The 72,089-nt window shown below is 38.4% G+C and overlaps 4 protein-coding genes across 4 annotated transcripts; all 4 read left to right on the forward strand.

The window, feature by feature from the left end:
- The first annotated feature begins 17,931 nt into the window (after nt 1–17,931).
- LOC100770297 (olfactory receptor 10P1) lies at nt 17,932–18,862 on the forward strand. Its single transcript, XM_027391853.1, is given in 2 exon segments — nt 17,932–18,330; nt 18,332–18,862. Coding segments are annotated over 2 exon segments (930 nt in total).
- A 12,106-nt stretch (nt 18,863–30,968) lies between these two features.
- LOC100770870 (olfactory receptor 6C68) lies at nt 30,969–31,907 on the forward strand. The gene has a single exon (XM_027391854.1). The coding sequence runs from the start codon at nt 30,969–30,971 to the stop codon at nt 31,905–31,907; it is 939 nt and encodes a 312-aa protein (XP_027247655.1).
- Nucleotides 31,908–41,358: 9,451 nt separating this feature from the next.
- Nucleotides 41,359–42,294, forward strand: LOC100770582 (olfactory receptor 6C2). Its single transcript, XM_027391855.1, has one exon. The coding sequence runs from the start codon at nt 41,359–41,361 to the stop codon at nt 42,292–42,294; it is 936 nt and encodes a 311-aa protein (XP_027247656.1).
- Nucleotides 42,295–50,188: 7,894 nt separating this feature from the next.
- Nucleotides 50,189–51,124, forward strand: LOC113832922 (olfactory receptor 6C2-like). The gene has a single exon (XM_027391856.1). It carries the CDS (start codon nt 50,189–50,191, stop codon nt 51,122–51,124), a length of 936 nt encoding a protein of 311 aa, XP_027247657.1.
- The last annotated feature ends 20,965 nt before the right edge of the window (nt 51,125–72,089 follow it).

Raw genomic sequence — 72,089 nt, forward strand, 5'->3', positions numbered from 1 at the left:
GTATGTTCCTGTTACCCCTGAGCTCTACAAGACCTTTATCATGAAGGGGTCCTGAATTTTGTCAAAGGCTTTTCCCACATGTAGTGAGATGATCATGTGATTTTTTTTTCTTTTTCAGTTTGTTTATGTGGTGGATTTTTGTATGTTGAACCACCCCTGCATACCTGGGGTGAAGCCTACTTAGTCATGGTGGATGATTTTTCTGATGTGTTCTTGGATTTGATTTGCTAGTATTTTATTGAATATTTTTGCGTCAATGTTCATGAGGGATATTGGTCTGCAGTTCTCTTTTTTAGTTGTGTCTTTGTGTGACTTGGGCACCAAGGTTATTGAAGCCTTGTAAAAAGAGTTTGGCAATGATCCTTCTGCTTCTATTGTTTGGAATACTTTGAGGAGAATTAGTATCAGCTGTTCTTTGCATTTCGGATAGAATTCTGCATTGAAACCATCTGGCCCTGGGCTTTTTTAGTTGGAAGGCTTTTGATGACTGCTTCTATTTTATTAGGGGTTATAGGTCTATTCAAATTGCTTATCTGTTCTTGATTTAATTTTGGCAAGTGATATCTATCCAGAAAATTGCCCATTTCCTTTAGATTTTTGTTTTTTGTGGAGTACAGGTTTTCAAAGTATGGCCTGAGAACTCTCTGGATTTCCTCAGTGTCCATTTTATGTCCCCATTTTCATTTCTGATTTTGTTAATTAGAATTTCTCTCTCTGCTTTTTAGTAAGTTTTGATAAAGGTTTGTATATCTTGTTGATTTTCTCGAAGAACCAACTCTTTGTGACATTGATTCTTTGCATTGTTTTCCTAGTTTCTACTTTATTGATTTTAGCCCTCAATTTGATTATTTCCTGGCATCTGCTCCTCTGGGGTGAGTTTGCTTCTTTTTGTTCTAGAGCTTTCAGTTGTGCTCTACTGTGACTCTTTTTCAGTTTCTTCGTGTATGCACCTAGTGCTATGAACTTTCCTCTTAACATTGCTTTCCAAGTTTCCCATAAGTTTGGGTATGTTGTGTCTTCATTCTCATTGAATTATAATAAGTCTTTAATTTCATTTTTATTACTTTCTTGACCCTGGAATGGTGCAATTGTTCAATTTCATTGAGTTTGTAGGGTTTCTGCATTTTGTGTTGTTGAATTCTAACTTTAAAGCATGGTGGTCTGATAAGAAACAGGGGGCTATTTCAATTTTTTGTATCTGTGGAGGTTTGCTTTGTTGCCGAGTATCTGGTCGATTTTAGAGAAGGTTTCATGTGGCACCTAGAAGAATGTATATTCTTTTGTATTTGGATGGAATGTCTATAGATGCCTCTTAATCCCAATTGGGTCATAAATTCTAATAGTTCCTTTGTTTCTTTGTCAAGTTTTTGTCTGTTGGTTCTGTCTAGTGGTGAGGGTGGGGTGTTGAAATGCCCACGATAAATGTGTGAGGTTTTATGTGTGACTTGAATTTAAATAATGTTTCTTTTATGAATGTGGATGCCTTTGTATTTGGGGCAAAGAAGTTCAGGATTGAGACTTCATCTTGATGGATATTCCCTGTGATGAGAATGAAGAGAGTTCTTCATCTCTTTTAATTGTTTTTAGTTTAAAGTCTAATTTGTTAAATATTTGGATTGCTACATATGCTTGTTTCTTGGGTCCATTTGATTGGAAAATCTTTTCCCAACCTTTAACTCTGAGGTAATGTCTGTCTTTGAATTCAAGGTGTGTTTCTTGTATACAGCAGAAGGATGGATTCTGTCTTCGTATCCAATCTGTTAGCCTGTGTCTTTTTATAGGCGAGTTAAGACCATTAATATTGAGGGAAATTAAGTTCCATTCAGTGTTTATTCTTGTTTGTTTTTGGTTTGTTGTTGGTGCTGGTATTGTATGTGGATGTACCCTGACTTTTATTTTGTGTTCTTGTAGAGTGGGATTATCTATTGCCTATGTGTATGTGAGTGTAGTTAATTTCCTTAGGTTGGAGTTTTCCTTCCAGTACTTTCTGTAGGGCTGGATTAGTGGTTACATATTGTTTAAATCTGGTTTTGTCATGGAATATCTTGTTTTCTTCATTTATAGTGATTGAAAGCTTTGCTGAGTATAGTAGTCTGGGCTGGCATCCATGTTCTCTCAGAGTTGGTAGAATATCTATCCAGGTCCTTCTGGATTTCAGAGTTTCCATGGAGAAGTCTGGTGTAATTCTAATAGGTTTGCCTTTATAGGTTACTTGGCCTTTTTCCTTTGCTGCTCTTAATATTCTTTCTTTATTCTGTATGTTTGGGGTTTTCATTATTATGTGGCAAGGGGACTTTTTGTGGTCCACTCCTTTTGGTGTTCTGTAAGCTTCTTGTACTTTCACTGGCATGGCTTTCTTTAGGTTGGTAAAGTTTTCTTCTATGAGTTTGTTGAATATGTTTTCTGCACCTTTGAGTTGGGTTTCTTCACCTTCTTCTATACCTATTATTCTTAGGTTTGGTCTTTTCATGGTGTCCCATAATTCCTGGATATTTTGTGTTAGGGATTTGTTGGATTTAAGATTTTCTTTGGTTGATGATTCTATTTCCGCTAGTGTGTCTTCAATGCCTCAGATTCTCTCTTCCATCTTTTGCATTCTGTTGGTTATGCTTGCATCTGTAGTTACTGATTGGTTACCCAGCTTTTCTCTTTCCAGCATTCCCTCAGTTTGTGTTTTCTTTATTGTCTCTATTTCAGTTTTCAGATTTTGAACTGTTACTTCATCTGTTTGATTTTTTTCTTGGCTTTCTTTAAGAGATTTGTTGATTTCTTGTAGTTTTTGGTTTGTTTTTTCTTCCATTTCTTTAAGGGATTTCTCATATCCTTTTTGACAGCCTCTGTAAAAATAACTAAGGTCATTCTCTTCTGCTTCATCTGCATTGGAATGTTCAGGGTTGCTGGTGTAGAGTCCCTAGACTCTGGTGGTGTCATATTGGTTTTTTCTGTTGTTGAATGTGTTTTTATATTGTCTTCCTCCCATTCCTTCTTCCAGTGGGTGCAGGTGGAGTCTCTTCCTCTCCTGGTGGGTATGGGTCCAAGGTTCCCTTCTGGTAGGTGCAAGGAGGTCCAATACTCTGATGGCTCTCCTCTCCCCAGAGGTGGGGGTGGGACTAGCACTGGGATGTTGGCTGCCCCTGGATGGGCTGTTCTGCTGGGATGGGTTCCCCTGTGTGCAGAGCAGGGCACCAGAAAGAAGGCCAGAAACAGGTCCACACTTCGTCCTCCTGTGGGTGGAGGTGGGACTAGGATGCTGGCAGTCTCCGGGTAGGCTGGACCACTGGGATGGGTTCTCCAGTGCACAGTTTCCAGGCCTCAGGGGGCTCTGAACAGGGCACCAGAAGATGGTCCAGAATTAAATAACTAGTCTCATATCAGATTCTTCATTGTGTCCTTCTAACTCTTCAATGGCTCTTGTTTTCCTTTGAGAAGTTTTTGGTACTTCTCAAATTCACTCAACTAGAACTCATTGTCTTTCCCAAGGCCCTTCACATCTACATTGAATAATCATCTCTTGTTTTTTGTTTGTGGTATGGATTCTCCTGTAGGAATTTGTTTTATGACACAGCTATGTTCCAACCCTGCAATTCATGTTTTCTTACTAAAAACTACTTAAGAACTTCTGCCTGCCCGCCCTGGCAAATCAGGCCCTGGGATCTGCAGGCCAACTGAATCAGTCCCTGAGGACCCTGGGATCCTGTCTCTGCTGAGTTCACTGGGCCATTCCGGGCCCCCACAGAGTGCAGAGAGTCCAGAGGTGAGCTGATTCGGCCCCTAACTTGGGCCTAACTTCCATCTGCCCACCCTGGCAAATCCTCCCCAGGAATCTTCAACAGGACAACTCGAACCTGAGGACCAAGTAACTCAGTCTGCTGACATCTCTGAGCCAGTGCTGCTCTCACCCACCTGGAGAGCCAGTGCCTCAGACATGCCTGCACCCAACTTGAAACCCATTAGAGTATCAAAGTCAATTGCACACACCTGAAGAGAACACCGGACCCATACACACCAGGAGAGGAAGGGATACCAACTGTACCCACTGGAACAAGAGATGGGAAGACAAAAATATAAGAACACATCCAACAACAGGAAAACCAATATGATACCACCAGAGCGTAGGGACTCTACACCAGCAAGACATGAACATCCAAACACAGAAGAAGCAGAAGAGAGCAACCTTAAAAACAACTTCATGGATATGATAGAGAATCTAAGAGAGGAAATCAGAAAATCCTTCAGAGAAATGGAAGAAAAGACAAACCGAAAGACGCAAGAAATCAAGGAAAGCCAAGAAAATACAATTAAACAGCTGAAGGAAACAGTTCAGGACCTGAAAACTGAATTAGAGACAATAAAGAAAACACAAACTGATGGAATGCTGGAAGTGGAAAAGCTTAGTAAACAATCAGGAACCACATAGCAAGCATAACCAGTAGAATACAAGAGATGGAATACAGAATCTCAGATGCTGAAGACAAACTAGAGGAAATAAACTCGTCAAGCAAAGAAAATCTGAAGTCTAACAAACCCATAACACAAAATATTCAGGAAATTTGGGACACTGTGAAAAGACCAAACCTAAGGATAATAGGTAGAGAAGAAGGTGAAGAAACCCAACTCAAAGGTGCAGAAAACATATTCAACAAAATCATAGAAGAAAATTTTGCCAACCTAAGGAAAGACATGCCAATGAAAGTACAAGAAGCCTACAGAATGCCAAATAGAGTGGACCACAAAAGAAAGTCCCCTCATCACATAATAATTAAAACACCAAATGTACAGAATAAAGAAAAAATATTAAGAGCAGCAAGGGAAAAAGGCCAAACATTTCCCTAGTGCCTGATTTCTCTTTAAACCTATAATGGCTCCCGCTCTTATGGTATCTCTTATTTTGCTTTCCTCTATTCTTCCCCCTACACAACCTTCCTGGTACCTTATATCCTCCTCATCCCTCGTCTTCTCCCCTTCTCATTCTCCTAGCTCCCTCTGCCCTTTCACCATGCGCCCAATTTGCTCAGATCTTGTCCCTTTCCCCTTATGTGGGGAACTCTCTTAGAGTCCTCCTTATTTCCTAGCTTCTCTGGTGGTGTAGATTGTAGGCTTCTAATCCTTAGCTATATGTGTAAAATCCATGTATGAGTGAGTGCATACCATATTTATATTTTGTGACTGGGTTATCACACTCAGAATGGTTTCTTCTAGTACCATCCATTTGCCTGTGAATTTCAAGATTCAATAGGTTTTTTTTTTCCACTGATTAGTACTATATTGTATAAATGTACCACATTTTCTGTATCCATTCTTCAGTTGAGGGGCATCTAGGTTGCTGCCAGGTTCTGGCTCTTACAAATAATACTTCTCCAGACTACTGTACCCAGCAAAACTTTCAATCACAATACATGGAGAAAACAAGATATTCCATGACAAAACCAGACTTAAACAATAGATATCCACAAATCCAGCACTACAGAAAGTTCTAGGAGGAAAACTCCAACCCAACGAACATGACTACACTCACAGAGATATAGGGAATAGACAATACAATTCTACCAAACATGAAAAGAAACAGGAGGGCGAAATCCACACACACTGACACCACCAACAATAAATCCAAAACAAACAAGAACAATCAATGAACAATAATATCCCAACTCAACTTCAAAGACAGGCATTACCTCAGAGTAAAGGGTTGGGAAAAGGTTTTCCAATCAAATGGACCCAAGAAACAAGCTGGTGTAGCAATCCTAATATCTAACAAATTAGACTTCAAACTAAAATCAATCAAAAGAGATGAAGAAGGGCATTTCATACTCATCACAGGAAAAGCCCGTCAAGATGAAGTCTCAATCCTGAACAACTATGCCCCAAATATAAAGGCACCCACATTTGTAAAAGAAACATTACTAAAGCTCAAATCACACATAAAACCACACACACTTATAGTAGGAGACTTCAACACCCTGCTTTCACCACTAGACAGGACCACCAGACAGAAACTTAACAAAGAAACAAAGGATCTGACAGAAGTTATGACCCAACTGGGTTTAACGATATCTATAGAACATTCCATCCAAACACAAAAGAATATACCTTCTCAGTGCCACATGGCACCTTCTCTAAAATTGACCACATAGTTGGCAACAAAGCAAATTTCCACAGACACAAAAGAATTGAAATAATGCCCTGTATTTTATCAGATCACCATGCTTTAATGCTAGAATTCAACACCAATACAAATTGCAGAAAACCTACAAACTCGTGGAAATTGAATAACACCAAATTACACCATTCCTGGGTTGAGGAAGAAATTAAAGACTTCCTAGAATTTAATGAGAATGTAGACACAACATACCCAAACTTACGGGACATTTTGAAAGCAGTGCTAAGAAGAAAGTTCATAGCACTAAGTGTTCATATGAAGAAACTGGAGAATAGTCATACAAGAGAATTGACAGAACAACTGAAAGCTTTAGAACAAGCTTGTTCCTGATTTGAACTAATAAAAAAATAAGAGAAAAAACAAATAATACTGCTATGAACACAGTTGAACAGATATCCTTGTTGTGTGAATGGGCATCTTTTGGCCTAAGAGTGGAATTGCTACATCCTGTGATAGTCTGATTCCCATTTTCCTGAGGAATTTCCATATTGATTTCCACAGTGGCTATACAAGTTTGCACTCCCACCAGCAGTGGAAGAGTGTTCCTCTTTCTGCACATCCTCTCCAGCATGAACTGTCATTGGTGTTTTGGATTTTAGTCATTCTGACAGGAGTAAAATAGTATCTCAGAGTTGTGTTGATTTGCATTTCCCTGATAGCTGAGGATATTGAACACTTAAAACTATCAGCCAACATCAAACTAAATGGTGAGAAACTCAACATGATTCCTCTAAAATCAGGAACAAGACAAGTCTGTCCACTCTCTCCATATCTCCATATTGTACTTGAAGTCCTAGCTAGAGCAATAAGACAACAAAGGGAGAACAAGGGAATACAAATCAGAAAGGAAGAAGTCAAACTCTCACTATGTGCAGACGATATGATAGTCTACATTAGTGACCCAAAAAACTCTACCTGGGAACTCCTACAGCTGATAAACACCTTCAGCAAAGTGGCAGGATATAAGATCAACTCAAAAAATCTGTAGCCATACTATACACCAATGACACATTGGTGGAGAAAGAAATCAGAGAAACATCACCCTTTATAATTGCCACAAACAACATAAAGTACCTTGGGGGTAACACTAACTAAAAATGTGAAGGACCTGTACCATAAGAATTTTGAGTCTCTAAAGAAAGAAATTAAAGAAGATACCAGAAAATGGAAAGATCTCCCATGCTCTTGGATAGGTAGGATCAACATAGTAAAAATGGCAATCTTGCCAAAAGCAATCTATAGATTCAATGCAATCCCCATCAAAATCCCAACACAATCTTTCACAGACCTTGAAAGAACAATATTCAACTTTATATGGAGAAACAAAAGACCCACAATATCCAAAACAACCCTGTACAATAAAGGAACTTCTGGAGGCATCATCATCCCTGACTTCAAGCTCTAATATAGAGCTATAGTCCTGAAAACAGCTTGGTATTGGCACAAAAATAGACAGGTAGACCAATGGAATTGAATTGAAAACCCTGATATTAGCCCACATACCTATGAACACCTGATTTTTGACAAAGAAGCTCAAGATATACAATGGAATAAAGAAATCATCTTCAACAAATGGTGCTGGCATAACTGAACACTGGCATGTAGAAGACTTCAGATAGATCCATGTCTATCACCATGCATGAAACCTAAGTCCAAATGGATCAAAGACCTTAACATAAATCCAGCTATACTGAACATCTTAGAAGAGAAAGTAGGGAATACCCTTGACAAATTGGTACAGGAGACAGCTTCCTGAACATTACACCTATAGCACAGAACCTGAGATCAACAATTAATAAGTGGGACCTCCTGAAACTGAGAATCTTTTGTAAGGCAAAGGATACAGCCAGCAACACAAAACAGCAGCCCACAGAATGGGAAAAGATATTCACAAACCCCATATCTGACATGGCTGATCTCCAAAATTTACAAAGAACTCAAGAAGCTAGTTTCCAAAACACCAAATAATCCAATTAAAAAGTAGGGTGCTGTAGGGGGAAATGCTTGGCTATGCCTTCTTGGGGGCTGGCACAAGTGATGGTGACCATGCACACTTGGGCATGGTCAGAGTGATGTAGCAATACTTTAAATATGAGGGTCACACCTATGTGACTCTCTCTGTTCCCTCACCCTCCTGTTTGTACAGGACTGACTCTCTCATGTGAGTACTTTCCTAATAAACATCTGCTCATCAAACTAGCTATGACTCCATTGCAATCCTCATTAATTGCATTTCACTTTAGGGTTCAGAACTAAATAGAGAATTCTCAATACAGGAATCTACTTCTATTTTTAAAAATCCTGGGGGGAGGGGAGAGAGAACTAGGAGAATGAGAAGGGGAGAAGTGTAGAGGTGAGGAAGACATGATGGGACAGGGAGGTTGAGTTGGGGGAAGTACAGAAGAGAGCAAGATAAGAGATAATATAACAGAGGGAGACATTATAGGTTTAAAGATAAATCAGGCACTAGGGAAATGTCTGGAGAGCTACAAAGATGACACCAACTAACAATCTAAGCAATAGAGAAGAGGCTACCTTAAATGCCCTCTCCTGATAATGAGATTGATGTTTAATTCATATGCCATCGTATATCCTTCATCCAGCATCTGGTGGAAGTAGAAGCAGACACCCACAGCTAAACCTAGAACTGAACTGAAATACAGATGCAGAGAAGGAGGACTGATGAGCAAAGGGGTCCAGACCAGGCTGGTGAAACCCACAGAAACAGCTGACCTGAACAAGGGAGAACTCTTGGTCCCCAGACTGATAGCTGGGAAACCAGCATGGAACTGATCCAGATCCCCTGAATGTGGGTGTCAGTGAGGAGACCTTAGAAATCTTCGGGGCCTCTTGTAGTGGATCAGTACTTATCCCTAGCATAGGAATGGACTTTGGGATACCATTTCACATGGAGGGATACTCCCTGAGAATAGACACAAGGGGGTTGGCCTAGGCCCTATCCCAAAGAATATGAAAGACTTTTTGAAGACTCCCTATGGAAGGCCTCACCTTCCCTGGGGAGCAGAAAGGGTATGGAATAGGTAGGATGTTAGTGGGGGGGGGGCAGGGGAAGAGGGTAGGGAGAGGGACCTGGGATTGACATGTAAAATAATTTTCTTTCTAATAAAACAATTTTTTAAATTATATTATTCTATTTTTGAAATTATAGTATAATCACATAATTCTCCCTCAGATTTCTTTCCTTCAACATGATGAGGATGTAGCCAGCACTATATCTGCCTGTAGGCTGCCATGTTCCCCACCATGATGATAATGTACTAAACCTCTGAACTATAAGTGAGCCACCACAATTAAATGTTTTCTTTGTAAGAGTTGCCATGGTCATGGTGTCTCTTCACAGCAATAGAAACCCTAACTAAGAATGGGACCATTGACAGTGTAGTGGGTGTTGGGAAGCAAAAGAGAAGGGAGTAGCAAGATAAAAATGGTCTGATCAGGGAAATGGGAAAATGGGGCTCTTCTTATTAAGGAGGCAGGAGGAAAATAAATACAGAAGAATGAGGGAAGAGGGTAAAAAATTAGTAAGGATATCATGAAAGGTAATATGAAATCATTTTATCATTATCTATTGAAGAAATAGATCCATAATTCAGTGTATAAATATACTTGTATAATTTAATGAACCTTTCTCATATGGACTGATCATACTTCCTTAAGAGATAAAGACCACCTAAGGAAAACCACAACACCAGATATGAGAAACTGTCTTTTGAGTTGCTAGTCAAGGTTGTCCAAAAGACTCTCTCCCCCCCAATCCCTGCCAAAAAAATTACAAGCTCTCGCTGTTGCCCTAGGTTGCCACCCCAGAGGTGGAAGGGAAGCCCCTATGAAGACCCCATGCCCCAGGGATCCCTGAGCTAAAATTGGCTGGAATGCCTCCTTCCTGTGGACTAGCTTTCAGGGGACCAGAAGCACCATGTAAGATTCCAGAGGAGAGAGACAACCAACAGTCCTGCCCAGCTATGATGCCTATGAACTACAATAACTCCAATCCTGGCATCATAAGCCTAAGGGTGCAGTAGTGGCACACAAGTCTTGATAGTAGCCAACAGCTCTCTCTTTGGACTTAAGGTTGCTCAAAAAGAGGAAACTATTCCCAGTTCTAGAAACCTAACCAACTACTCAGAGATAGTACAACCATGGATCTTGGGGGAGAACCTACAACCTTGACTTACTAAACCAGTATAACCCCTACAACAATCTAAACATTTGTCCTTAAACCCACAGATAAGAGTAGCCCTTAAACCTCATCAAGAAAACTTCTCTTTGCAACAGATGGAGATCATTAAAGAAAACCACAAATAATCCAAGTGCATAGTTGTGGATCCCAGTCCCAATGGATACTGTAAAACACTCCTATATTAAGGCTCAGGGAACACAAAAAGAGGGAGTAGAGAGATTGTAATAGCCTGAGGATCAGGGAGTTTGATGCAAAACTGTGAGTCCTAGTAACGTCAGAATCTACACCCATAGAGACTCGCCAAATGACTGCCGAAACACAAGCTGGACAAGGACAATAGACATGTCAAAGTAGATAGGGGAAAGATAATGAGGTCTCAACCCTACACAAAGAATGCAGGCAACTAAGGAATGCTGAGAAGGAAAGAAATAGTTTTCCCCAGGGAAGAGCACATCAATTTATTATCCAATGGTCAGCCCTGAAAACATCCTTACAAGTAATATTATACAAACTGAGCAGGTTATATTTAGGGATATATTTGTTTATAATAAAAAGAGGCCATGAATTTAAAAGAGAGCAAGGAGGGATGTCTGAGAAGTTTTTTAATGGAGCCAAGAGAAAGGGAAAATGATTCTACTATAATCTCAAAATATAAAAGAAAAAATATTTTTTTAAAAAAGAGTGGGAAACACTGTACCTATTACCATCTCTAAAACCATGTTACTGCCATCTTTACACATGCCTGGAAAAATGTATGTAGTGCATCTTTTGTTTTCATCTCCTGTGCTGAGCAGCTCTGTCGCCATAAAAATCAGAGCTTGACTTACGGATGGAACAAGCATAAACAAGGTAAGCTTCTGTCTCACCTCTGCTTTCCATTCCTCCTGTAGGAGCTTCAGCTTGGCAGCAGTTATGTGATATGCAGAAGCTGAGCTAAGGGAGAGCTTGGAAGATACACTGTTCAGTTTTCTAAATGTCAGAAGATATAAGGGTAGGCATCCAGTATGTGTTGGAATAGAAGCAAATGAGGGATCTGAAATTTGTGCCAAAAACACTCCCTCTCTGTGTCAGTCTCTTCCAACCCTAAAACAATCACTATAAACAAAGCAAAAACTTCTCTATTTCTTGTAGCAGAAAAGAGCTGCACTAAGCACCCAAATAAAAAGCAAATATGACCATTATCTTGGAGATATGTGAAAGTAACATTATGAGATTTAAGGTAGCCATCGTGTGTCCAAGGTCTTTCTAAATAAGTAAAATAAGTAAGTTTCAATTTCAGTTGAGACTCCAGTAGTGAAATTTATATATGCATGTAATAACAATTACCAAAAAAAAGAGGACATCAATATGAAGGAGATTGGAAAGGAGTATTTAGGAGAGTTTTAGTGAGGGAAAAGTAATGGATAAATGTAACTAAATTATAATTTCAAAAATGAAAAAATAAAAATTTTGAAAGTCATGCATGGATAGAGCTGTGTATTGTATGAGAGAAGAATATTTTTTTAAATAAAGAGAAGATTCACAGCTGGATTAAGCAATGAGGGGCTGGTTGGTGGCTTCAATAAGAATGTAGTGGCAAGGACAAACAGAGAAAGTGAGAGGAGAGTGAAGAAGACAAGTGTCAACTGGAGGGCATCAGGGACCGAGGAGAACGTCCAGGGAGTTTCAGACAACACAGAAGTGTTTATTCTAGCCCAGATTTTGCTGGCTTCCATCATCTACTCCTCCTTCCCCAGACTAATAATATTAAAAATACTGAACTCTGTTTGAGGTCCTACTCAGTACAATTGCAGTGCCATGAGGGAAACAGGTGGGCAGAATCCCAGTCCTTCTTATATAAACCCCTAAAGTAACTACACAGGCAATGACCTCAACACTTCCATTTGCAAAGCAAACCAAGCAGGAAGAGCAATCAGACTAAGTCAAGATTCAGTTATTAACTAAAAGTATCTGCTAGGAGTGTCTTTCTTTAACAGGGATGTGAGATTTCATACCCAGGAATAAATGTCCCTGGGGAGAGTCCACATATGAGGCAGGGAGGCCCTCAAGCCTCATGTCATCTGTGACCAAGGAAAAACAAAGAGAAGGCTGTAACACCCAGGAGTGGGAATAGGAGAGATGAAAACAGGGGCAGTCATTAGTTTTTATTTTAAGAGAAAGGATGGATATGGCCAACATTGGAGACATAGACACATTTATCTCAACCAATAACGCTAACACAGCTCAGAGCCTTCAAAGTCCCCTGGGGTTGAAGTCACTGTACTAACCTCAAAATAGTTGTGGGCACCAAAGAGGCTGACTTTCAAGGAGGAAGAAAGAGAATGTAGCCTCTCCTGTGCCCAGCATCTCTTGCCCTGGCTGGGTGACCACTTTCACATATCTTGGGTACACACTCGGGCTTTTGTCTGATAAAGCTGGACTCGGCCAGAAACAGAAAGAGAAGGCAAAGGGCAGAGGAGGACTCACTTGAGTCATAGAGCCCTGTGTTTGGAGGACCAATACTTGTTCCTGGGACAGGAGAAAATCCTGGAGAAGGTTTCTGAGTCTTGACTATTTTCTTTACAGATGTGTGATCCAGACATCACACCTTGGTGGGGAGAAAATCTTGAAAGTATATAGGGAACAAGATATATAGTGATATAAAATTGCACAGAACAGGGGAAAGCTCATGTATACATAGACAATGCAAACCTTTGATGTGTAAGGTAAGCAAATGCACTGTTGTTTGGAAGACACGCCATGTAATGTGATGTGATTATACGCTGTGATTTTATTCGAGCTGTGTAGGGTGAAACAATGGGTTGTATGTGGGTCTGACAATTTCCGTGTCTTTGGCCTGTCAGGTGGTAATCATAGCTTCTATATTTCTATGACCAACATCTTTTAGAGTCCTCTTAATGGTCTCAATCTCAGGTTTTACAGACAGAGCTGCCTGCATTCTACTTCCCTGTCCTACACCCTCCCTGATGATGAACGTGCTCTCTCTCTCTCTCTCTCTCTTTCTCTCTTCTCTCTCTCTCTCTCTCTCTCTCTCTCTCTCTCACACACACACACACACATACACACACACACACACACATACACACAAAATGTCTGCATACACATGCATACACACAAGCTCACTTTTCAGGTATAGCTTTTAGCTCTTTATTGCTATTTTAGGCAAAAAAATGAAATCAAAACCTGACAGACCAAGGAAGAAATGTCTTGCAGTGCCCCCTGCCCTCACTGATCCATCAAGACTATCACCCTCCTATTTCCCACATTCCCAACTATTCTCCAGAATCCCCGATTTCTTTGTACACAAGACACCCAGTCTATCCCTCAAGAGTTGTATTTTGTTTTTTACTATTCTATCTTTACTATAGTCACCCTCTAAGATGCTCAGCCTCTACATTCAGAGATAGCAGGTCTACCAGGTACCCAGATAGCCAGACATATCACTGTCACTTGGTGGCACCACCTGAATTTTTTCCTAACCAATCAACTTATCTGGCTGGTTGTGTCAGTGAGATCTTTTTTTTTTTTTTTTTTTGGAGGTGCGGGGGACCCAGATGTGGGAAATTTAAAGTAGAGAGTTGTTGAATGGGTACATTCAATGCGTTAGTTTTGAAAGATGAAAAAATTGGGAGATACAAGTGTGCTTAACAGTCCTGAAATATGAACATTAAAATGGTAAGCTCTATATGTTTACCAAAATTAAAAATAAAAATTTAAACCACAGACAAGAGCCTTGTGAGTTCATGGACTCTCACAATCATGAGACCTTCTCTTCAAAGCCAAAATAAGCAAATACATGTTTTTAAATCCTCACCTCTGCCTGTGGCCCACAGTGTAATAATTCTTCTTTATATCTGGTCTTCTGTGGGAAATTTTGAAAAGTGGTTTCGATGCCAGTGTCTCTGTGAAGACAGTCCCAACTATGGCAGACAAATAGCTGATAAAACAAGCTAAAGGAAGAAGTAAACAGTGAGAGCAGAAACAGTAAGGGGAGACTGCCATGTAGGGAAAGAGGCACTGAGGACCTGGTATCTACCTCTTAGATAACGCATTGAAGCAAAATTTAGTCAAAAAAATCGAGTGAAGAGATGAACACAGTGTGGTAAGTGTGACATGGAAATGGAGGGGAGAATACTTCCATTTCTGGAAATTTAGCCTAGAAAAATATGCTAGCAAAAGTAAATGGAGATACCTACAAAGATATTGTTCTCATCACATATATTTACAAAATGGATCGGTTTATGACATGTAAAAGTATGCATTGAGGTTATTAAATGTTATTGGAGAAAATCAATAGATTACTAAAAGAACTGGTGTTTTTATTGTTATTGTTTGGGTTTGTGTTTTGTTGTTTAGTTTTCAAGGACCATTTGGATCACTGTGTGATTTTGTGGTAAAATGCCTACAGAAAATATTGAGATGATTGGAAAAAGGCAAAACAGTGTACACACATTAGTTATAAACATACACCATAGGTGTTCTGTGGAACACAGGCTTAAGAGCAATTTACAGGAAATGAATCCAGCAAAGGTGATCAAAATCACAACTTTATTCCAATATTTCTTAAATATTTTAATTGGAAAAAATACACTAGAAGGTTTTTTATTTAAATTAGAAACAAGCTTGTTTTACATGTCAATCCCAGTTCCATCTCACTCCCCTCCTCCCCTAGCCCCCATCCCACCACTCCCCTTTCTGCTCCCCAAGGAGGATGAGGCCTTCCATGGAGGACCTTCAAAGTCTGTCATATTATTGGGAGCAGGGCCTAGAACCTACCTTGTGCATCTAGGCTGAGAGAGAATCCCTCTGTGTGGGGTGGGCTCCCAAAGTCCATTCATATATTACGGATAAATACTGATCCACTATCAGAGGCCCCATAGATTGCTCAGACCTCCAAACTGACATCCACATTCAGGGTGTCTGGAACAGTCCTATGCTGGTTTCCCAGCTATTAGTCTGGGATCCATGAGCTACCCCTTGTTCAGGCCATCTGTTTCTGTGGGTTTCTCCAGCCAGGTCTTGACCCCTTTGTTCATCACTCCTCCCTCTCTACAACTGGATTCCAGGAGTTCAGCTCAGTATTTAGCTGTGGGTGTCTGCTTCTGCTTCCATCAGCTACTGGATGAAGGCTTTAGGATGGCATATAAGGTAGTCACCAATTTCACTATCTGGGAAGGGCATTTATAGTAGTTTCTCCTCTATTGCTTAGATTGTTAGTTGGGTCATTCTTGTAGATCTCTGGACATTTCCCTAGTGCCAGATTTCTCTTTAAACCTGTAATGGCTCCCTCTATGATGGTATCTCTTTTCTTGTTCTCCTCTATTCTTCCCCTGACTCAACCTTCCTGCTCCCTCATGTCCTCCTCACCCCTCCTCTTCTCCCTTTCTCATTCTCCTAGTTTCCTCTCCCCTTTCCCCATGCTCCCAATTAGCTAAGGAGATCTTGTCCCTTTTGCCTTCTCTGGGGAACTATATATGTCTCTCTTAGGGTCCTCCTTGTTTCCTAGCTTCTCTGGCCGTGTGGATTGTAGGCTAGTAATCCTTGGCTCTATGTCTAAAATCCATATATGAGTGAGTACATACTATGTTTGTCTTTTTGTGACTGGGTTACCTCACTCAGGATGGTTTCATGCTAGAAGTTTGTTTTGTTGTTGTTGTTGTTTTTTAATCAGAGGATATATACTACGTGTTATCTAAGTGGATGTAGGTACTGGAAGGATCCGTGACCACTGAGGTTAGATGCTTCTGTTCAAACTTACTCAGTTCAAGTTCATTTTTCCAAAGTACATGGCTTAAATATACAATTCTAGTTCTGCTACCCACTATCTGATCTTAGGTGGGTAGTTTAATTCTTAGAGCTCTATTTCTTTTTCTACAATGACAATTAGATGAGTACTCGTGTTTATATACAGACAATTGAGAAACCACAGAATTCCCAGCATGTAGTAACATCCACATGTAAGCTTAGACAAACTATGTGGTGAAAGAACAAAGGGCAGTGAAAGTTAGGTCTATGAGAAAGCAAGTAAGCAGATGGTTGGACTAAACTCATATAGGAATTTAGTCAATAGAGAATAAATCATTGTAAATCTTAGGACCTGTGGCTTCTGGAAACTGAAGACATGATATTTTGTCTTTTCTTAACTAGTTACCTACCTTTAAATTAGTCATTTAATCTTTCTGTTCATGTGTTTCCATCAATATAATTTGTGTTTATTAAGCCATCTTGTATATGTCTGAGAAAGACTTCACATGTTTCAAGTACAGTGATAGTTAAATTAACCTCTGTGTTACTTCATAACTTAGTGGCTACAAACACATATTCTAGAGTTAGAAAGATTTGGACTTGAGGCCAACCTTATGAGGTAAATGGCTTGGGGGAAGATAAAGTTATAAAGGATATCTGTAAAAATCCATTCCCTCATCTTCTAAACAGAGGAAAGGAAGGTTATATACTGTGCTCCATCAGTGATTTGATGAATAGTAAGCCTTAGGCAGAGCACACTGTAACAATGAGGCACCTGGGAAAGGTTAGCAACTTCTCACCACGATATCCTGCAGAATATCACACTAGAAGTAACACTATGAAGTCCTGGGTCTGTGACATGTATCTCATGAACGTATGAATAAAAAATGTTCCCTTCAGAAATTATTGTCTTCAACTAGTTGAGGACTGCATGGTAAAAGAGTGTTTAGAATGTCAATTATCCACTACAGATGTGTCCAAAAACACTGTAATTAAGACTTTCCTATAGCCAGAAGGGGCCAATGCTGGAAGGAACTGCCTCAGTCCATAAGTGAGTCCCCTGTCCCTACTACTGTTCAAACACACCAAACAACACCTTTCTAAAATGTTTTACATAAAATGATAATGTTGGTCATAGAAATATTTAACCCTAAATGTCCTTTTTAATCCTGAAATACCATGGATAAATATTTCTAATAACAAGAAATACACATACTATCATGGGGATTAAACTGAAGCTTGAAGGATAAGTGGGATTTTTAACCCATACAGTGTGTTAGGCAGTCAATGTGTATAGAAGGTCCCAAGGATGCAGACAAAAAGAAAGGAACCAGAGAAGGTGCCAGAATCCCTAATTATGATGTGTCTATATTGTGATGTAACAAATATTCACATTGCTATGGGGCATCCTAAATCCAGGCACAATGTGATGATCACTAGACACTACCTTGGGACAGTTCCAATTGTGGCCATTTGAGTTTCAGTTTCAGTGTGTTGAGTACAAAGGGCACAACAACGGACTGCTTCTCTTAAAGCAAAAAGTTGGGTCTCTCCATGTGGAAGGTGAGACAGAGAAAGTGAACATGGAAGATACACACACAGGCTTTGGAGTCAAAAGGCCTAGATCAAATCACAGGCATGCTATTTCCTCATTATCAGTTCAGATGAATTTAATCTCTGAGATTATAGTCTATCTGAAAATGGAGGACACTCGCTGTCTTAATTTGAGAAGGACCTGTGTAGAAAGTGCTTTACTGCATTACAGAAATGTTAGTTATTTCAAAAATATTTCTCTTTCTCAGCTGTGCAAAGCTTGTACCCTGGAGTGATGGCTGAAGAAAACCAAACTGCAACAGCTGAGTTCCTCCTACTGGGGTTCTCTGACCTCAGAACCCTTCAAGGGCCACTGTTCTGGTTGGTGCTTCTGGTCTACCTGATAACTTTGCTGGGCAACTCATTGATCATCTTTCTTACACAAGCCAGCCCTGCGCTACACTCCCCCATGTACTTCTTCCTACGCCATCTCTCCTTAGTAGAGCTTCTCTACACCACCGACATTGTGCCCAGAACCCTGGCTGATCTGACCTCCTCTCACCCCCAGACCATTTCCTTCTGGAGCTGTGCAGCCCAGATGTATTTCTTTATTGTCCTGGGCATCTCAGAGTGCTGCCTGCTCACAGCCATGGCCTATGACCGTTATGCAGCCATCTGTCAGCCCCTGCACTACTCCATCCACCCTAATGAACCAGCAGGCCTGTGCAGCCATGGTGGGAACCTCGTGGTTCATGGGCATCATCACAGCCACTACTCATTCCTCCCTCATCTTCACTCTGCCTTTCCCCAGACGCCCCATTATCCCACACTTCCTCTGTGACATCCTCCCAGTACTGAGGCTGGCAAGTTCTGGGAAGCGCAGGAGCGAAATCTCTGTGATGACAGCCACCGTGGTCTTCATCATGATCCCCTTCTCTCTGATAGTCACTTCTTATGCCCGAATCCTGGGAGCCATCCTGGCAATGGCTTCCACCCAGAGCCGCCGCAAGGTCTTCTCTACCTGCTCCTCCCACTTGCTTGTGGTCTCCCTCTTCTTTGGAACGGCCAGTATCACATACATCCGACCTCGAGCAGGCTCTTCTGTCACCACAGACCGCATCCTTAGTCTCTTCTACACAGTTGTCACACCCATGCTCAACCCCATCATCTATACTCTCCGTAACAAGGAGGTGACAGGGGCCCTAAAACACATGATGAGGAGGTGAGTTCCCTAACCCTGAGAGGAACTAAGGTGTTCTGTTCCTTCACTATTCTTCCTCCCAGAATTCAGGTGTTCAACTTAAACTTCAGCCTAACAGAATTCTTAAAGGAACCTCAAATAAATAAGTCCTCCTGATAGAAAGTCCTCCTGAAAGAAACACAGATATTTATCTTATTCCATACCCCAGATACTCTCTCAGAGCATAAGTTACCAGGAAACAGCAGAATGGAAGATATCCTTGACTTGGGAAAAGAAAATTCTCTAGATTGTCCTAGACCCTGGGCAATCTGCCATGTCCACATCAGTAGCCAGAGAATAGTGTAAGTCATGGCAGATGTCCATGAACTTGACCTCCAATAGGCCCCTATAACTTAGAGGAATTAACTAGCTTTTGGTTACATTTTCTTCTACTTGTGTGAGCTTCTGTCCGCTTACTGATACATTTGCTTTGGGGTCCCCTTCACAGGCATTCCTCCTCTGGAGGAATAACTTAACTGTAGGAATCCTCTGTATTCCCTCCTGTCTCCTCATTTAAGTTCATTCCCACAGAGCCTCCTGTTCTCATGAAGTCTTCTTATAACTGTGTCTTTCAAAAGCAATTATTTCAGAAATTCTTCATATACATCTTACCCATCATGTCCACCTAGCAAGTTCCCATTCATCCTATAATGCTCAACTCAATTATTCCTCCTTGAAATTTTTTGCCTAAACACATCTCACTATTACATTATGCCACAACCATTTAAACCTAAAAACTGTAATTATTTTTATATTTCTTAATTTACTATATATATTCAAATATTAGCAATATATTAGCACTTAAGGGAAAACTGAAATGACTTTTAAAACCCAGTACATCCTTTTATTTTATAGTTACAAGGAAAATAAAATACACAACAATAGAGAAGTCTTTTAATGTTGATTGTATATAAAACTTCCCCAAAAAACTTGTTTCTGTGAACACAAATTTTGTAGTTGAAATTTTTAAAACACCACTTCTTTGGTATATATCTTTCTAAAGGATTAGGCCAGCAAAGGGATACCTGCACATGTGTTTATTGTGACACTACTCACAATAGATAAGAATCAAATGAGGTATCCATCAACAGATGAATAGATAAAGAAAACGTGGTGTATATACACAATCAAGTTTTACTCAGACATAAAGAATAAAATTAAGCTATTTGCAGGAACATGGATATTACTGGGGATCATCATGTTAAGGAAGATAAGCAAAATTCAAATAAAAATACACTTTCTCTCACATACAGAATATATGCGCTTTAGACGTAAGACATTGAAGTAGAGGTAGGACCATTTGGAAAGAGGAAAGTTACCATCAGGTGGGGGAAACAACAGACAGTAGTGGTAGGAGTAAATATGATCAAAGTATATTATATACATGTATAAAATGTGATAGTGAAGACCCACTGTTTTATACAGGTATACGGTAGCTAAAAAGAAATAAAACGTGTTAAGAGAAAAGCTAAATGCTTTTAAAATATAAGGAAGACTTGCAAGGTATAGAAAACATATTCAACAAAATCAGAGAAGAAAACTTCCCCAACCTACAGAAGGATATGCCTATGAAAGTACAAGAAGCTTACAGAACAACAAACAGACTGGACCACAAAAAGAACTCCCCTCACCACATAGTAATCAAGACACTAAACTTACAGAATAAAGAGAAAATATTAAGAGCAGCAAAGGAAAAGGGCCAAGTAACATATCAGAATCACACCTGACTGCTCAATGGAAACTCTGAAAGCCAGAAGGTCCTGGAGAGATATCCTACAAACACTAAGGGAGCATGGATGTCAACACAGACTACTGTACCCAGCAAAACTTTCAATCACTATAGATAGAGAAAACAAGATATTCAATGACAAAACCAGACTTAAAAAATACATATCCACAAATCCAGCACTACAGGAGGTTCTAGAAGGAAAACTCCAGCCCAACAAAGATAACTAAACTCACAAAAACATAGGCAATACATAATCCAATTTTACCAAACATGAAAAGAAACAGGAGGGCGAAATACACACACAATGACACCACCAACAATAAATCCAAAACAAAAAAGAAACAACAATCAATGGACATTAATATCCCTCAATGTCAGTGGTCTTAACCTGCCTATAAAAAGATACAGACTAGCAGAATGGATACAAAGAATGCATCCTTCTGCTGTATACAGGAAACACACCTCAACTTCAAAGACAGATGTTACCTCAGAGTAAAGGGTTGGGAAAAGATTTTCCAATCAAATGGGCCCAAGAAACAAGTTGGTGTAGCAATCCTAATATGTAACAAACTAGACTTCAAACTAAAATCAACCAAAAGAGATGGAGAAGGGCATTTCATACTCATCACAGGGAATGTCCATCAAGTTGAAGTCTTAATCCTAAACATGTATACCCCAAATACAAAGGCATTCACATTCATAAAAGAAACATTACTAAAGCTCAAACCACACACAAAACCACACACACTTGTAGTAGGAGACTTCAACACTCCGCTTTCACCACTAGACAGGACCAACAGACAGAAACTTAACAAAGAAACAAAGGATCTAACAGAAGTTATGACCCAATTGGATTTAACACATATCTATAAACCATTCCACCTGAACACAAAAGAATATACTTTCTTCTCAGCACCACATTGTAGGGGAAGCTGTAGCCACGCCTACTTAGGGGCTGGCTACAGGTGTGCCTGACCACACATGGGGACTGTGTTTTCTCTTTCAGTTTCACTTTTGTACTTGCTGGACAAACTGCTGCCACTCGGGCTAGCTAGGTTGCTCTGTAAGTAAGGCTTTTCCCTATTAACTACCCTTATATTTCTACTTGGCTCCGTATTGATAATTTCCCAATATACCACATGGCACCTTCTCTAAAATTGACCACATAGTTGGCAGCAAAGCAAATTTCCACAGATACAAAAGAATTGAAATAAGCCCCTGTATCTTATCAGATCACCATGCTATAAAGCTAGAATTTAAGAGAAATACAAATTGCAGAAATCCTACAAACTCGTGGAAATTGAATAACACCCAATTGCACCATTCCTGAGTTGAGGAAGAAATAAAAAAAGAAATTAAAGACTTACCAGAATTTAATGAGAATGTAGACACAACATACCCAAACTTATGGGACACTTTGAAGGCAGTGCTAAGAGGAAAGTTCATAGCACTAAGTGCCCACATGAAGAAACTGGAGAATAGTCACACCAGAGAATTGACAGAACAACTAAAAGCTTTAGAGCAAACAGAAGCAAACTCACAAAGGAGGAGTAGACACCAGGAAAGAATCAAACTGAGGGCTGAAATCAATAGAGTAGAAACTAGGAAAACTTTACAAAGAATCAATGAAACAAAGAGTTGGTTCTTTGAGAAGATCAACAAGATAGACAAACCTCTATCCAAACTAGCCAAAAGGCAGAGAGCTTGCTAATTAACAAAATCAGAAACAAAAAGGGGGGTATAACAAAGGACACTGAGGAAATCCAGAGAATCATCAGATCATACTTTGAAAACCTGTACTTCACAAAATTCGACAATCTAAAGGAAATGGACAGTTTTCTGGATAGATATCACTTACCAAAATTAAACCAAGAACAGATAAGCAGTTTAAATCGACCCATAACACCTAATGAAATAGAAGCAGTCACCAAAAGCCTTCCAACCAAAAAAAGCCCAGGGCCAGATGGCTTCACTGCAGAATTCTTCCAGAAATTCAAAGAAGAGCTAATACCAGTACTCCTCAAATTGTTCCACACAATAGAAGCAAAAGGGACATTGCCAAACTCTTTTTACGAGGCTACAATCACTTTGATACCCAAGCCACACATAGATACAACTAAAAAAGAGAACTACAGACCAATATCCCTCATGAACATCTATGAAAAATACTCAACAAAATATTGGCACATTGAATCCAAGAACACATCAGAAAAATCATCCACCATGATCAAGTAGGCTTCATCCCAGGGATGCAAGGATGGTTCAACATACAAAAATCCATCAATGTCAACCTACCAGGGATGCCTGTCATACTCCCACCTAAGGAAATTAACTACACTCACATAAACCTAGGCAATAGACAATCCCAATCTACAAAAACACAAAATAAAAGGCAGGGTAAATCCACATACAATACCAGTAGCAACAACAAATCAAAAACAAACAAGAATAAACACTGAATGGAATTTAATTTCCCTCAATATTAATGGTCTTAACTCACCTATAAAAAGACACAGGGTAACAGATTGGATATGAGGACAGAATCCATCCTTCTACTGCATACAAAAACACACCTCGAATTCAAAGACAGACATTACCTCAGAGTGAAAGGTTGGGATAAGATATTCCAATCAAATGGACCCAAGAAACGAGCTGGGGTAGCTATCCTAGTATCTAATAACTTAGACTTCAAACTAAAAATCAAAGAGATGAAGAAGGCCATTTCATATTCATCACAGGAAAAATGCATCAGGAAGAAGTCTCAATTGTAAACATCTATGCCCCAAATACAAAGGCACCAACATTCGTAAAAGAAACATTATTAAAATTCAAATCACAAATAAGACCTCAGACAGTTATAGTGGGAGATTTCAACACCCCACTCTCACCACTGGACAGGACCACCAAACAGAAACTTCAGAAAGGGACAAAGAAACTAACAGAAGTTATGACCCAATTGGGATTAACAGACATCTATAGAACTTTCTATCCAAACACAAAAGAATATACATTCTTTTCAGCATCACATGGAACCTTCTCAAAAATCGACCACATTCTTGACAACATAGCAAACCTCAACAGGTACAAAAAAAATGGCATAATCCCCTGTGTCTTATCAGACCACCATGATTTAAAGTTAGAAATCAAAAAAAGTGCAGAAAACCTACCAACTCATGGAAATTGAACAACATGCAATTGCACCATTCCTGGGTCAAGGAAGAAAGAAAGAAAGAAATTAAAGACTTCCTGTTTCTCATTCAAATTTTAAAAAGTTGAAAAAAATAAAGGTTTGGGGGACAAAATATACAATGATAGAAGTTGAACCAATGAACAGGTCAAATTAAATAAAGCAAAAGAAACTTCCTTTATCAAGTAAAAAAAAAATCCATCAATGTAATCCACCATATAAACAAACTGAAAAAGAAAAATCACATGATCATCTCACTAGTTGCTGAAAAAGCCTTTGACAAAATCCAACATCCCTTCATGATAATGATCTTGGAGAGAACAGGAATAACAGGAACATATCTAAACATGATAAAAGCTATATACACCAAACCAACAGCCAACACCAAACTAAATGGAGAGAAACTCAAAGTGATTCCTCTAAAATTAGGAAGAAGACAAGGCTGCCCACTCTCTCCATATGTCTTCAATATTGTACTTGAAGCTCTAGCTAGAGAAATAAGACAAGAAAGGGGGATCAAAGGGATACAAATTAGAAAGGAAGAAGTCAAACTTTGACTATTTGCAGACAATATGACAGTCTACATAAGTGACCTGAAAAACGCTACCAGGGAACTCCTACAGCTGATAAATACATTCAGCAAAGTAGCAGGATACAAAATTAACTTAAAAAACAGTAGCCCTACTATATACAATGAGAAAGAAATCAGAGAAACATCATCCTTCACAATATCCACAAGCAACATAAAATATCTTGGGGTAACGCTAACCAAAAAAGGGAAAGATCTGTACAGAAAGAACTTTGAGTCTTTAAAGAAAGAAATTATAGAAGATACCAGAAAATGGAAAGATCTCCCATGCTCTTGGATAAGTAGAATCAACAAAGTAAAAATGAAAATCTTGCCAAAAGTAATCTACAAAGTCAACGCAATCCCCATTAAAATCCCAACACAGCTCTTCACAGACCTTGAAAATTTATATGGAAAAACAAAAAAACCCAGGATAGCCAAAACAACCCTGTACAATAAAGGATCTTCTGGAGGCATCACCATCCCCGACTTCAAGCTCTATTATAGAGCCATAGTCCTGAAAACAGCTTGGTATTGGCACAAAAATAGACAGATAGACCAGTGGAATTGAATTGAAAACCCTGATATTAACCCACACACCCATGAACACCTTATCTTTGACAAAGATGCTAAATCTATACAATGGAAGAATGACAGCATCTTCAGCAAATGGTGCTGGCACAACTGGATTCTGACATGCAGAAGGATCAAAGATCTCAACACAAATCCAGACACTCTGAATCTTCTAGAAGAGAAAGTGGGAGATAACCTTGAATGAGTTGGTACAGGAGACTGCCTCCTGAACAAAACACCAGTAGCACAGACATTGAGAACTGCAATTAATAAATGGGACCTCCTGAAACTGAGAAGCTTCTGTAAGGCAAAGGACAAAATCAGGAAGATAAAACCACAGCCCACAGAATGGGAAAAGATCATCACTAACCCCAAATCTGACAGAGGGCTGATTTTCAAAGTATGCAATCAACTCAAGTAGCTAGCCACCAAAACACCAAACAATGAAATTAAAAAGTGGGGTGCAGAACTAAATAGAGAATTCTCAACAGAAGAATCTGAAGTGGCTGAAAGATACTTAAGAAAGTGCTCAAAATCCTTGGCCATCAGAGAATTGCAACTCAAAACAACTCTGAGATACCACCTCACACCTGTCAGAAGGGCTAAAATCAAAAATACCAGTGACAATCTATGCTGGAGAGGATGTGGAGAAAAGGAACACTCCTCCATTGCTGGTGGGAGTGTGAACTTGTAAGCCCACTCTAAAAATCAGTATGGCGGTTGCTCAGAAAAATGGTAATCAGTCTACCTCAAGATCCAGCAATTCCTCTCTTGGGCATATACCCAAATAATGCACGTTCATACAAGGACATATGTTCAACCATGTTTATAGCAGCATTGTATGTAATAGCCAGAACCTGGAAGCAACCTAGATTCCCCTCAACTGAAGAATGGATAGAGAAATGTGGTACATTTATACAATGGAATACTACTCAGCAGAAAAAAGCAATGGAATCTTGAAATTTGCAGGCAAATGGATGGAAATATAAGAAACCATCCTGAGTGAGGTAACCCAGTCAAAATAGACAAACATGATATGTTCTCACTCATATATGAATTTTAGACATAGAGCAAAGGATTACCAGCCTACAATCCTCTTCACCAAAGAAACTAGGAAACATGAAGGACTCTAAGGGAAAAATGCATGGACCCCAGGGATGGGAAGGGGCATTGACTCTCCTGAGCTAATTGGGAGCATGAGGGTAGGGGAGAGGGAGTTACCAGCATGAGAGGAGGAGAAGAAGAGAGGAGGAAATAGAGGAGCAGAAATATTGAGTTGGGGCAAGAATAGAAGAGAGCAGGATGAGAGCTACCATATTAGAGAGAGCCATTATAGGTCTAAGGAGAGATCTGGCACTAGGGAGATTTCTAGAGACCTACAAGTGTGACAGGAACTGACAATCCAGGCAATGGTGGAGAGGATAACCTAAACGCCCTTCCTCTAAAATGAGATTGATGACTACTTTTTATGCCATCCTAGAGCCCTCATCCAGTGACTGATGGAAGCAGAGGCAGACAGCCACAGATATACACTGATCTGAACTCTGGAACTTAGTTGCCAAGAGGGAGGAATTAAGATTGAAGGGGTCGGTACCATGCTGGTGAAACCCACAGAAACAGCTGGCCTGAACAAGGTGGAGCACATCGACCCCAGAATGCTGTCCTGGAGGCTAGTACAGGACTGATCCAGACCCCTTATCATGGATGTCAATGATGAGGCCTCTGCACCCTAGGGTGCCCCTCGTAGTGGATTAGTATTTTTCCCTAGCGTAAGAAGGGATTTTGAGAGCCCAACCCACGTGAAGGGATGCACTCTTAGCCTGGACACATGGGGAAGGGCCCAGGCCCAGCCCAGGATGATGTGGTGGACTTTGGGGAGCCCCCGTTGAGGGCCCTACCATGCCTAGGGAGTGGAAGATGGATGGGGTAGGGGTAGGTCGGGGGTTGGGGAGGATTGGTGAGGGAGAGGAGAGGGAGAGGGAGAAGGTATTGATATGTGAAACAAGCTTGTTCCTAATTTGAACTAATAAAAAAAATTTAAAAGAAAAAAATTTTAAAAAAATGTTTATAATGTCCACAGGTTACTTTGTAAAGACAGCGTGGTCTTATGCCAGTTTTATTACCATGGACAATGGAAAACTTTAAGTAGTATTTTTTTGACTCCTGCTGTCCAGCACCAACAGTGTGTCTAATATAGCCACATTTTCTCATCCCCTGGGCTTTTCCCTGTTATTGTCTGTGAGGAGCTGATTGCTCCCCAAAAAATGATTATCTTGATTCCTAAGAGACTTTAAACATGAGGCTCCAAGGAGTCTTTTGTTTCTTGTCTCCACTGTCTTCTATTATGGTTGGAATATATAAAATAATAGTAACAGTCTTTAGTGTTAAATATATCCTAACGCTCACCTATCCTTAGCCAACTGCCTATCACAGAACCTGCAATTTATGCTGTGCATTTCTGAATTGTAGCTAACAAAAAGGCAAGAACATATCTTCTATGTTTTAAATGGCAAATCCTCTCTCATGGAAAAATTCTGTGCCACGCTCAGGTACTTCTGAGCCTGAGTGTGTTTTCCTGAGAAAGCTTGGTGTTTACTGATAGCAGTTTCACTGTTCTCCCTGAACCTTGCTGTTAGCACCTACAGATAAACTTACAACAGATGTCATGCAATGACCTCCAGCCGAAGGGTAAGTATGAACGTGTTTTGACTCCACTTGTGTTCATGTGTATTCTTGCATGTTTTGTATGCACACTTGGAGGAAAGATGAGTGGGAAATGAAGTGATGTGTTTTCTCTTTAATAAAAGTTCTAGGTTTAGACAATCAGTGTTGAATGTTTGCATTAGTATTCTATGAAGCAAAATTGCAATCACTTGTAAAATTTTTGCTGGAATGATGACCCTAAAAACTATGACCATGACTGATTTAGAAAGATCCAAAAGTATGTTCCTCAGAAAAGACATATATCCATATTTTAAAAGACTTTAAAAATTAAATATATGTACACATACTCATTCTTGGTCTCTGGAAAATAAATATCAAAATACCACTTAGTCAAGATGAATATTATGGGATTATTAAATCATCAACATTTGTTCATGTCTGAGTTTTTAAAAAGCCATATATTTATGATTAAAGGTTAAAGGTAGTCTTCAGATCTGAGCAAAACTGAATTCAATACCAAAGGGGCTGGGTGGTAAGTTGAGACTAAGAAAAGAAAAAGATGTGACCTTATGTGAAGACTGTAAATCCCATCGCTGAGGATGCAGTGACAAGAGGGTAGCGAGCCTCAGGCTGGGTTGGAAAGTGAGCACCTATATGATACACAAAAATATAATATATTCTTTGGAAACTTTAGCTGTGCTGTCAACTTTAGAAAAAAGTATCCCAGTTTACCATGTTGAGTTGGCATAGTACAGAAATTATAAGCCATATTGGTCTAGAAATGTTGAACTTATTTTTTTTCCATTTGTACAGGGGTAGCACACTGTATTAAATATGTAAGGTCTTATCTACATGGGTTTGATTACAAAAACTAATAAAGTATTCTCTAAATAAAATATATATATAATATATTCTAAAGTATATGCATTTCATAATTTTATAATACTATATATAATATATTACATTTTACATTACATCTATGGGAAAGCCCAGTGAGAGATTCTCAGGGTGTGAGCTGCAGTCACCCTCTGATGACAATGAACTTGTCAAGTGGATGCAAGCTCTCTATCACATTTTATTTCTCATTTTATTTTTTAAATTTATATTTATTTATTTTATTTGGCTGGGGTCCCAGTCAAATGGTGATACTAATATATGAGACCAATAGTAACTGAAGGCAGAGCTCACTCAAACCAGAAAAAAAGGAAAAGTAGAAAGACATTGTTCAAAGGTGTATAAGCACATGAATCAAGACTTTCTGAAGTCAGTAGACTCAGCAGTATAGTGAGATAGGGAGAATAAACTCTAATGTTCTATAGGCTGCAATGCATTGAGATTCCACGAAAACTCATACAAACTTTTGAAGGTTCCTAAGAGAAAGAAATGATCCTTGAAATCATAGAAATGCCACATATTATTTACTGACCTGAAATGTTCCATAAATATGTTAGTTAATATGAATCAGTTGTATAAGCCACTATATTTTTAAAATAATTCTCTGATGGAAAGCATGGAAAGCAGCTTAATAATTACTTTATTTGTAGTCAAGGAAAAGTCTTTGAGCTCAAAAAACATGATTTATATGTCAGAAAACATAATTTATAGAAAAATATTATCTGTTAATATAATTGGGGAAATTTTACCTTAGTCTAACTGATGATTTTAACAGTTAACATTAACAAAGTCCCTAGCTTCTTAATTCTCATGGAACAAAATACTGAACAAACAGAGAAATAAAATTACTAAACAGTCTAAGGAATAAAATGGAGAAAATCAATTGTAGTTGGTATTTTTAATCTCTCTCAGCCCGATATTAAGCATTAAGTAAACAAAAAATTGCATAGAAAATACATTTAGGCTTTGTCCACAGCTATTCCATTACACCAGTTGTGCCAACATGACTTCTAACTGTGCCTTTCTTTATTTCCTCAACTATTTTGGTTTAGACAAAAAATTCAGACTAACTCTTCCTATGTTTTGATGACTAAAGCAAAGCACTATATTTGTGAAAATGAAACATTCAGTCAAGCATATTCTAATACTGAGAGAACAGTAATGAGACATCCTAAGACTCTGAAGAGTGGCTTGCCACTGATCAAGAAAAGAGTAGGCACATCCTTTACTTATGGTGCCTCAGATTTCCCATTTTCAACTGAATATAGGCCAATAAGATATCTATATGTGTTTCTTGTTCTTTCTTTGTCTCTATTTTACGTTTGTTTATTTTCTTATTTGTTTTGTCCTATTTTCACTCGTTTTTATTTTATCTTATTTTATTATTATTGTTGTTGTTTTATTATTATTAATTGTTTCAGATGTTTGTAGTCTAATGAGAGAGAGATAAAGGGTGTGGATTTGGGTGGGTGAGCAAGTGAGAAAGATCTTGGAGGAATTGAGGATGAGAAACTGTAATCAGAATACATTGTATAAAAAATGTATGTTCATCATAAAAATTAAATGATACATCTCAGTGGGTTAAATACTCTTGTCTCAACTCTGAAGACCCCCTATGGAAGGCCTAACCCTACCTGGGGAGCAGAAAGGGTATGTGATAGGTGGGGTTTTAGTTGGGGGGTGGCAGGGAAGGAGAGAAGGGAGAAGGAACTGGGATTGACATGTAAAACAATCTTGTTTCTAATTCAAATTTAAAAATGGGGGAAAAAAAAGGTTCTTGTCTCCAAACCTGAAATCCTGAGTTTAATACTTGGGGCTCACATGGTAGGAATAGAGAATCAAGTACCACAAGTTATCCTCTGACCTCACACACACACACACACACACACACACACACACACACACACACACACACACACACACATGAATACATTTAAAATTTAAAGATAGATAAATAAATAAATAACACGGAGATAATAGACATTCATACTTTGCAGGTTATTGTAAGGTAATACATACGTGGTACAGTTAGAATACTGCTTGGTGTATATCAAAACATTTATATTTGTTTAATTGTTTATAAATGGTGCATTTTTAAGTAAATAAGAGTAGAAGCTGGATAGTACCAGTTTGAGAACTAAATAACTGATTCAGAATGTAGATCTGAAGTAATGGAGAAGAGAGGAGTGCAGTTCTGTGGTGAGGATATTTTGCAGCTTTGTTTAATTTTCTCCATGTTTTATAAATGTACACTCACCTGCACACCTAACTAAAACCATGAATATATATGAGCATGTACACATATATCTTCTTGCTCTAAAATTCTTCACATTAATAAAAAAAGCACATACAAATTAGGTGAACTGAGTGATTTTTTTTATGAAAATGCTCATCATTGATGATTTTTGTCATTGAATTCTGCAGGCCAAATTTCCCTGACATTAACATTTAGGTTCAGAAAATTCCTGATATTGATAATGAGAAACCACACATCAATTACAACATTCATCCTCCTGGGACTCACAGACGATCCTCAATTACAGGTCTTGCTCTTTATTTTTCTATTTATCACCTACCTATTGAGTGTAACTGGTAATTTAACCATCATTACCCTCACCACAGTGGATCCCTACCTTAAAACTCCCATGTATTTCTTCCTCCAAAACTTTTCCTTCCTAGAAATCTCATTTACAAGTGCATGTGTCCCAAGATTTTTATACAGTATTTCAACTGGAGACAGGACAATTACATACAATGCATGTGCAACTCAATTATTTTTCACAGATCTCTTTGGAGTAACTGAGTTTTTTCTCCTGGCTACCATGTCATATGATCGCTATGTGGCCATCTGTAAACCTTTGCATTATATGACCATCATGAACAACAAGGTGTGCAGAACGATGGTTATTTCCTGTTGGATGGCGGCATTCATGATTATCCTCCCACCACTTAGCTTAGGTCTTCATCTGGAATTCTGTGACTCTAATATCATTGATCATTTTGGATGTGATGCAAATCCTATTCTGAAAATATCATGCTCAGACACCTGGTTGATTGAGCAGATGGTAATAGCCTCCGCAGTATTAACCTTCATCATTACTCTAATATGTGTAGTCTTTTCCTACATATATATTATAAGGACAATTCTAAAATTTCCTTCTGTTCAACAAAAAAGAAAAGCCTTTTCAACCTGTTCTTCACACATGATTGTGGTCTCCATCACCTATGGGAGCTGCATCTTCATCTATATCAAACCATCTGCAAAAGAAGAGGTAACCATTAATAAAGGTGTGTCAGTGCTTATTTCTTCCATATCGCCCATGCTGAATCCTTTCATATATACTCTAAGAAATAAGCAAGTTAAGCAAGCTTCTCATGACTTACTCAAGAAAATTGCATTTCTATTAAAGAACTGAAGTGTGCCCAAGATGACAAATTAAAGTGTCCTCTTCTCCTTACTTTTCATTATAGATAACAAACTTTGTACTTTCTTAGACTACAGGCAATCATGTGACCCCTTATGGTTTTTGTCAGTTGTGGTGTTTTTGGTGGTGGTGGTGGTGGTGGTGGTGGAATACCCATAGAAATCATGAAACTGATAAGAGGCCCTGGGGGGCCATGAGCTTTTAAGAAAGGAAAGATACGGGGGCTAGAGAGATGGCTCAGAGTCTAAGAGCACTGACTGCTCTTCCAGAAGTCCTGAGTTCAATTCCCAGAAACCACATGATGGATCAAAATCATCTGTAATGAGATCTGGCCTGCATGGACACATACAGACAGAACACTGTTTAGTGTTCTGTAATAAATAAATCTTTAAAAAAAGAAAGGAAAGATACAATTCACATGGTATGAAGGGAGAACTGGGGATAACAAAACAATGTAGGTTTAGTGTGGTGGAAGATAGAGAAAAAGGACAGAAGAAGGAATGTGGGAAACCATAATTAACACTAAAAGTCTTCAGAAAAGAAAAATTGGCAGCCTATTATTTAGAAACTTCTTAAAATATATATGTACACATATATAAAAAGAGTTTAAATGGAATTATCCTATAATGGGACAACAATGCTCCTACCACACACCACAGGCTAACAAATAAAAAAAATCCAACAGCAGGTATGGAATACCTCCTTTGGTTTTATTGGTAGGTGAGGTCTCACAGAGTGCCCCCCACAAACATTACAGACTACTCTCAATGCTTTTGAGAGTAACACCCTATTGCTGAACACACTGCACACCTGAGTCACAGAACATGGAGGAATCAAACTGGTACTCACCTGGAGGTGTCATGTCTTTTGGATAACTGTCATAGTTCTGGAAGGTAATGTGTATGATATTAGGGGAGCAAAGTAATCATCAGTCTTGTCCAGCTGTGAACCTTGGAAGCTTCAACAGCTTGCAAAGAGAGGACCACTAGTGTAATAGTGGCATAAATGCTCTGTGAGTAACCAACCATTTTCTAGCTGGATTTAAGACCTCTCCACAAAGTGGAACTCATGCCCAGTACTGTTAATAAGTCTGGGTAGGTCATAGGCCTTAAGACAGAGCCTCTTACTCTTCTGCTAAATAGACCTGTGATTAAACCAACTACTAAAGATATAGTATTAAACTGACTCTTAAAGACTTATAGTTATACCCATAGGTAAGTTCGTCTCTCAATCCTCATGTGAGAATCTTCTTTCGTGGTAGATGATTAATAACACAGAGACCCATAATGGGCCAACATGACATCTGCAAAGTGCTCAGTCCTAAACAGGGCATCTGTATCATGCTTCCTCATCTCAGAGTTCAAGGATCATCATTGAAGAGTGCATAGAAACATGAGCCAGTGGACGGTTATAACAAAACAGTGTTTTCTTGACATGTCAGGGCAGTTGTGCATATTAACTGACAGTGGCTGTGGCTGTGGCTGCATGCACAAGATCAAGCCAAACAAAAGTGGAAGGCTGGGGCGGCGGGAGGGGGGGTGGCCAGGAAGTCTCAACCCTAGTTGGGAAGCTATTGGCAACTGGAGGTTCTAAGAAAGAGTTGGGTTTTCTTTAGGGATGTGGCCGCTGAAAGGCAACTCATGCTCCAATAGGTGGCCCTACACACCCATACACATTCTGTTAGCACTGTCATGTAAATTCCATGATCATCTCAATATATACAGAAAACAATGTTGACAAAAATCAGCATAACTCCATGACAAAAACTTATGGACACCAGGGGTAGAGGAAACATAGCTCAATATAATAAACCTTTAAACAAGTGTAAAAACCAAAGAGTCAGGGTGTTTTCTGTGAGATTGGGTATCCTAGTAACATCAGAACTTATACCCATATAATCACAGCAATAGGACTGCCTAAAAATGAGCTGAACAAGGATGACACCAACAAAAGTGTCAAACCGCACAGGAAAAAGTCCACAAGGCCTCAGTCCTACACAAAGAACTATAGACCACTCAGCAAAGCAAGGAGAGGTTGCCCACCCCAGCAAGGGATACATCAATTGGTTGCCAAAGGGCCAGCTTTGAAAACATACATACACATAACACTACATGGACCCAACAGGTTATATTTGGGAATATATATGTACACACACACACACACACACACACACACACACACACACACACACATATATATATATATATGAAATACATATACACATGCAGTAACAACTAAAAAAGAATTTGAAGAAGAGTGGAGAAAGGTCTATGATGGGGCATGAAGGGAAGAAAGGGAAAGGAGAAATGTATTTAAAATATAATCACAGAAATTAAAAATAAGAATGAATAGAATTAAGATTTTGAAGGATGAAGCTGTATTTTTATTTCATTTAGAATGAAGAGGGACACAACATTTTATTTTACACTTTATTGCTATGACTTATTTATTTTAAAAACTCTATAAAGTAAAAACACTTCTATAGTAGGAAAAATGTCTGTTTAATTTGAGATTTTCTTTACATTATTAAATTCCATTACTGTGAATGTTGTTTGACATCAAATTATCTGCTATGCCACACCCAGGTAAATCAGCATTGGAAAAATATCAGGTCAACAGGGAAGGGTTTAGAAATGACCAGATGCCATGCTACCCACAGATGCTTAAGAAAAATATTCTGGAAAATATCACTAAGGAATACATATTCTCTACTCAAGCTATTTTTTCTATGTTGATATACATTCTGTTAAAGTATAATTTTCAAAAGGTTTTAAACGTAGTTAATACAAATGGAATACGTGGTTGACACAAATACAATGTTTTGTCCAATTAATTTATCAGTGATACCCGGTGGCAAAGCTGTTTCAAAGAAGAATTCAGGGAACGCATGCTTTATGTCTGTCTGAATAATTTTTCAACAGATGTTAAGGTGGTTAATGGCCTAAACAGTTTTGGTGATTATCTTTTCAATTATAAGTTATGTGTAAATTTGTCCATTCTATATCCTTGGCAAAGAACACCATTAAGCATGTACACATTTTTCTGTAAATTTCAGTATCTTTTGGATGAGCCTGTGAAGCAATGACTTTATAAAGTCATAAAGTTGAATTTCTTTTTTATTTCTAAGATTTCAAAAACCTCATCAATTGATTTGAGCAGTTATCCTGAACACTTCCTCTTATCTGTTCCCTTGGGTTGAAAAAAAAGTGACATATTTGACAGCTGAATTTTTATCAAGAAAATGGGATAACTTGGGTATCTCCTTTTAATCAATTAAACCTATTCTTTGATAATTTTGTATGTATATATAATGCATTCTGATTACTGTTATCTCCCACCCTTTCATATTGCCTTCTGTCCACCCCAGTCAAATCTCTGGCCTCTAGCAATACTTTCCCAATGTTTGTGTCTTTTTGGATCTGTGCATAGATAGGGGTGAGAGGAAAGGGGGAGAGTAAGGAGGGTAGTTTAGTATAGAATATGATAGAATTATATATTTTTAACATGAAAAAGTATTTACACTTAGATACCAACTTCCTTTGAGTATATTTCCACTTTTTCAATCAAAACATAGATATCAAACAACTTTTATCTTTTATTGCCTATGAGTTAAGTTAAACACAGAATTTTCTGAAAATTCTGATTTGTCCTTTTGTCAGTTATTGATTTGTATTTAGAATGTGTCTAATAAAACTGTTGCATATTATTAAAGGTTCAAGACCATTTTGGGGATACCTACAGAGACAGCTGACCTGAGCTAGTGAGAGCTGAGAATCTGCATGGAACCAAACTGGGCCCTCTGAATGTGGGTGACAGTCGGGTGACTTGCTTAGTCTGTGAAGCCACTGGCAGTGGAAACAGGATTTATCCCTAGTGCTTGAGCTGGCTTTTTTGGAGCCCATTCTCTTTGGAAGGATACCTTACTTAGCCTAAATACATGGGGGAAGACCTTGGTCTTGCCTCAAAGAGATGTGCCAGACTTCGTTGGCTCCCCATGGGAAGCCCTACTCTCTCTGAGGAGTGAATGGGGGGGGGTGGGGAAGGAGGTGGGGAGAACAGGAGGAGTGAGGGAGTGGGAACTGGGATTGGTATGCAAAATGAGAAAAGATTGATTTAAAATTAAAAAGTCATGTCAAAAAACTGTTGCATATTATTATCTCTAAGGACACAAGTCCCACAGTTGCTGCTGTTTGATATTCTGCCAATTAACAACTATTACATTCATTAACTGTGTTTGTTTTTGGCCACAAAGGACCCTCTTCTTTATTCTCTGCATATCCATAAAAGACTAGCATAATAAAACAATCGCTATTCTTTACAATTTGAAATTCTTTTTGTCCAGAGAAATTGGAAATTATCTGCCAAAATACTCTGAAAATCATTTTATATGTCTTTATTTCAGTTTTGAGACATAATAAATTAGTTACTGGGTTTAGAATAGAATACAATCTTTAATTTGCATCTGTTAACCAAAAAGAGCATTATCTTCTGTAAAAGAAATCTCTATGTATATTTACATCTTCATATGATTTGTGCACATATTTGTTCACAATTGTACTTTCAGTTTCACCTTTAGGAAAACCAAGACTATAGATCAACTAAAGTCATGACTACCTTCCAGAAGAGTAAGTATGCTTTGCTCTGTTTCTTCTGCAGTTTGATTACTTTAGTTTCTTTCTTTGTCCACCATTCTATTTTCTTAGCCTCGTTAGTAGTCGTACTTATCCATTTAAAAATCAGAGGTAGCAAAAAATCAGAGGTTGCTATACAAGGAAATATGTTTCTGATGTCATTTTCTGTCCTACAAAAATTAAATATACAAAATAATTGGATTAATTGGAAATAATTTATATATTCATCCTCAGGAAGAGTATAGTCTTATCTTGTTCACTCCTGCTATCCTAATTATTTAATCTGTACCAATCATATCATATATTTCCAAGAAATTTGCTCTAATAAATTCATGAGTATTCTCAGATACAAGGTAATTTTAGAGGCAAACAGAAGCGACCCACAGTGACACTTTCACCAATCTGTATAGAAATGGAAACTGTAACATCCTTCATGAAACCTCCAAAATATATGTGGTGTTGTCACTTGTGACTACTGAGTTTGCAAATGAACTTGAAATCCTCAACATTGAAAGTATACCTAAACTGAACTGATTGATCAGAACATTTCATAGTCTGGTTCAAAGGGGAAAAAAACATTACTGATGAGATAAGAAATAGGGTTTCTAACATGAAAACCTAGGGGCAGACTTTTCATATTTAGGCTCAATTCCCAAATGATCTTGTCTGGAAGGATACTATCCCAATCCTAATGAAGCCTATCTGATTATCAACTAATTATTTCTTTCCTGTCCTTCAGTTATTTCTCTTGTTCTACAGAGATGCTTACAAACCAAAATGTATTTGTCTGATTATGATAGTCTACTGCTTTCACTTTAATTTTTTAGTAGACACAGCATATTGCAAACCACTGACTTTAAGAAAATATACCTCTAGATTTCTTCCAGGGTATAATTCATAAGAAATAAGAGTGACCATTGTGCTGAAGCTATTATTTTCATAAGAAGCCTTTTCTAGCTTGAAGTAGAGAGAAAATAGAAATCTTTATTTACAAAATAGACTTAATAGACCAATTTATTTTCATAATACCCTTGAAAAGATTAATCATAACTGGATTTGAGAAATATTCTGATTGCATTGATAAAGGAATGAATAAAATTGAAAACAATAATGTCTTCAGAAATAAATCTAGAATCTTGCTGATGCATTCTCCAAATTGGAGAAGCCTCACTTCTTCTCTTCTTAGTTCACTAAAAGAGCACAGAAGGTATGGGGCTGGAGAGATGGCTCAGCAGTTAAGAGCACTAGCTGCTCTTCCAGATGACCTAGGTTCAATTCCCAGCAACCACATGGCAGCTCACAACTGTCTATAACTTCAGTTCCAGGGGATTTGACAGCTTCATACCAATACACATAAAATAAAGTTAAATAAAAAAGAGCATAGAAGGTTCTCAGAAACACCAAAAGTTCTCATCTTTTATCAAGAATACAAGAACAAAAATATAGTATTCACAATGGCCATTGATTAATGACAAACTAAATTAGCAAAATTGTTAGAGCAAGGTAAGGAACAAAAGAAGAAAGGCAGAATGAAGACATAAATAAACAAAAGAATTTGAGATACTGGCCCTAACTTACTATCTACTAAGAATTATTGGGGAATTCTCCAACCAATTATCACAATAATCCCATAAACTAGATGCTGTTGAAGAAGCTGAGGCAAAGAAATAAAAAGGAATAGAAAGCTCATAAATAGTTTCTAAAGACTGTAAAGGTACAGGAAATATACTCTATCATTAGACATCAGTTGATAGGAAGGAATTATAGCGAGTCAGAACAGAATTACTATAATATTAAAAGATAGTCCCAAAACATCAATGGATTTTCACTATTAGGTTCATATAAAAAGAAAATTCTTAGGAGTCTTTCTATGACTTGATTTGTGTAGGTAAAGCAAATATCACTTTTTAATGTATCAATAAAATTCTTAAATGTAAGACTTAAAACAACAAAACAACCAGAAGTAAACATAACAAAAGTAGACAGATGAGATGGCAACAAACTAAAAAGTTTCTGCACACCAAAGGAAAATACTTGGAGAGTGAGAAGACAATCCACAGATAGGGAGAGAATATTTACCAACTAAACATTACACAATGGAGCTAATATTTAAAATACTTAAAGAACTCAATAGCCACCAAGATATGCACCCTTAGATGACAAAGTGGAAGAAATAGTTTCCCCAGAGAACATACCCCCCCAGTGGATTATCCAATACCAAGTGATCAACCCTTTAAATCATGTACATACAAATGACATTAAACTGACTGAGCAGGTTGTATTTAGTGTCTAGAAATACATACACATATATGTAACAATAATTAAAGAAGAAGCCATGAATTTGAGAGAAAGAGGATTCATAAGAGGAGTAGGACTGAAGTAAGGAAAGATGGAAACATAATTATTATAATTTCAAAAATTAAAATATATTTAAAATAAATTTTTAAAAATACAATATCCCTTCATGGAGACTCTTATTAAAAGATGAACAAGTAGTATACAAAACATTTTATTTGAATTTTTCACTTCTACATAACACAAGATAAATTAATTAAAGCAAATTGTTCAAGGGCATTCAGGTGCAAAAAGTAAACCCTGAATTCAGACCCTCTGAGTCAATTTAAAGGTCCTTAAATAAGTTCAATGGTAAAGTTGGAAAACTGTACCATATATTTTCCCCACATATATGAAACTGATGGTCATGTCCTTATTTTCAAGTCACTTCATTAAAAAAAAAATTCCTAAGTAAGAATCAGAAGCAATTTCTTTTTCTTTTTTTCTTTTTTTTTCTTTTTTTTTTTTTTTTTTTGGTTTTTTGAGACAGGGTTCCTCTGTGTAGCTTTGGAGCCTATTCTGACCCTCGCTCTGGAGACCTTGAACTCACAGAGATCCACCTGCCTCTGCCTCCCAGGTGCTGGGATTAAAGGCGTGCGCCACTAATGGCCGGCCAGCAATTTCTTGAAAAGTGATTTATTTCACACCATTCAAAGAGAGCCATGAGGGAAAGGGGGAATGCAGTAAGAAATTCAGGAAAATGTGAAATTATAGAATTAAGCCTTTCGTGACTTTAATAAGGTAAACAGGCCACAGCCTTATATGCTGCAGAAAATGTGAATCAAATTAAGAATGAGTTGTGCTTAATTAGTGAAGCAAAGAGTGGTAACTTGGGCCAAAATAGTTTAAAATGTACTAAGAACAAATGAGTCCATGTAAGTGGAAAGTAGAAAATCAGAGACAATTTTGAACAGATAGAATGCTAAAGGAAAGGGAACGTAGAAATAAACTTAAGAAATGGGCTACTCTCTTATGTGATATTACTAGCTCACCCTGTCATTTATAATAAAGGATTAAGACCACCTCAGATTAAAACAAGGTTGATCCAAAACAGAATAATAAAACATGACTCTTCAATTATGTCAGCATATTCTGATTCCCTGACTTCCCTGCAGTGAACTGAATCAAAAATTATCACAAAAGAATGCATACAGACCCTATCCCAAAGGATATGATAGACTCCACTGACCTCCTAGGGAAGGCCTCACCCTCCCTGGAGAGCAGAAAGGATATGTGATAGGTAGGGTTTTAGTTGGGGAGTTAGGGGAGAAGGAGACGGAGAGGGACCTGGAATTGACATGTTAAACAATCTTGTTTCTAATTCAAATAAAAAATCTGCAAAAAAAAGAATGCAAACAGAGAGAAAATATGCTGCTAATTGAATGTATTTTAAAAATAAACAGAGAACTTCATTTCAGAATTTTATATAAAAGATATACATTTATTGAAACCCCTTCTGGTAGAAATCATGTGAAAGAATCTTCACTATCTATAGAATATGAAACTTGCATCTAGTTGAAGGGCACCAGGATTTTCATCAAGAAAACCAATTACCCAGGTGATTCAGTTCCACACTTCCACATGCAAGCTGGGAAAGCAATACTTTGTATGAGCCTGTCATAGGGATCACAAAACTGTTCTTCATAGACGTCCCATTTTGGCATTCAGAGGAAAATACAATCAACACTAATTGTCACATATAGAAAATATATATTAATATGTGTGAAAATTCAAGTCAATCTGGCAAAATCTAAAAACATTTGAACTGTGATACCTCTAAATGAATCTTTTTTATTGAGACCGGGTCTGTCTGCACAGCCCTGGTTGTTCTAGAACTCACTATGTCTACCAGGCTGGCCTCTAACTCACAGAGATCTACCTGCCTCTGCCTCCCAAGTGTCAGGATTCTGTGTGCCACCACACCCATGATCTAAATGAATCTGTAAAAAAAAAAAAAGCACAGTAAATAATATTTTAAACATAGAAGCTGGAGTGCAACTGTATTATAAGTATTTACCAGTTAATAATTAATATTAAATATGAACATAATGTTAAGATCATTTAACAGACAACACTTCATTTATTTTAGTAGTTCTCTTTTAAAATCTTATTTAGGAAAAGCAGTTAGAAGAAGGCAGAAATGTTGGACCAAAAGCAATTACTTTAAAGGGAATTTTTGTGGAATGATGTTTATAAGATTATATGTTAAACTGGTATTGATCACATGTAGATTGTAGACACATAAGAATAGCATTATGAAATATGTAATTCAAATATGAGCTGTTACATGACACAAAAAGAAGATCAAAAATCAGCATGAGCTATGTGCTTTCTTCTTCACTAACCAATGGTACTATAGGAGTGACACTCAGGCTAGGTTGTCTTGAAGTTAGCACCATACTGAACTCTGAGGTCTTATAAATAAAGTCTTTCTTCTTTTTCAGCCAGGCTGGGCAACAGACAATAAATAATCAAGAATGAGAAACCGAACAGTAACAACCTTCATCTTGCTGGGTCTGACAGATGACATTCGGCTGAAAATTCTGCTTTTTATATTTCTGTTCCTTTCTTACACATTGAGTTTATCTGGAAACATAACCATCATCACCCTCACTCTGGCTGACCCTCGCCTTAAAACACCTATGTATATTTTACTCAAAAATTTCTCCTTCTTAGAAATTTTACTCACAACTTCTTGTATTCCCAGATTTCTATATAGCATATCCTCTGGGGACAAGTCCATTACCTATATTGCTTGTGTCACTCAGCTGCTGTTTATAGACATCTTTGCAATAACGGAATTTTTTCTTCTAGCTACCATGTCCTATGACCGCTATGTGGCCATTTGTAAACCTCTGCATTACATGACCATCATGAATAGCAGAGCCTGCAGGAACTTCATCCTCTTCTGCTGGGTAGCAGCACTGATCATCGTTCTCCCACCTGTCAGTCTAGGCTTGGGTCTGGAGTTCTGTGACTCAAATCTCATTGACCATTTTTGTTGTGATGCAGCTCCTCTCCTGAAAATCTCTTGTTCAGATACTCGGTTGGTAGAACAGATGGTGATAGCTGATGCGGTGTTGGCTTTCATCACCACCTTTATGTGTGTTATCCTTTCGTACATTTATATCATCAGGACCATTCTGAGATTTCCCTCTGCCAAGCAAAGGAAAAAGGCCTTTTCCACCTGCTCTTCTCACATGATTGTTGTCTCCATCACTTATGGCAGCTGCATCTTCATTTATATCAAACCTTCATCCAAAGGTGATGTAGCTATCAATAAAGGGATTTCACTTCTTATAATATCGATTTCGCCAATGTTAAATCCCTTTATTTATGCACTAAGGAACAAGCAAGTGAAGCAAGCTTTCAATTACTCAATTAAAAAAATTGCATCCCTCTCAAAGATGTAAAATTAATTGAAGAGTACCAAACAAAAGACAGGGGAATGAACTCAAAATCTAAAGCTTTACTATATTTTTCTATATATTTTTTAATCCTTTTATGGTCACACTTTCTCTTTAGATTTAAATAATATGAACCATGGCATTCTTTACCTCCATTAAAAGTAAGGTTTTTCAATATGTTTAGTCTTTCAGTGAACCTGAAATTAGTCTGACTCTTATCCCAGGAAACACAGTAGTTTGTGGTTTTCTGTCATTTTCCACACTTTTAGGTATGTCTTTTTATTTTACATTGAAGTTAATCAAATGAGTGTGGAAGTGATACGTACCCTTGATAAATGTGGCATGTAGAAGTATTCATTATCCGTTTAGCCACTTAGAAAAAAAATGGTAATTCTAAAATAACTTTCTATGCTTTGTGCTGGTTATGAATGATCTTATTGATTCCTCTCAAAAACACTGTAGGAAGACCTCCCAATTACCATCAATTTGAAACCTCCATAAACCATTTAGGTAAACAAGAAACTGATTTAAGGTCTTGTTAACCAACTTTTCCTTGAATTTTTCTTGGGGTAGTTAGCAGTTATAGTAAAAACCTAAGACATGTGACATTCATATATAATGAGAAAATGAATGGAAGACTGAAAACATGAAAATTTATACAAAGCAGTGGGGGAAAATCTGATAAGACTGTCACTTGATTCCCTTTTCAGGGAGCCATGATAGCCGAGGAATCAGGTAGACAATCTTCACACCCCCTACTCTCCTCTAAATCCAATCCCCCAAGGTCATCCCCAGCTCTGTGGCAGACCACCTGCCATGGCCACTCCTGCTTCTCTGCCCCAATTCCCAGGGGTCTATGCAGATCCTGGTGTTATACACTGCTTTATTCCCTCCTGTGAGAACCCTGCAACCCCCCTTTGCCCATTCCTGTTTCTAAGTGTCAGCTCCAAATGCCTAGGAACACATTCTACCAAGGACCTCTAGTAGTCACACCTGGTAGGATCTCAAAAACATTCCCTACCAGGCAACTCATGGCGACCACATTCCCCTAAGAACCAAGGAAGGGCAAAGAAACCTACCCAACAAACACAACCAGATATCAGTACCTAGAATTACAATCAACATAAACCCAGATTCCTAAGTGCCAGAATAAAATACAATCATTAACAGCTAGGATGAGATGGCTCCAATAAAGCACAGCTACCTTCCTACAGTAGAAATGCAATATAGCCAAGGAACAAGACAAAACTTCAAAATAGGCTTTTAAAAAATGTTAGAGATCATTAAAGAGTTTATGAATGTAACCACTAATGAAATCTACGAAAACACAAACAGTTGAATAAAATGAAGAAAACACTTTGTTTATGACAAAAGGGTCTCGAACCAATACAGAAAACTCAAATTGAGGTAAGGTTGGATGTGAAAAATTAGAAACTCAAGCAAGAAACTCAGAGGCAAGCCTAACCACAGAATACAAAAGATGAAAGACAGACCTCAGACACTGAAGACAAGATAGAATAATTGAATACTTTAGTCGAAAAGAAAGTTAAATCTTAAAAAACAAAATCAGAGCATAAAACATCCAGGAAATCTGGGACTCTCTGAAAAGACCAAATCTAAGAATTATAGATAACATGCAAAAAAAAATCCTGGATTCAATCCCAAGCATCACATAAAATTCCAACTAAGTAAATATACTGGCAAGAAAAAAAAAAAAAAACCCTAGACAAGATAGTTTCAATATCAAATTCTGCCAGGACTAAAGTTAAAATTAACATCAATGCCCCTCAAACTGTTCCATAAATCGTCAAGGTAAGAACTACTACCAAAATTTTTTGGTAAAAATTTACCCTGATATTAAAACCAAATAAAGGCATATAAAAACTAGAAATAAGTGTCCCTGATAAACATGAATGACAAAATTCTCAATAAAATGATCACAAACTGAATTTAGCAACATATTAAAATGATTATAAACAAGTTGGCTTTATTCCAAGGATAGCTCAATATACAAAAATCAATTAATGTAACATACAACAAAAATACAATCTGGAACAGCATTGTCATGAACATATCTACAACACAGAAAAGACTATTGACAGTTTAACATCTTGTATACAATAAAAGCCCCAAGAAAACTAGGAATAAAAGGAACATACCTCATCAAAATAAAAAGCTATATATGTCAAAATCTTAGCCAATAGCATACTACATAAAAAAAAAACTTAAGCATTCTCACATGAAGAAGGACAAATATATCCACATCCTCCACTCTTACTCAATATAGTGCTTCAAATCATAGCCAAAGGAATAAGGCAAAAGAAAGAAGTTAAACAGTTACAAATAAGAGATAAATAAGTCAAATTATCCCTAGTTGCATGTGGTATGAATCAATAAGTAAAGACCCTGAATACTTCATCAGATAACCTTAATATCTGATAAACACTTTAAGTAAAGATGCAGGATATTAAATCATTGTAAAAAAAAAATAGTAGCTGTCTGTATACCAGTAACAAAATCCTGAAAATAAATTAAAGAAAATAACCTTATTTGTGATAGTGTTGAAATAGTAGAGTACCTAAAAGTAAACCTTCTTCTGAAAGTCTAGAGTAGAAAGTAAATTTTCTCTACAATGAAAACTCCAAGACAGTGAAAAAATAGAAACTGAGGTAAACACTACACAATGGAAAAACCTTCCATGTTCATGGGTAGGAAGAAATAATGTGGAAACGAATATGTGACTGAAAATGATATACAGATTTAATGCATTCCTATTAACAATTCAATGGCATTTTTCATATAATTTTTTAAAACACTAAAGTTCATATGGAATCACAAAAGACTCCAAATAGCCAAAGCAATCTAAAGCAAAAGAACATTTATCAGGTGTCAGAATACCAGATTTCTAATTGTACTGAGAGCCAAAAGAACAAAAGAGCATGTCACTAGCACAAAAAAAAAAATACAGACATATAAATCAATGGAATGAAATATAGGACACATATAAATACATTCAACAGAAGCAACCTGATTTCCAACACAGGTACCAAAAGCATACACTAGAAAAAAGGAGTTATCTCTTCAACAAACATTGCTATGGAAACTGAATGTAGCAAAATGAAAGCTAGCACTGTATCTCTCACCCTGTACAAAATTAATTCAAATATGTTAAGACTTTAATATAAGACCTGAAGTTTTGAAATAAATACAGGAAATCTTATTAAAAGCACTAGTAAAGACTTCTGAGAATAATTCCAATACTTGTGGAAAAAATTCTAAGAGTGGAGAAATGCAATTACATAAAAATTTCAAATCTCGCTGGGCATTGGTGGCATATGCCTTTAATCCCAGCACTCAGGAGGCAGAAGCAGGCACATCTCTGTGAGTTCGAGGCCAGCCTGGTCTCCAGAGCAAGTGCCAGGATAGGCTCCAAAGCTACACAGAGAAACCCTGTCTTGAAAAAAATTTTTCAAAGCTCCTTCATAGAAAGGAAACAACTGTGAAAGTGAAGAGACAGCCCTCAGAATGTGAGGAAATCTTTGACAGCTATAGATCTGACTAAAGTCTCAAATATGTAAAGAACTCAAAAAGCACCAGAAATACCATCTAATCGATAAAAATGACAAATTAATTACACAGTACATTTTCCACAAAAAAAAATACAAGTGATCAATAAGTATATGTTTTAAACATTCAATATCATCAGCAGCAATTGGGTGTCTGGGGGAAACAAATCTGAGCTTCACTGAGAGTCCATCTCATCCTAGTGAGAACGGTTAATCCCAAACACAACTAATCCAGACATGGTTACAGGGGAAGAGGACAAAGGGACTCTTATCCACTACTGCTGGAAATGGAAGTAAATCTGGAGGATCCTCAAACAACAATCTGCTTACTATAGGAATCTACCAGAATACCTGAAGGACCAAAGGAAACCGCAAAGACAGCTTGGGACATCAATGCTTATTGTGGCAAAGAACAAGTTTCAAATTGTGTGGACACTCAATGGGTTTGGAATCATAGAGATTCTTAGATAGCAAAATATTGTGTGACTTTAAATATTAGATATGTTAATCCTAAAAATTATATTTCTGCTTTCCTTTAGAATATTTACAGTTGCTAAATCTACAAATATTTAATGTTTACTTTGACTGAGGAAGTTTTACAGTTTGTCTTGGGGGCAGCGCAGACGGCTCATGCCATGACACCCTTGTGGAGATCAGACAAGAACCTCTAGTGTTGCTCTTAGCATTGTACATTATGTGTAATAATGCCGCCACCCTATTTGTGTTTCACCAAGATGCCAGGCCCATAAGCTTCTGCAGATTCTCTTGTCTCCACTTCCCCCCTTCCCATGGGAGCACTGTCACACCACTGTAACCAGCTTCACGTGGGTCCTGGGGATTAGAATTCAGTTCCTCACATTTTCACATCAAGCACTTTACTCTTGGCACTGAGCCATGTCCTCAAGCCCATAGTTTGACTTGCAAAAATAATACTTTGGAGCCATCAAGATGCTACATGGAGTAGAGACACTTATGTGAGCCTGGAAACCTGAATTTGATTTCCTGAATCCACGTAATGGTGGAAGGGGGGTAAAAGCTCCACAGACTTGTCCTCTGGCATCCACACATTGCTGCGGCGCACACACTCACAGGTAAAGACACATATCATGTACACATATGCAGATTGATAATTAATTAACTTTTTAAAATAGTTAAAACATTATTCTCATAGAATAAAACCAAGTGGTATTTTAAGCCTGTGTAATTTATTCACTGCATAACAAATTGATAACCCAGAAAATGAGACCTAAATATTTTCCTGGTTTTGGGTTTTGGGTTTTTTTTTTTTGAAACCTAAATGTTTTACACCTGGCATAAAAAGAATTAATTATAAGAAACTAGGCTAGGTTTTAAAAAAAAAAAATTAGATTCTACCTTTTCCTCGTAGTTTCTTTTAAGGGATTTTGATGCTTCATCCATTGAGTCTCCAAAGGCCCTGTTCCCACAGATGATTCATTAGTTATTTCTGAGCCTGGGCCACTGAGGACTCTTTTGTTTATTTACTGTAGATGTGGCAAATTAATAATGAGCATCAAGCTTGATGTTAGAAAACACTCTCTGAACAAAAAAGTTCAGAGCACCAGCACTTCTCAAACTACCAGATATTTCTTTTAAACTATTTTTCAGGGATAGAAAAAGTAAGAAAGTTATTTTCTTATGATGGTACTGCATCATCAATGAGAAAATTGATACAATTGATGAAAAAAACAGAAAATTTAAACCCCTATGCATTCCCAAACCACTGCTTTTGTAGACATGCATAGATTTAATCAGTGGTCACCAGAAATCATCATTTTCAAATCATATTTACAAGAATCGTTGTGGTTAAATAACTAACAGAGAGGCTGTGAACAACTGCTAGAAGTGCGAATATGATGACCTCTGTCCTTTGAACAGGTTCTTTTTTTGAGACTCAGATCTCACGTTCCTGTAGTCACAGACTGTATTAAAATTAGAAATGGGAACTCTAATATAATGCTAATTTAAACACCATTTCAGAGTGTTTGATGTTGGGTGTTATCTTAAGCAACAATGAGAACTGAGGCTGCAGCTCAATTATCATTAAATAACTGCCTTTCTTGCTAGGATTGACTGATGACCAAAAGTGATAGTTAATTCCTTATATTCATTTCTGCCCTCAATCTCCTGATATAAAAAAAAACCTATTGATGAGCAGGTATGCACCCTAAAGATTTAAAGTAGAGCTCACTGTTTTTCATGTATAAAAGTTTAGGTTTGTGATTCCTTTAAGATTCCTTATAAGATTACTTTTCGAGATAAGTAAGAAAGTGATTGGTCCTTTCTTTGTAACGGCAAAAATGCAGCCTACCGGTAAGAGACCTAGCAGAGACTATTTTGCTTGCTTATACTCTGTTAATCTATAACATGTTGCTTGGGTATTAATGCATGTAGGTTCTTGGGGATTTTTTTTTTACCTGTAATAAGTAAAATGTAAGGGATATGGACGACATGCTTTTTGTTACTTGTACTCATTGTAATCATTCACTTGAAAAACAGAATGTAACCACGTAATTTTCATATTGCTTAAAAGATTTTGCTGGGATATATAAGCTGTAAGGTAAAAAACAAAACTAGAGTTAGAAGGAAAACATCAGGAATTAGAGAATAAGAAATAATAAAGATAGAATTAGAATGAAAACATCAAGAATAAAATAATAAGGATAGAGTTAGAAGGAAAACAAGAATGAAAGAAGGAAATCACCAAGAAAATAAAAAATAGAGAATACAGAAGAATAGAGAAGGAAACTATCAAGAGAGTGTGTGTCTTTCCCCTTACCCCTTAGATGGAAATGTCATAGTATGCCTCGTGTGTGGATTCCCTTTGAGCCCCATGCTGCTGGAGACTGACACACCCATTTCAGCATGAAACCTATTGTAAAGATTAGTAATCATAACATACTCGTTTGATTAAAAGATTCAAAGTGAAATAGAATATAGATGTGGACATCAAGTATTTCATTTTGGACTTGTGTTCCGGGTATAACTGGTTATCTGGCTGATATGAGGAGTAATCATTTTCAAAGATTCAAGAAAATAGAAAGAGTTATTTTAGCAAATAATAAAACACAATGGGATACATAAAAACATCAGCAAGAAAAACAAATGTCTCAAAATTACAACGAAGAGAGGTGATGGATAAAACACAATGGGGCCACAAAGGTAAGGTATGAAAATGTGCTATGAATGTTGTATGCTTGAAAACACTCATTCTACTCACAAAGTCCCTAAATTGAAACAGAAATCTATAGTGTTTGACAATATTGCTATAATTGTTCAATATAAATAATGGACAAAACATGACTTTGGTCTATTGACAACTGAACATGTTAACCAAGAAAAGTTTCATGGGTCAGACTGAAATAGCTCAAATGTGTCAGTTGCTCAGAAACACTGCATTTTTAGTGTTTCAGCCTGGAATATGTGTGAATAATATCATTGTTTCTGTATTAGGACAAATCTAAGTGACAGTGAAGCTAAGATACTTTGGAAGACAGTCTTAAATGTGTCATTTTTACTTAATAGTATTGATAGTGAAATTTGCAGTGCATTCCAAAATCAATAGCAATAGCAATTGTGGTGATCTTGTCAAGTATATATTTTATATGTTTATATTTATATTTATATATTTATATCATAAAATGCAATAAACCTACCCTCAAGACACTCCCTTTCTTTTATCCCATAATAGGATAATAATGTAATTTTAAACTGAAAACTAAGAGGAAGAGATGGGGTAATAACTAAGGAAGGGGTTGTTTGAAGGAAATATGAGTGTTCATAATTATAATACTAGACTCTAGCATATTAGACAGCAAATAGAAAGCCTATAACAATGAACTTGAAACTATGTGTTATGTGTGATTTATATAAATAACAAAACCTCAAGAGACACATGAACAGGCCAAAGAGAGTATGAGATTTGACTTCAGGGTTCAACCTCTGAGGAGGAACGAAGTCTCATGAAGCATTAGCAGCCAACTCAAGTGCTTGGAAAAACATGAACTCAAAGAGCAATTAAATAAAAAATAATAGCAAACTAAGAATCAAATGCAAAGAGAATGAAGCACCCATAACATTTTGAAATGTGTTGTAGATAAGGCAATTTGATTTTCTAATTCTAACGTGGAAAGATCAAACTACCTATTTATAGGACCTAAGCAACTAGTGTGTTTGTTTGTTTGTTTGTTTGTTTGTAAACAGAGTGCATGAACACTTGTGAGTTGGGTTTCATAATATTTCTCCTTGTAATTGCTACTCCTGAACAGGTATCTCTAAATTTTAAATGCAGACTGGATAGAGGTAGCAGTTCAATTATGAGAAACCTCACAGTTACGACGTTTGTCCTCCTGGGACTGACTGATGATCCACAACTAAAAACACTGATCTTCATCTTTCTGCTTCTCACCTATCTGCTGAGTATAACTGGGAACCTCACAATCATCTCCCTCATCTTTATAGATTCACACCTAAAAACTGCCATGTACTTTTTCCTACAAAATTTCTCCCTCTTGGAAATCTCATTTACAACTGCTTGCATTCCCAGGTACTTATACAACATTTCAACAGGTGACAAGACGATTACATATAACAACTGTGCCATTCAGATATTTTTTACTGATCTTTTTGGTGTGACAGAATTTTTTCTCCTGGCCATCATGTCCTATGACAGATATGTAGCCATCTGCAAACCCTTGCATTATATCACCATCATGAACAGCAAGATCTGTAAAAGGCTTATCCTCTGTTGCTGGGCAGCTGGCTTGGGGGTGGTCCTGCCGCCACTTAGCCTGGGCCTCAATCTGAAATTCTGTGACTCAAATGTTATTGACCACTTTTTCTGCGATGCATCCCCCCTCCTGAAGATCTCGTGCACAGACACGTGGCTCATAGAGCGTTTGGTGATAGTTTGTGCGGTGTTGACGTTTATCATGACCCTTGTGTGTGTAGTTCTTTCCTATGTATATATAATCGGGACCATTATCAGATTCCCTTCTGCCCAGCAGAGGAAAAAGGCCTTTTCTACCTGTTCTTCCCACCTGATTGTGGTTTCCATCACCTATGGAAGCTGCATCTTCATCTATGTCAAACCATCAGCAAAGGACTCAGTGGCTATCAACAAGGGTGTGACAGTTCTCACCACTTCCCTTGCTCCCATGCTGAATCCTTTCATTTACACCTTGAGGAACAAGCAAGTCAAGCAGGCTTTCAATGACTCAGTTAAAAGACTCGCACTGTTCTTTAAGAAGTAGAGAAGTTTACTACTATAGAGAGTCAACTTTTCATTAACAATATAAGCCATCCATATCATTAATTTTTTTACCTTTAGCTTTCTCACTGAGAAACTTTATTACATCTAAATTTCTTAATAATTGTGTATGAAACGTTTCCAGGAAATAAATATTTGCCTTCACACCAAAAACAATGATGAAGCAATCTCAATGAATAATTGTATTTATTGTCTAAGTCCAGCTTTCATGAAGACCTTGGCCCCAGGCATTTGGTTAAGTTCTATCTATTCCTCAGTACAGTCAGGGAATTGGGTCAGGAACCACCACCCCAAGGGTGCTAAAATGTGTGCACAAGTGTCTTACATTAAATGTCTCAGTATTTCCATATAAATTGTACATCCTCTTGTATACTTTAAATCATCTCGATTACTAGAAGTGTCGAACACAGGGTAAGTTCTATGTAAGCAGCTATAATGTTGAGGGAATTTTGAACACAGGTTGAGCATGTTCACTATAGATGCAAATTTCTGTTCAAATGTTTGACTCCTGAATAATCTGTGGGTATGGAGGGACCCCCTGGCACTTTATTGTTTACTCTAAAAACAAACTAAGAAAAGACAAAAATAGATTTAGAACAGTAGTTTAACATTATAGATAATATTTAAATCGTGATTTAAATGTTGTTAATGGTTTCATCTTTACACTATAGTGATAATGGTTATTATATAACCCTATTACTTTTAGGATTTGCAGTAATAAATACAAATGATGCTTTATCTTGTGTCTAATATAGTATTTAATGCCTTACTAAAATACATCTAGCATACAGATATCCTAAAGTATGGCTTAAAAAAACTGTGGATGCCTAATAGGAATATTGATTCATTACTGAAAATTAAAAAAGAAATGAGTTTTTTTAATGTGGGGGCTAGAGACATGGCTTAGCAGTGAATAGCACTGGCTGCTCTTCCAGAAGACACAGGTTTGAGTCTCAGCACTGACATGGCAGCTCACAACCATCTGTAACCCCAAGTACATGATTTTTGACACTCTCTTCTGGCTTCAGGAACCAGGCCTAAACATGGTGCACAGACATGCACTCAGACAAAATACCCATACATATAAATAATAAAAAGTTCTTTTCGTTTTTGAATTATAATATAATTACATGATTTCCCCTCTTTCCGTTTCCACCCTCTAATTCATCCCATGAACCCACCCTCTAATTCTTCTGTTTCAGGTCTTTTTTAGGCAGCCAAATTGTTGAGATATTATGGCTGCAGATTTCCTGCCATTTCTAAGAGACACAGTCTCACAGTAGGCTTCTCTTCTGGCCATTACAGTCTTTGTGTCCCCTCTTATTCAATGTTTCCTGAGCCTTGGATGCAGGAGGTGCATTATAAATGTATCCACTAACAATAGCTTGACCTCTGCCTTTTTATATATTTTTTATTTTCCTTTTTTTTATTAGTTCAAATTAGGAACAAGCTTGTTTCACATGTCAATCCCTTCTCCTTCTCTCTCCCCCAACCCCTCCCTCCATCCCCAACCTACCTCCCACCCGATCCACCCTCCATTTCACAGGCAGGATAGGGCCCTCAGTGGGGGAATCCCCAAAGACCACCACATCATCATGGGCCGGGCCTAGGCCCTTCCCCATGTGTCCAGGCCAAGAGTGCACACCTTCACCTGGGATGGGCTCCAAAAGTCCCTTCTTACTACACCACGGAAAACTACTAATCCAGCACCAGGGCCCCTCTAGAATGCAGAGGCCTCCTCATTGACATCCATGTTCAGGGGTCTGGATCAGTCCTGTGCTGGCCTCCAAGACAGCAGTCTGGGGTCCATGTGCTCCCCCTTGTTCAGGTCAGCTGTTTCAGTGGGTTTCACCAGCCTGGTACCCACCCATTTAATCTTCATTCCTCCCTCTCTGCATCTAAGTTCCCAAGTTCAGTTCAGTGTATATCTGTGGATGTCTGCCTCTGCCTCCAACAGCCACTGGATGAGGGTTCTAGGATGGCATAAAAAGTAGTCATCAGTCTCATTAAAGGGGAAGGGCACATAGGTTATCCACTCCACCATTGCATAAATTGTCAGTTTGTGTCATCCTTGTAGGTCTCTGGAAATCTCCCTAGTGCCAGATCTCTACTCGGACCTATAATGACTCCCTCTAATATGGTATCTCTCATCCTGCTCTCCTCTATTGTTCCCCCAACCCAATATTTCTGATACTACATTTCCTCCCCTCCTCTCCTCTGCTCCTCTCATTCTGGCAGCTCCCTCTCCCCTACCCTCATGCTCCCAATTAGCTCAGGAGAGTCAATGCCCCTTCCCATTCCTGAGGTCCATGCATTTTTCCCTTAGAGTCATTATTTTTCCCAGTTTCTTTGGTGAAGAGGATTATAGGCTGGTAATCCTTTGCTCTATGTCTAAAATTCATATATGAGTGAGCACATACCATGTTTGTCTTTTTGTGACTGGGTTACCTCAATCAGGATGGTTTCTTCTAATTCCATCTATTTGCATGCGATTTTCAAGATTCCATTGCTCTTTTCTGCTGAGTAGTACTCCATTGTATAAACGTACCACATTTTCTCTATGTATTCTTCAGTTGAGGGGAATATAGGTTGCTTCCAGGTTCTGGATGTTACAAACAATGCTGCTATGAACATGGTTGAACATTTGGCTTTGTTGTATGAATGTGCATTATTTGGGTATATGCCCAAGAGAAGAATTGCTGGATCTTGAGGTAGACTGATTCCCATTTTTCTGAGCAACCACCATATTGATTTCAAAAGTGGTCCTACAGGTTCGCTCTCCCACCAGCAATGGAGGAGTGTTCCTTTTACTCCACATCCTATCTAGCATAGATAGTCATTGGTGTTTTGGTTTTGGCCATTCTGACAGGTGGTATCTCAGAGTTGTTTTGAGTTGCATTTCTCTGATGGCCAAGGATTTTGAGCACTTTCTTAAGTGTCTTTCAGCCATTTCAGATTCCTCTGTTGAGAATTCTCTATTTAGTTCTGCACCCCACTTTTTAGTTTCATTGTTTGCTGCTTTGGTGGCTAGCTTCTTGAGTTCATTGTATATTTTGGAGACCAGCCTTCTGTCAGATTTGGGGTTGGTGAAGAACTTTTCCCATTCTGTGGGCTGTCATTTTGTCTTACTGACTGTGTCCTTGGCCCTACAGAAGCTTCTCAGTTTCAGGAGGTCCCATTTATTAATTGCAGATATTAATGTCTGTGCTACTGGTATAATGGTCAGGAAGCAGGCTCCTGTGCCAATTCATTCAAAGGTACCTCCCACTTTCTCTTCTGGAAGATTCAGTGTGGCAGGATTCATGTTGAGATCTTTGATCCATTTGCACATAAGTTTTGTGCCTGGTGACAGATATGGATATATCTGCAGTCTTCTGTATGTCTGAATCCACTTGTGCCAGCACCATTTGTTGAAGATGCTATCTTTCTTCAATTGTATAGATTTAGCATCTTTGTCAAAAATAAGATGTTCATAGGTGTGTGGGTTAATATCAGGGTTTTTAATTCACTCCATTGATCTGTCTATTTTTGTGCCAATACCAAGCTGTTTTCAGGACTATGGCTCTATAATAGAGCTTGAAGTCAGGGATAGTGATGCCTCCAGAAGATTATTTATTGTACAGAGTTGTTTGGGCTATCCTGGTTTTTTTGTTTTTCCATATAAAGTTGAGTATTGTTCTTTCAAAATCTGTGAAGAACCGTGTTGGGATTTTGATGGGGATTGCACTGAATCTGTAGATTACTATTGTCATGATTGCCATTTTTATTATGTTGATTCTACCTATCCAAGAGCATGGGAGATCTTTCCATTTTCTGGTATCTTCTTTAATTTCTTTCTTTTTTGACTTTTTTATTTGAATTACAAATGAGATTGAATTACATGACAATCCCAGTTCCCTTCTCCCTCCCTTTTAATTTCTTTCTTTAAAGACTCAAAGTTCTTACAGTACAGGTCTTTCACTTTTTTGGTTAGTGTTACCCCAAGATATTTTATGTTGCTTGTAGATATCGTGAAGACTGATGATGTTTCTCTGATTTCTTTCTCATTGGATTTATCATCTGTATATAGTAGGGCTACTGATTTTTTTAGTTAATTTTGTATCCTGCTACTTTGCTGAAGGGGTTTATCAGCTGTAGGAGTTCACTGGTAGAGTTTTTCGGGTAGACTATCATATCATTTGCAAATAGTGAAAGTTTGACTTCTTCGCTTCCAATTTGTATCCCCTTGATCTCCTTTTGTTGACTTATTGCTCTAGTTAGGACTTCAAGTGCAATATTGATGAGGTATGGAGAGAGTGGACCGCCATGTCTTGTTCCTGATTTTAGAGGAATCGCTTTGAGTTTCTCTCCATTTAGTTTGATGTTGGCTGTTGGTTTGCTGTATATTGCTTTTATCATGTTTAGATATGTTCCTGTTATTCCTGTTCTCTCCAAGACTTTAATCATGAAGGGATGTTGGATTTTCTCAAAGGCTTTTTCAGCAATAGTGAGATGATCATGTGGTTTTTCTTTTTCAGTTTGTTTATATGGTGGATTACATTGATGGATTTTCAGATGTTGAACCATCCTTGCATCCCTGGGATGAAGCCTACTTGATCATGGTGGATGATTTTTCTGATGTGCTCTTAGACTCGATTCACCAATATTTTGTTGAGTATTTTTGCATTGATGTTCATGAGGGATATTGGTCTGTAGTTCTCTTTTTTAGTTGTATCTATGTGTGGCTTGGGTATCAAAGTAATTGTAGCCTCGTAAAAAGAGTTTGGTAATATCCCTTCTGCTTCCATTGTGTGGAACAATTTGAGGAGTAGTGGTATTAGATCTTGTTTGAATTTCTGGTAGAATTCTGCAGTGAAGCCATCTGGCCCTTGGCTTTTTTTGGTTGGAAGGCTTTTGATGACTGCTTCTATTTCATTAGGGGTTATGGGTCGATTTAAACTGCTTATCTGTTCTTGGTTTAATTTTGGTGAGTGATATCTATCCAGGAAACTGTCCATTTCCTTTAGATTTTCGAACTTTGTGGAGTACAGGTTTTCAAAGTATGACCTGAAGATTCTTTTGATTTCCTCAGTGTCTGTTGTTATACCCCCCTTTTTGTTTCTGATTTTGTTAATTAACATGTGTTCGCTCTGCCTTTTGGTTAGTTTGGATAGAGGTTTGTCTATCTTGTTGATCTTCTCAAAGAACCAACTCTTTGTTTCATTGATTCTTTGTAATGTTTTCCTAGTTTCTAATTTATTGATTTCAGCCCTCAGTTTGATTATTTCCTGGAATCTACTCCTCCATGGTGAGTTTTTTTTCTTTTTGCTCTAAAGCTTTCAGTTGTTCTGTCAACTCTCTAGTGTAACTATTCTCCAGTTTCTTCATGTGGGCACTTAGTGCTATGAACTTTCCTCTTAGCACTGATTTCAAAGTGTCCCATAAGTTCTGGTATGTTGTGTCTGTATTCTCATTAAACTCCAGGAAGACTTTAATTTCTTTTTTTATTTCTTCCTCAACCCAGGAATAGTGCAATTGGGTGGTATTCAATTTCCACGAGCTTGTAGGTTTTTCTGCAATTTGTATTTCTGAATTCTAGCTTTAAAGCATGGTGATCTGATAAGATACAGGGGATTATTTCAATTTTTTTGTATAGGTGGAGGTTTGCTTTGCTGCCAACTATGTGGTCAATTTTAGAGAAGGTGCTATGTGGCACTGAGAAGAAGGTATATTCTTTTGTGTTTGGATGGAATGCTCTATAGATATCGTTAAACCTAGTTGGGTCATAACTTCTGTTAGATCCTTTGTTTCTTTGTTAAGTTTCTGTCTGGTGATCTTCTGTCATGGTGAAAGCAGGGTGTTGAAGTCTCCTGCTATAATTGTGTGTAGTTTTATGTGTGGTTTGAGCTTTAATAATGTCTCTTTTACAAATGAGGGTGCCTTCGTATTTGGGGCATAGATGTTCATGATGGAGACTTCATCTTGATAAAGTATGATGAGTATGTGATGAGTATGAAATGCCCTTCTTCATCTCTTTTGATTGCTTTCAGTTTAAAGTCTAATTTTTTAGATATTAGGATTGCTACACCAGCTTGTTTCTTTGGTCCATTTGATTGGAAAATATTTTCCCATCACTTTACTCTGAAGTAATGCCTGTCTTTGAAGTTACGGTGTGTTTCTTGTATACAGCAGAATTATGGATTCTGTCTTCCTATCCATTCTGTTAACCTGTATCTTTTTATGGGCAGGTCAAGACCATTGACATTGAGGGATATTAATGTCCATTGATTGTTAGTTCTTGTTTGTTTTGGATTTATTGTTGGTGGTATCATTGTATGTGTATTTTGCCCTCCTGATTGTTTTCGTTTGTTAAAGTTGGATTATCTATTGCCTATTTTTGTGAGTGTAGTTATTTTCATTGTGTTGGAGTTTTCATCTAAAACTTTCTGTAGGATATGTATTGTTTAAGTCTGGTTTTGTCATGGAATATCTTGTTCTCTCCATCTTTAGTGATTGAAAGTTTTGCCTGGTAGAGTAGTCTGGGTTGGCATCCATGCTCCCTTAGTGTTTGTAGGATATCTATCCAGGACCTTCTGGCTTTCAACGTTTCCATTGAGAAATCGGGTGTGATTCTGATAGGTCTGTCTTTATATGTTACTTGGCCTTTTTCCTTTGCTGCTTTTCTGTAGGTTGGGGAAGTTTTCTTCTATAATTTTGTTGAATATTTTTTCTGTTCCTTTGAGCTGTATTTCTTTACCTTCTTTATACCTATTATTCTTAGGTTTGGCCTTTGCACGGTGTCCCATATTTCCTGAATATTTTGTGTTAGGGATTTGTTGGAAATGAGATTTTCTTTGGTTGATGACTTTATATTCTCTAAAGAGTCTTCAACGACTGAGATTCTCTCTTCCGTCTCTTGAATTACATTGTTTATACTCACATCTTTAGTTCCAGATGGTTTATCTAGCCTTTCAAATTCCAGCATCACCTCATTCTGTGTTTTCTTTGTTTCTATTTCAGGTTTCATGCCTTGAACTGTTTCAAGTACTTCCTTCATTTGTTTGGTTATTATTTGTTGGCTTTCTTCAGACTCTTTAAGAGATTTGTTTACTTCTTGAATTTTTTGGTTTGTCTTTTCCTCCATCTCATGTAATTTTTTGCTTGTTTTTTCTTCTATTTCTCTAAGGAATTTTCTTGTTTCCTCTTTAAAGGTCTCTATCATCTTCCTAAGATAATTTTTGAGGTCCATCTCTTCTTCATCCTCTGTGTTGGGCTTCTCAGTTCTTGCTGTTGTGGAGTCCCTAGATTCTGGTGGTGTCATATTGGTCTTTCTGTTGTTGAGTGTGTTCTTACTCTGTCTTCTTCCCATCCCTTCTTCCAGGGAGTGCAAATGGGGTCTCTCCCTCTCTCTGGTGGCTGGCGTAGGGCTCAGCCTCTAGCAGTAGCAGGATGGCAGAAGGTGGTGGGTGAACTAGGGTGGGTGTGTCAGGACTCAGGGTGGGCCTTCCTGGTCTGGGCAGGTCCACTCTTGTCAGGGTAGGCTCAGGCAGAAGCAAGCAGGGGTTGATAGGGAAGGTTGGGGAGCAGAGCAGCACCCAGACTTACCTGAGGCTCAGGCCCCAGCTGCAGGACAGAGGGCCCCAGCCGCAGGACAGAAGGCCCCAGCCACAGGACAGAGGGCAGAGTGTAGACAGGGGTGAGGTATGTCTAGATTTAGGGTGGGCCTTCTGGTCAGGGCAGGTCCACTCTTGTGGGCGGAGGGGGTTCAGGCAGAATCAAGCAGGGGTTGATGGAGAAGGTTGGGGACAGGGCAGAGCAGCGCCCAGATTCACCTGAGGCTGGGGCACCTGCAGCACAACAGAGTGACCTCTGCATTTTTTAACAGTTGTGATTTTCTGTAATGGTCTCCATATGTTGCAAAAAGAAGTTACCTTGATTAGTGGTAAAAGCCACACTTACCTGTGAGTATTGGGAAAGTATACAGAATGAAGTTAGGGATTATGCTGTCCTAGTAAACTGGCGATAGTGGGTTCTCCTCTAAGACCCATGATATTATTAACACTCACTTTTTGGCCAAGTGTCCAGCACACGGGCATGATTTTACTGAAGCTGATCAGGCCTTAAGTCCAATTAGAAAGAGCTCTTGGCTTCTGTAAGGCAAAGGAGACAGTTAACAAGACAAATCGGAAGCCCAAAGACTGGGAAAAGATATTCACCAACCCATCATCTGACAGAGGGCTGATCTCCAAAATATACAAAGAACTCAAGAAGCTAGTCCCCCAAACACCAAACAACCCAATTAAAAAGTGGGGAACAGAACTAAATAGACAATTCTCAATAGAGGAATCTAAAATGGCTCAAAGACAAATGAGAAAGTGTTCAACATCCTTAGTCATCAGGGAAATGAAAATCAAAACAACTCTGAGATACCATCTTACTCCTGTCAGAATGGCTAAAATCAAAAATACCAATGACAGTTTATGCTGGAGAGGATGCAGAGAAAGAGGAATACTCCTCCACTGATGGTGGGAGTGCCAACATGTACAGCCACTGTGGAAATCAGTATGGCAACTCCTTAAGAAAATGGGAATGAGTCTACCACAAGATTCAGCATATACCCAAAAGAAGCACATTCATATAACAAGGACATATGTTCAACCGTGTTCATACCAGCATTATTTGTAATAGCCAGAAACTGGAAGCAGCCTAGATGCCCCTCAACCAAAGAATGGATAGAGAAATTATGGTACATTTACACAATGGAGTACTACTCAGCAGAAAAAAACAATGGAATCTTGAAATTTGCAGGAAAATGGATGGAACTCGAAGAAACCATTCTGAGTGAGGTAACCCAATCACTAAAAGACAAACATGATATGTACTCACTCAATAGTGGACATGCTTTATGATACATAGTAGTGACCATGCTTTATCAGAGATGTTTTTAATGATGTTGCTCAGAATGATTTCCTCCCAGATGATGACTGAGAAACTAATTTAAAAAAAAATGGTGCCAAGTGCCACAAGAGTAACGGAACTGTGCTGATTTCTGAGATTTTGTTTTTTACTTTGTTGTTGTTGTTGTTGTTGTTTGTTTGTATTTTTATTTTTGTTTGTTTTTTGTTTTTTTAAATTGGAGTGTGCTGGATGTCTCTACAATTTTGTTCAAAGGACTGTAGAACCTGGAAAAGCTGTTGCTGCTATTGATGCATAACATACTGCCATTATTGCTCTTTTTATATAAATATATATATATGCTAATTGAAAAAAATCTTAGGTGAGTATGAGCTATCTCAGTAGCTAATGGCACACATTGCTATGTCTGATGACCTACCTGAGTTCAATTCCTGGGACCTGCATGTTGTTATTAAAGAACCAACTCCCACAAATTGTTCTTTGACTTTCACACATATGCCTTGGTACTCATGCATGTGTACACACACACACACACACCACAACCACCACCACCACCACCATTTACTGTCTTATTGTGTGCATTAGAAGCCTGCATGACACTATGAAAAAGTCTTCAATGATTCTATAGTGAATAGTTAACTCTGTCTATGTAGCTCACTACAGAAGGGACACATGGAAAAAAAGTAATTTTTAAATTACTTTTAATTACTGAGCTAATCATGAAAGAGAAAAGTTACAATACAAGGTAGTAAATGCTATAGAATTTCACTAATGCATAAATTTCAAAAGTTACTTTCATATGATGAAAAGATTAATAATTATTGATAGTGAAGCCTCAAGATGGTGTGAATGAGGGACAGGCTGTCAATACACATTAAATTCTTGAAAAAAGAAAAAAAAAGAGCTCTTGGTTGCAGCCAAGACACAAGTCCCACTACTGCTTGATCCTTTAGGAACATCTTGGTCATTGTTATGGTTTCTAGGTGCTACATCTGTGGAGACCTATTCAGTGCTGATAAATTAATTGATCATTCATAATTTTTATAATATCCCATCCCCCAACTCCTCCATAATTCATATCCCCTTCCCCACCCATCCAATTTTATGTTCTCTTTAAAAAAAATAAATAAACATCAACTACAGTTTGTGCTGCCCATCTACTCCTGGATATGTGTCCTTCCAGTGAAGTATGGCCAACCTCTCAGGGGCCACACTCCTAAAGGAAATGAGCTCTCTCTCTCCTAACAGCCACAAATTGTAAATCGCTACCCAGCTAGAGTAATTGCCTCCCATCTCCAGGCTGAGATTCACTCTGGCTTGACCTTGCACAGATCTTGTACATGCTGTCACAGTCACAAGCACTATGAATTTATATGTATAACTGTTTTGTTGTGTTTGAAATACCGTGTTTCCCCAGATTGCTGTCTGGGAGGCCAGCACGGGACTGATCCAGACCCCTAAACGTGGATGTCATTGAGGAGGCCTTGGCACTCTATGGGGCCCCTGGTAGTAGATTAGTTTTCTTCCCTGGTGTAAGAAGGGACTTTGAGAGACCATCCCACATGAAGGGATGCACTCTTAGCCTGGAGACATGGGGGAGGGCCTAGGCCCGGCCCAGGATGATGTGGTGGACTTTGGGGAACCCCCCTAGAGGCCCCTACCCTGCCTGGGGAGTGGAGGGTGGATGGAGTGGAGGGTAGGTCAGGAGTTGGGGGGAGGGGAGGGAGAGGAAGAAGGGACTGACATATGAAACAATCTTGTTCCTAATTTGAACTAAATTTTAAAAATGAAAGAAAGAAATACCATGTTTCCTTTTGTCAGACCACCACCTCTTGCTCTTACAAGCTTTCCTTTCCCTTTCCACAATGATACCTCAGCCTTGAAAGAGGGGGCTGTTGTTAACCCACCCTGGCCATCAAGGCTAAATCTTCACAGATTGAAGGATGTACCAAAACATCAGCATGAAGTAAGCAGGGCTTCAAAGCCCTAGCATTCAAGAGTAGTACAAAGCATTTCTCACTTTTACTGTTAAGACAAGCAAAACATGAGGTGACATCTGCAGTTAATTTAAACAAATACAAGTTTAGAGAGGGACTACACCAGGTGTTATGTCTTATCATCTTCCTTTGGTCATGTGAAAAGAGCCAAGAATATTCCTCCCAGTTCTTTGCCTTTCCCACAAAGACGAGGTGGGCATGCCAGGGTATTCTGTCCATGCCCTTGCTTTCAAATGAACTCACTTATCATTCTTTCTAGAAGGCCATCTTGTGAGAAAAACATTCTGCACTCTGCACCATCCAGCGTTGACAGTGAGTCCACAGCTTTTCCACACAGGTTCACAGAGGCTCTGATACAGATGCCAGTTTATAGCTTAGAATTCTGAAGTCTCTTGTCCCCTGCTACCTGACCAATTGCGTGTCTGTTTACTGCCACCAACTGATGAGACTGTCCTGATGATGGTTGATTGTTGCATTCATCTGTGAGTACAGTCACTGAGAGTCAGCATCATTCTATGGCAAGTTAAAACAGAAGCCAGTAGTAGATTCTCCATGACGAGCTACACGTGTCTAGCTACAGGTTTTGTGGGCCCTTATATCAGAGGCCAGCTATCTAATTGGGTTGAAAACCCACTCCAAAAAATGGAACCCATACCTAACACTGGCCAGGTAGCCAAGAACCTGGGAGAAGATGGGCCATGGACATAGGAAAAGTCAAATACTGTTATTCAGCTCAATGGCTGTACCAATGTAATGACTCATTGTTTTTTTTGTTTTTTTGTTTTTTTGTTTTTTTTTTTTTTTTGGTTTTTTGAGACAGGGTTTCCCTGTGGCTTTGGAGGCTGTCCTGGAACTAGCTCTTGTAGACCAGTCTGGTCTTGAATTCACAGAGATCCGTCTGCCTCTGCCTCCCGAGTGCTGGGATTAAAGGCGTGTGCCACCAACGCCCGGCTATAATGACTCATTGTTATGATAAATCTTTCCACCAAACACCACTGAGCCCTACCACCACGTGTACGATTTACAGAAGCTGCCCGCCCAAGTTAGGCCCAAATGAATACACAGAAACTTGTATTAGGTTCAAAGCTGCTTGGCCAATGACTAGGATTCCTCATCTGTTAGCTCAATCTTAATTATCATACATCTAAATATGTTATAAGACTTATCTTATCGGACACCTTGTTGGCATCCCTCCTGGTCGGTGGATCACATCGTGCCGCTGGAGCAGGAGCACAGGGGAAAAGAAGGCCCTTCCAGTTTCTCCTTCGCTTAAATATGAGTCTCCTTGCTATGTCACTTCCTGTCTGGATCAGCACTTCTCTACTACATTTCCCAGAATCCTCTTTGACTCCTAGTCCTGTCTACTTGCTGTCTCATTGGCCAAACAGTATTTTATTTAACAATTAATAAGATAAACATACACAGTACATTCCCCATCAACTCATAATGACATTTGCTATATGTCATGGCCCAGCATGTCTCAGCTTTAACCCACGACAACCATGAGGTTCTACCTGAGTGGGGGTGTGTGGACCTGGAAGCTCCTAGAAACCCAACTTCAATAAAGACCAAACTCGGGCATCTTGTCATCTTCAGAGAGCTCTCAGTTCCATGTTGTAGAACTAGAGTCATTTCTTTATTAGCCATCTTTTCTGGTGTTTCTTAACCATCCTGCCAACACCACGAGGGAACTATCTCTCTTTGTTCTCTCTGCTCTCTGGTTGCTTGCCCCTAACTCCTAACCTTCCATCCTCACAAGTTACTCACACACCTCTGCCCTCCCTGCCCAGGTGCTTAGGTCCACAGAGATGCAAATAAGAGGCATATTACCCTGAGGCCATGGTAAACAATAGTAGCCTTACTGACATTAACAATACAATAGTGGGCTGGAGCTTTCCGGTGCTCCATGTTTAATGAGACCAAAGGCTGGATCTCAAAAATATTCCATAGCGGAAATATTTTGGTTCCCCACAGCTATACCTAGCGATAACTGTCTCCATTCAGCCAACCATCAAAGAAGCTTCGTTCTGCAGTAGATGGGAACAAATTCATAGATACACAACTGAACAATGTGCACAGAGTGGGAGACTTGGGTACACTCAGTCCTAAACAAGATGTCTCCATAAAACCACTTCCTTGAGGGCTTAGGGAACCCTGCAGAAAAGGAGGCAGAAAGATTGAAAGAGCCCATGAGGATGAAAGACACAAAGGAAATGATGCCTTGCAGGCAGATATATATATTAACTCACACTCAGTGTGGAACCATGCGCAGGGCACGAACACAGCTAAGCCAGATGTGGGGGATTAGCACCAGTACAGGGAAGTGGACATAATTTCCCATCCCTAACAAAGAAGCTATCTCCAACTGACAAGTGTTCACAAAGAAAAATGCAATCTCACTGGGTATACAAACCACATTTAACAGCTGCGCCCATGCCCTGCAGTAGACGGTCAACACAAAATGAACTCAGTGGTATTTTGGAAGACATTTTTCTCATCGTTCTTTGTCTCAGCACTGTTTTTGCCTCACAGCTCTTAAACATTACAGTTTCAAATTTTGCATTTTTCTGGGGTTGTGTGTGTCTATGTGTATGTTTATTATGTACGTATGTGTGTGTGCATGTGCTTCTGCTATTTCTTTGTCTCTTCTTGTTTGTTTGTTTGCAAAAAAGAAACAGAAGAAGAAAGCCTGGAGTTGTAATGAGAGGAAAGTGGGGAGGACCTGGGAGGAGATAAAGTATGGGAAATTATAAAAAGAATATGTAAAATGGAAAAATCTATTGCCATTATAAAATACATAAATAAATATACAGGCCTTGCATTAGGAAGATAAAGAATAAAACCACAAGTAGGCATTAATGAGATATCTGGTGTAAGGTGAGTCACTTGATTTCCTTAATCTTCAGTTCCTTTGTTTAAAATGGAATTATAATTCCTAGAGAGTTTTTGAAAACCTAATGGGCCGGGTATTGGTGGTGCACGTCTTTAATCCCAGCACTCAGGAGGCAGAGGCAGGCAGGTCTCTGTGAGTTCGAGGCCAGCCTGATCTCCAGAGAGAGTGCCAGGACAGCCTCCAAAGCTACACAGAGAAACCCTGTCTCAAAAAATCAAAAAAAAAAAAGAAAACTTAATAGAATTATATTAAAAATTGTTTTTTATAGGTATGATGCATTCATACTCCAAAAATAGCTATAGCAACTGTGCCATTTTACTTTCAAATGGAATTAATTCTCCTCTTGGAAAAGGATATTCACAGTTGCTATAATTTTAAAAGGTATGTTCCAGTCACTGTGAACTTTTACCTTTAACCACAGTTGGTCTTTTATTATTATTCATAAATGAAGCATTATTGTTCAGAGAGATTGTTTGATACACACTAATTCATATAGCTAGCAAATGCCAAATATCACTTTAGGTCACCTATGAAGATCTGTATTTCCTTAAACACAGTTCTATATAGCCATATTTGAAATAAATGCATAAATAAAAAGAGTAATTTCTGCATTTTAATCAGTATGATATTGGATTTATATACTACAAATATAACCTTTCATATAATTTTAACATATCATTTCAAATTACATGCTCATGTGATCTTCTTAGTTTGACTAAAGTTGAGCTGTTATTTTTGAAATAAAGCTTTAAAAATGAGAACGCAAGTGGAGTCACACTCTACTTGCTCTGTAAGTAAGGCTTTTCCCTATTAACTACCCTTGTATTTCTACTTGGCTCCGTATTGGTAATTTCCCAATATACCACATGGCACCTTCTCTAAAATTGACCACATAGTTGGCAGCAAAGCAAATTTCCACAGATACAAAAGAATTGAAATAAGCCCCTGTATCTTATCAGATCACCATGCTATAAAGCTAGAATTTAAGAGAAATACAAATTGAAGAAATCCTACAAACTCGTGGAAATTGAATAACACCCAATTGCACCATTCCTGAGTTGAGGAAGAAATAAAAAAAGAAATTAAAGACTTACCAGAATTTAATGAGAATGTAGACACAACATACCCAAACTTATGGGACACTTTGAAAGCAGTGCTAAGAGGAAAGTTCATAGCACTAAGTGCCCACATGAAGAAACTGGAGAATAGTCACACCAGAGAATTGACAGAACAACTAAAAGCTTTAGAGCAAACAGAAGCAAACTCACAAAGGAGGAGTAGACACCAGGAAAGAATCAAACTGAGGGCTGAAATCAATAGAGTAGAAACTAGGAAAACTTTACAAAGAATCAATGAAACAAAGAGTTGGTTCTTTGAGAAGATCAACAAGATAGACAAACCTCTATCCAAACTAGCCAAAAGGCAGAGAGCTTGCTAATTAACAATATCAGAAACAAAAAGGGGGGTATAACAAAGGACACTGAGGAAATCCAGAGAATCATCAGATCATATTTTGAAAACCTGTACTTCACAAAATTCGACAATCTAAGGAAATGGACAGTTTTCTGGATAGATATCACTTACCAAAATTAAACCAAGAACAGATAAGCAGTTTAAATCGACCCATAACACCTAATGAAATAGAAGCAGTCACCAAAAGCCTTCCAACCAAAAAAAGCCCAGGGCCAGATGGCTTCACTGCAGAATTCTTCCAGAAATTCAAAGAAGAGCTAATACCAGTACTCCTCAAATTGTTCCACACAATAGAAGCAAAAGGGACATTGCCAAACTCTTTTTACGAGGCTACAATCACTTTGATACCCAAGCCACACATAGATACAACTAAAAAAGAGAACTACAGACCAATATCCCTCATGAACATCTATGAAAAATACTCAACAAAATATTGGCACATTGAATCCAAGAACACATCAGAAAAATCATCCACCATGATCAAGTAGGCTTCATTCCAGGGATGCAAGGATGATTCAACATACAAAAATCCATCAATGTCAACCTACCAGGGATGCCTGTCATACTCCCACCTAAGGAAATTAACTACACTCACATAAACCTAGGCAATAGACAATCCCAATCTACAAAAACACAAAATAAAAGGCAGGGTAAATCCACATACAATACCAGTAGCAACAACAAATCAAAAACAAACAAGAATAAACACTGAATGGAATTTAATTTCCCTCAATATTAATGGTCTTAACTCACCTATAAAAAGACACAGGGTAACAGATTGGATACGAGGACAGAATCCATCCTTCTACTGCATACAAAAACACACCTCGAATTCAAAGACAGACATTACCTCAGAGTGAAAGGTTGGGATAAGATATTCCAATCAAATGGACCCAAGAAACGAGCTGGGGTAGCTATCCTAGTATCTAATAAATTAGACTTCAAACTAAAAATCAAAGAGATGAAGAAGGCCATTTCATATTCATCACAGGAAAAAATGCATCAGGAAGAAGTCTCAATTGTAAACATCTATGCCCCAAATACAAAGGCACCAACATTCGTAAAAGAAACATTATTAAAACTCAAATCACAAATAAGACCTCAGACAGTTATAGTGGGAGATTTCAACACCCCACTCTCACCACTGGACAGGACCACCAAACAGAAACTTCAGAAAGGGACAAAGAAACTAACAGAAGTTATGACCCAATTGGGATTAACAGACATCTATAGAACTTTCTATCCAAACACAAAAGAATATACATTCTTTTCAGCATCACATGGAACCTTCTCAAAAATCAACCACATTCTTGACAACATAGCAAACCTCAACAGGTACAAAAAAATGGAATAATCCCCTGTGTCTTATCAGACCACGATGATTTAAAGTTAGAAATCAAAAAAAGTGCAGAAAACCTACCAACTCATGGAAATTGAACAACATGCAATTGCACCATTCCTGGGTCAAGGAAGAAAGAAAGAAAGAAATTAAAGACTTCCTGTTTCTAATTCAAATTTTAAAAAGTTGAAAAAAATAAAGGTTTGGGGGACAAAATATGCAATGATAGAAGTTGAACCAATGAACAGGTCAAATTAAATAAAGCAAAAGAAACTTCCTTTATCAAGTAAAAAAAAATCCATCAATGTAATCCACCATATAAACAAACTGAAAAAGAAAAATCACATGATCATCTCACTAGTTGCTGAAAAGCCTTTGACAAAATCCAACATCCCTTCATGATAATGATCTTGGAGAGAACCGGAATAACAGGAACATATCTAAGCATGATAAAAGCTATATACACCAAACCAACAGCCAACACCAAACTAAATGGAAAAAAAGAAACTCAAAGTGATTCCTCTAAAATTAGGAAGAAGACAAGGCTGTCCACTCTCTCCATATGTCTTCAATATTGTACTTGAAGCTCTAGCTAGAGAAATCAGACAAGAAAGGGGGATCAAAGGGATACAAATTGGAAAGGAAGAAGTCAAACATTGACTATTTGCAGACAATATGATAGTCTACATAAGTGACCTGAAAAACGCTACCAGGGAACTCCTACAGCTGATAAATACATTCAGCAAAGTAGCAGGATACAAAATTAACTTAAAAAACAGTAGCCCTACTATATACAATGAGAAAGAAATCAGAGAAACATCACCCTTCACAATATCCACAAGCAACATAAAATATCTTGGGGTACGCTAACCAAAAAAGTGAAAGATCTGTACAGAAAGAACTTTGAGTCTTTAAAGAAAGAAATTATAGAAGATAGCAGAAAATGGAAAGATCTCCCATGCTCTTGGATAAGCAGAATCAACAAAGTAAAAATGAAAATCTTGCCAAAAGTAATCTACAAAGTCAACGAAATCCCCATTAAAATCCCAACACAGCTCTTCACAGACCTTGAAAATTTATATGGAAAAACAAAAAACCCAGGATAGCCAAAACAACCCTGTACAATAAAGGATCTTCTGGAGGCATCACCATCCCCGACTTCAAGCTCTATTATAGAGCCATAGTCCTGAAAACAGCTTGGTATTGGCACAAAAATAGACAGATAGACCAGTGGAATTGAATTGAAAACCCTGATATTAACCCACACACCCATGAACACCTTATCTTTGACAAAGATGCTGAATCTATACAATGGAAGAAAGACAGCATCTTCAGCAAATGGTGCTGGCACAACTGGATTCTGACATGCAGAAGGATCAAAGATCTCAACATAAATCCAGACACTCTGAATCTTCTAGAAGAGAAAGTGGGAGATAACCTAGAATGAGTTGGTACAGGAGACTGCCTCCTGAACAAAACACCAGTAGCACAGACATTGAGAACTGCAATTAATAAATGGGACCTCCTGAAACTGAGAAGCTTCTGTAAGGCAAAGGACAAAATCAGGAAGATAAAACCACAGCCCACAGAATGGGAAAAGATCTTCACCAACCCCAAATCTGACAGAGGGCTGATTTTCAAAGTATGCAATCAACTCAAGGAGCTAGCCACCAAAACACCAAACAATGAAATTAAAAAGTGGGGTGCAGAACTAAATAGAGAATTCTCAACAGAAGAATCTGAAATGGCTGAAAGATACTTAAGAAAGTGCTCAAAATCCTTGGCCATCAGAGAATTGCAACTCAAAACAACTCTGAGATACCACCTCACACCTGTCAGAAGGGATAAAATCAAAAATACCAGTGACAATCTATGCTGGAGAGGTTGTGGAGAAAAAGGAACACTCCTCCATTGCTGGTGGGAGTGTGAACTTGTAAGCCCACTCTAAAAATCAGTATGGCGGTTGCTCAGAAAAATGGTAATCAGTCTACCTCAAGATCCAGCAATTCTTCTCTTGGGCATATACCCAAATAATGCACGTTCATACAAGGACATATGTTCAACCATGTTTATAGCAGCATTGTATGTAATAGCCAGAACCTGGAAGCAACCTAGATGCCCCTCACCTGAAGAATGGATAGAGAAATGTGGTACATTTATACAATGGAATACTACACAGCAGAAAAAAGCAATGGAATCTTGAAATTTGCAGGCAAATGGATGGAACTATAAGAAACCATGCTGAGTGAAGTAACCCAGTCACAAAAAGACAAACATGGTATGTTCTCACTCATATATGAATTTTAGACATAGAGCAAAGGATTACCAGCCTACAATCCTCTTCACCAAAGAAACTAGGAAACATGAAGGACTCTAAGGGAAAAATGCATGGACCCCAGGAATGGGAAGGGGCATTGACTCTCCTGAGCTAATTGGGAGCATGAGGGTAGGGGAGAGGGAGTTACCAGCATGAGAGGAGGAGAAGAAGAGAGGAGGAAATAGAGGAGCAGAAATATTGAGTTGGGGCAAGAATAGAAGAGAGCAGGATGAGAGCTACCATATTAGAGAGAGCCATTATAGGTCTAAGGAGAGATCTGGCACTAGGGAGATTTCTAGAGACCTACAAGTATGACAGGAACTGACAATCCAGGCAATGGTGGAGAGGATAACCTAAACGCCCTTCCTCTAAAATGAGATTGATGACTACTTTTTATGCCATCCTAGAGCCCTCATCCAGTGACTGATGGAAGCAGAGGCAGACAGCCACAGATATACACTGATCTGAACTCTGGAACTTAGTTGCAGAGAGGGAGGAATTAAGATTGAAGGGGTCGGTACCATGCTGGTGAAACCCACAGAAACAGCTGGCCTGAACAAGGTGGAGCACATCGACCCCAGAATGCTGTCCTGGAGGCCAGTACAGGACTGATCCAGACCCCTGATCATGGATGTCAATGAGGAGGCCTCTGCACCCTAGGGTGCCCCTAGTAGTGGATTAGTATTTTTCCCTAGCGTAAGAAGGGATTTTGAGAGCCCATCCCACGTGAAGGGATGCACTCTTAGCCTGGACACATGGGGAAGGGCCCAGGCCCAGCCCAGGATGATGTGGTGGACTTTGGGGAGCCCCTGTTGAGGGCCCTACCATGCCGAGGGAGTGGAAGATGGATGGAGTAGGGGTAGGTCGGGGGTTGGGGAGGATTGGTGAGGGAGAGGAGAGGGAGAGGGAGAAGGTATTGATATGTGAAACAAGCTTGTTCCTAATTTGAACTAATAAAAAAATTTTTAAAGAAAAATAATTTAAAAAAATGTTTATAATGTCCACAGGTTACTTTGTAAAGATAACGTGGTCTTATGCCAGTTTTATTACCATGGACAATGGAAAACTTTAAGTAGTATTTTTTTGACTCCTGCTGTCCAGCACCAACAGTGTGTCTAATATAGCCACATTTTCTCATCCTCTGGGCTTTTCCCTGTTATTGTCTGTGAGGAGCTGATTGCTCCCCAAAAAATGACTATCTTGATTCCTAAGAGACTTTAAACATGAGGCTCCAAGGAGTCTTTTGTTTCTTGTCTCCACTGTCTTCTATTATGGTTGGAATATATAAAATAATAGTAACAGTCTTTAGTGCTAAATATATCCTAACGCTCACCTATCCTTAGCCAACTGCCTATCACAGAACCAGCAATTTATGCTGTGCATTTCTGAATTGTAGCTAACAAAAAGGCAAGAACATATCTTCTATGTTTTAAATGGCAAATCCTCTCTCATGGAAAATTCTGTGCCACGCTCAGGTACTTCTGAGCCTGAGTGTGTTTTCCTGAGAAAACTTGGTGTTTACTGATAGCAGTTTCACTGTTCTCCCTGAATATTGCTATTAGCACCTACAGATATGACCCGTCTAGCAGGCCAGGTTATTTGTGGGGGTATACCTGGGGGGTCAATGGGGGCGAGAGAGGAGGGAGACCAAGCGCATAATGAAAGGCAGAGTCAGTCTGAATAGCGTCAAGGTCTCGTTTATTGAAGGGTAAAGCTTGCTTATATGCAGGGGATTTTGCTCGGGGCGGGGTAGGAGGGTAGGAGGAATGGAAAAAAATTTAAGAGGAAGTGCAGATAAGGTTGGCCTTGGCCCATGTCCTTGTGACCGGTCAACCGCAGCCTATTCCGAGAAGTAATGGAACAACATGTTTTGAGCAACATATCTAAAAAGAACATCTTGTGGCTAGAACAGGTCAGAGCGGGTGGCTGTACAAGATCTTGCTCGAGATTCTCTTTGGCCCTCAACAATTCCCCCTCTATACTTAAAAATGAGAGGGGCTTTAAAGCTTTCGTCAGAGAGAGCCTCTGTCTTAG

Source organism: Cricetulus griseus, assembly GCF_003668045.3.
Source record: "Cricetulus griseus strain 17A/GY chromosome 1 unlocalized genomic scaffold, alternate assembly CriGri-PICRH-1.0 chr1_0, whole genome shotgun sequence".
NCBI classification, from domain to species: domain Eukaryota; kingdom Metazoa; phylum Chordata; class Mammalia; order Rodentia; family Cricetidae; genus Cricetulus; species Cricetulus griseus.

Bases quoted from the DNA above. Each gene is read 5' to 3' on its own strand.
- LOC100770870 (XM_027391854.1), top strand. From the start codon at position 30,969: ATGAGAAACCACACATCAATTACAACATTCATCCTCCTGGGACTCACA.
- LOC100770582 (XM_027391855.1), top strand. From the start codon at position 41,359: ATGAGAAACCGAACAGTAACAACCTTCATCTTGCTGGGTCTGACAGAT.
- LOC113832922 (XM_027391856.1), top strand. From the start codon at position 50,189: ATGAGAAACCTCACAGTTACGACGTTTGTCCTCCTGGGACTGACTGAT.